This window comes from Vicugna pacos, chromosome 16 (assembly GCF_048564905.1).
Source record: "Vicugna pacos chromosome 16, VicPac4, whole genome shotgun sequence".
Classification (NCBI taxonomy): domain Eukaryota; kingdom Metazoa; phylum Chordata; class Mammalia; order Artiodactyla; family Camelidae; genus Vicugna; species Vicugna pacos.
In genome coordinates, this window is record NC_133002.1 from 36,987,706 (window position 1) to 37,049,369 (window position 61,664).

Consider the following 61,664-nt stretch of genomic DNA (forward strand, 5'->3'; position numbering starts at 1 on the left):
TGAAACTCTGTTTTTTGAATCAAAGTACCTAAGATCTAGGGGAGGGACATCTTCTTGTTACCATGTTGCCATGTTACCATGATTGATTCGGACTTAATCGGCGTGATAGTGGTGAGATCTGACAAAATCAGGTCTCCACTGTCAGAGGCCAAGACATGTGTTACCAAAACTTGCCCTTTTGCTCTCCCGCAGGACATTTTAGTTGCACTCTCTGAATCAGGAAATGTGACTTCACTCAGTTCCACAGAGCTACCCAGGGAACAACATTTCTCAACGACAGTGCCTGCTCATTTGTGTGGAATGCCCGAGCCACTATTTGTGACCGAGAACTGCTGTCTTCGGGGAGATGAAAAACTTCTGATTCATTTGGAATTCCTTGCCTGTCTCATCCCGAATGTGTGAGATTCTGTACATGTGAGTCTCCGTACATGTTTCCCAGCCCTTCCTTCATCGTGGGCTTCTTCAAGCCCAAATTCTTTTCTGCATATGGCACAGTTTTGGTTATTTACCTCCCCAGTCCAGCTGTATGTGTCTTTCCATCTGTCCTTAAATTGACACAGTCTATTTACCCGGTTTTCCCTGGTGACGTCATTGGTATTGTATTGTCATCATTCTCATGTTGACTATCTGAACTCTTGAAATACACGGTCACAATATTCACACTGTTAAAAATTAGGCTAGTACTATCTCAATCCGCAGGCCAAGTCAGAGCGGACTGTTGGGGTCACTTAAGGTACACACTTGAGTGCTGTTACTCAGAGCGATGCAGTAACAATGACCCATTAGCATGAACCACAAATCCCAGGTGGCAACACAACATCAGGTAGATTTACACCCACTTTTTCTTTTTTTGGTTAGATTTACACCTATGTCTGTCTGTCTGTCTGTCTTTCTTTCTTTCTTTCTTTCTTTCTTTCTTTCTTTCTTTCTTTCTTTCTTTCTTTCGCAATTATAAATGGTGCTGTATTTTAAATTTCAGATTTCATGTCTTCATTGCCTTCTTCTATAAAAGAATGATTTTTTTTGGTATGTTCTTCTTATATCCTGCAACCTTGCTGAACTGACTCATTAGTTCTAGGAGGGTTTTTTTTTGTAGATTCCTTGGGATTTTCTTTGGAGTACATCATGTCATCTCAAATAGGAATAACTTTATTTCTTCCTTTCTGATCTGTATTTATTTATTTATTTATTTATTTATTATTGAAGTACAGTTAGCTGATTTACAATATTGTGTTAGAATTATATCTCAATAAAGCCGTTTTTAAGGAAAAAACAATATTGTATGAGTTTCAGGTGTAAAGTGATTCAGTTATATATATATATTTTCAGATTATTTTCCATTACAGGTTATTACAAGATATGGAATATTGCTCCCTGTGTTATACAGTAATCCTTGTTGTTTATCTACTTTATATATAGTACTGTGTATCTGTTAATCCCATACTGCTGATTTATCCCTCCCCACCACCCACCTTTCCCCTTTGGTAACCATAAGTTTGTTTTCTATGCCTATGAGTCTGTTTTATAAATAGATTCATTTGGATTATTTTCTAGATTCCACATATAAGTGATAGCATATAATATGTGTCCTTCTCTGTCTAACTTACTTCACTTAGTATGATATTCTCTAGATCCATCCATATTGTTGCAAATGGCAGTGTTTCGTTCCTTTTTTATGGCTGAGTCATATTCCACTGTATATATATGTATATGTATATTATGTGTGTGTATATATATATATATATATATATAACATCTTCTTTATCCATTAATCTGTTGATAGACACTTAGGTAGCTTCCATGTCTTGGCTGTTGTAAATAGTGCTGCAATGAACATTGGGGGTGCATCTATCTTTTTGAATTAGAGTTTTCATCTTTTCTGGATATATGCCAATGAGTGGGATTGCTAGATCATATGGTAGCTCTATTTTTAGTTTTTTAAGGACCCTCCGTATTGTTCTCCATAATGGTTGCACCAATTTACATTCCCACCAACAGTGTAGGATGGTTCCTTTTTCTCTGCACCCTCTCCAGCACTGATTATTTGTAGATTTTTAATGATGGCCATTCTGACTGCTATGAGGTGATATCTCACTGTAGTTTTGATTTGCATTTCTCTAATAACTAATGATGTTGAGCGTCTTTTCATGTGCATATTGGCCATCTGTATGTCTTCTTTGGATGAAGTCTATTTAGGTCTTCTGCCCTTTTTTTGTTTGGGTTCTTTTTTTGTTTTTCTTGAGTTAAATGAGCTGTTCGTATATTTGGAAATTAAGCCCTTGTCAATGCATCATTTGCAAATATTTTCTCCCAGTCTGTAAGTTGTCTTTTCATTTTTTGATGGTTTCCTTTGTTGTGCAAAAGTTTATGTGTTTACTTAGGTTCCATTTGTTTATTTTTCTTTTATTTCTATTGTCTTAGAAGACTGCCCTAGGAGAACATTGCTAAGATTTATGTCAGAGAATGTTTTGCTTATGTTTTCTTCTAGGAAGTTTATAATGTCTTGTCTTGTGTTTACATCTTTAAGCCATTTTGAGTTTATTTTTGTGTGTGGTGTGAGGGAGTGTTCCAACTTCATTGATGTACATGTGGCTGTCCAGCTTTCCCAGCAGCACTTCCCGAAGAGACTGTCTTTTCTCCATTGTATATTCTTGCCTCCTTTGTTGAAGATTAATTGGCTGTAGGAATGTGGGTTGATTTCTGAGCTCTCTATTCCATTCCAGTGAGCCATATGTCTCTTTCTGTGCCAATACTATGCTGTTTTGATTACTGTAGCCCTGTAGTATTGTCTGAAGTCTGAGAGGGTTGTTCCTCCAGCTTCATTCTTTTTCTTCAGTATTGCTTCGGCAATTCTCGGTCTTTTGTGATCCCGTATAAATGTTAGGATTATTTGTTCTAGTTCTGTGAAAAATGTCATGGGTAATTTGATAGGGATGGCATTAAATTTGTAGATTGCTTTGGGTAGTATGCCCAATTTAACAATATTCTTCCAATCCAAGAGCTTGGGATATTTCCATTTCTTTAAATCATCTTTAATTTCCTTTATCAATGTTTTATAGTTCTCAGTGTATGTGTCTTTCACCTCCTTGGTCATGTTTATTCCTAAGTATTTTATTTTTATGTAATTTTAAAAGGGATTTTTTTAAAACTTTCCTTCTGATATGTAACAGATTTCTGTATGTTAGTCTTGTATCCTACTACCTTGCTGAATTCATTTATCAGCTCCTGTAGTTTTTGTATGGAGTCTTTAGGGTTTTCTACATGGAGTATCACATAATCTGCATATAGTGACAATTTTACCTTTCCTCTTCCAATTTGGATCCCTTTTATTTCTTTTCCTTGTCTAATTGCTATGGCTAGGACTTCTAATTCTATGTTAAATAAATCACGGTGGCTTTTATCTTTTCTTCTGTTGATGTGGTATATCACATTGATTGATTTGCATATGTTGAACTATTCTTGCAACTCTGGAATGAATCCAACTTGATCATGGTGTATAAAATATATTGTCGGATTCTGATCTGTATATTTTAAGTAGGTTTATTATTTTATTTGTATTTATTTATTTTAATGGAGGTATTCGCAATTGAACACAGGACCTTGTGCATAGTAATCACCTACTCTATCACTTGAGCTATACTCTCCTCCCCTGTATTTATTTTCAATTCCTTTTCTTGCCTTACTGAGCTGGCTAGAACTTCCAGCATTATGTTGAGTAGCATTGATGGAGTGCACATCCTTGCTTTGTTCATCTTAGGGATAAGGGATTCAGTCTTTTACCATTAAGTATGATGTTAGATTTTGGTTTTTTTGGTAGATGTTCTTTAGCGAGTTTACCTTTAATCCTAGTGTGCTGATAGTTTTCATTAGGAATGGGTATTGAATTTTGTCAAATGCTTTGTTTCTGCTTTAATTGATATGCTCATGTGATTTTTCTTCTTTAGCCTATAAATATGGTAGATTACACTGACTGATTTTAAAATATTAAATCATCCATTCATCCCTGGAATAAGTACCATTTTTTCATGGTGTATAATTCTTTTTATATAATGCTGAATAATTTGATAAAGATTTTTGTATCTACATTCATTAAAGAGTCATTTAAAAAATTTTTTAATTTATGGCTTATCCTTTCACTGTTTATAAGCACCCCCCCCCTTTTTTAGATGACTAGTAACATCTAATACACATTTCTCTCCACCTTGCTTTTTTTTTTTTTGTACTTAATTATGTATCTTGAAGACTGAGCTTCAAAAACAAATCAGAGATGACATCATGGCATATGGTAGAGTTAGATGCTCCAAGAATCAGCCCTTCCACTGAAGCAACCATTAAGCTGCCAATTGACAGAATCAACTTTTTTGGAACTCTGGAATCTAATGAAAAAATTACAGCTACCAGAGGAGTGCATATAGAAGAAAGGAGCTGCTAAATGTTGGCATTTAAGATCAAGTTGAAAAAACTAAAATGAAATAAAAAGAGAGGGTTAGGGTTTTCTATATGGAGTATCACATAATCTGCATATAGTGACAATTTTACCTTTCCTCTTCCAATTTGGATCCCTTTTATTTCTTTTCCTTGTCTAATTGCTATGGCTAGGACTTCTAATTCTATGTTAAATAAATCACGGTGGCTTTTATCTTTTCTTCTGTTGATGTGGTATATCACATTGATTGATTTGCATATGTATAGCTCAATGGTAGAGCACATGCTTAGCATGCATGAGGTCCTGGGTTCAATCCTCAGTAAATCCATTAAAAAACAAAGACCAAATCACTAACTGATCACTGAGATATTAGAGCAGAAGCTTCAGTGACCACACATGATGAGGAATATAGTCTTTGCAAAGAAACAAAAATACCATATGATATAACTTATATGTGGGATCTAAAAAATAAAACAACAAATAAACTTGTTTGCAAAACAGGAACAGACTCTCAGGCATAGAGAACAAACTTGTGGTTACCAGGGGGAAGGGGATAAACTGGGAGTTAGAAATTTGCAGATACCTACTGATATATATAGAATAGATAAATAACAAGTTCATGCTGTATAGTGCAGGGAACTATATTCAATATCTTATAGTAACTTATGGTGAAAAAGAATATGAAAATGAATGTATGTATGTTCATGCATGACTTTGTGCTGTACACCAGAAATTGACACAGTGTAAACTGACTATGCTTCAATTTAAAAAAATACACACACATACACACACACACACACAAATAGAAATTATAAAACAGAACCAAATAGAAAATCTGGAGCAGAGAAATACAATACCTGAAATGAAAAAATGACTAGAGATTTCAACAGTAGATTTGAGCAAGTAGAAGTGTCAGTGAATGAAAGAAAATCAATTGAAATTACCCAGTTTGAAGGACAGAAAGAAAAAAATGAAGAAAAATGAACAGAGCCCAAGAGACCTGAGGGACACCATCAAGCACACCAACATATGCATTATGGAAGTCCCAGAAGGAGAAAGGGACAGAAAGAATATTTAAAGAAACAACATCCAAAAATGGCCTAAATTTGATGAAAGACATGAATCTACACATCCAAGAAGCTCAAAGAATTCCAAGTAGGATAAGCTTGAAAAGATCCAAACTGAGACAAATTCTAACAAAAACAAGTCAGATTCTGTCACTCCTCTGCTCAGAATTTTACAATGGCCTATCATCTCACTTAGAGTAAAATCGGAAGTCCTTACAATATCTTGTGAGATCCTTCATAATCCCACTGTCCCTGCCATACCACCTCTCTGACTCCATCTTCTGGCACTCTCCCTCACTCTGTTCAGCCACACCGGCCTCTTTGCTGTTGTTAAGCCCATTAGTAATTCAAACTCAATTACTCAAAAAATAAGAATAAACAAACTCAATTACTAATGAATATGTGTTTAAGTCTCCAACTATAATAATGGATTTGTCTATTTCTCCTTACAGTTCAATTGTCTTTTGCCTCATGTATTTTGACACTCTTCTTGGGTGCATATACATTAAGGACTGTGATGTCTTCTTGGAGCATTAACCCTTTATCATTATATAATGCTCCTCTGTATCCCTGATAATTTTTCTTGTTCTGAAGTCTGTTTTGTCTGAAATTAATATAGGTACTCCAGCTTTCTTTTGATTAGGGTTGGCGTGGTCTATCTTTCTCCATCCTTTTATTTTTAATCTATTTTACCTTTATATTTAAAGTAGGTTTCTTGTAAACAACATATAGTTAGGTTTTGTTTTGTTTTTTATCTACTCTGTCAGTCCCTATCTTTTATTGGTGTATTTATACTATTCATGGTTAAACGATTATTGCTGTAGTTGGATTACTATCTACTGTATTTGTGGCTGTTTTCTATTTATTGCATTTGTTCTCTGTTTCTTTCTTCCTTTTTCTTTAAAATCAGTCCCCTCTTTTTCCTACCAGCTCTGGCTTTAATTAAACATTTTATATGATTCTATTTTCTCTTCTCTCTTAGCATACCAATTATACCTCTTTAAAAAAGTGTTAGTGGTTGTCCTAGAGTTTGTGACGTACATTTAAAGTGATATAAGTCCATTTTCAAATGACAATATTCTGCTTCACAGCTAGTATAGGTACGTTAACAGAATATTCTCTAATCCTCCCTCTTGTCCCTTGTACCTTTGCTGTGATTTGTTTCACTTATCCATAAGCTATAATCACCCAATACATTGTTGCTATTAGTATATGAACAGTTTTTAGGTCACTAGAAATAATAAAATTAAAATATTTTATTTTACCTTCCTTTATTCCTTCTCTGATGTTCTTCCTTTCTTTATATAGAACTGAGTGTTTTTATACATATCATTTTCCTCTCTGAAGAATTTCTTTCAAATTTCTTCCCAAGGCAAGTCTACTGGCAAAAAATTTCCTCAATTTTGGTTTCAGGAAGTTTTTATTTATTTATGTTCAATTTTGAAGGATAATTTCACAGGATACAAAATTCTGTGTTGTTGTTTCTTTCAACACTTTAAAAAGATTTCACGCCACTCTGATTTTGCTTGCATGGGTTTCTGAGAAGTCTGATGTAACTCTTATATTTGTTCCTCTATAAATAAGATGGTTTTCCTACCTCTGGCTTCATTCAAGATTCTCTCCTTTCCTGCCCCAAACCCTGCAGTTTGAATAAACTCCAACCTCCAGCTCACCAGTCTCAAGAGAGTTCCCTCCACGACCTCCTTGCTGCCTCCCTCTGACCTCGTGGGGACCGCCCCCCAGCCTGGATTCTCTTCCACTTTCTGCCAGTCTCTCCACTCTCCACTTCCTTCCTTGCCTGACTTAAATTCCCCTGGAAACCACCTGAGCAACCCTTGCTAATGTTCCTTGCCTGCCACCCTGGTCAACACAACCATCTGCCCACAGCTGGTGCTGAGCCCAGCGGGAAAGCAGCCCACTACCTGGGAACCCCATCATGCCTCCTGGGGTCACTGCACCCCTGGACATTCTTCCATACCCCCTGGTTAGTCCTCTCCCTGGTCACCATGGAAGCAGCTACACTTTAGACTTACATTTCTCCAATGTCCTCAAACCTCTGGGAGGTCCCACCACCTCACCCTCTTCTCAGCTATTAACTTTATGCCTACTCTGCATACACACCCAGGCAGGAACCCCCAAATGTCTTGAATAATTCTGTTTACTCTGAAATGTTTCAAACATCCAGACAAGTACAGAGAATGTACATAACAAACACCTGTGTGTCTAGTACCCAGCTCTATCAAATTACCCTCTGACTCCAATCCTGCCAGCATGCCTGTCTAACTTGCAGAGGTGAAGAGTCAGATTGCCTGGGTTCAGACTGTGAATCCAGCATTTACTTAGCGTCTCTGTGCCTCAGTTTCCCCCTCTGTCAAAAGGTAGAAATGAGAGTGCCCACCTCATAGGGCAGTGGGGGGTAGTGAATGAACTCATATGTGTAGAATGTTTCAAACAGTGCTTGGCACCAGTGCTCAGTGAAAGCCAGCTCTTATCAGTTCATCTTCTCTCTTGACTCAGCGGAAGAGAGAATCTGCTGTCAGGCTAACCCCTTGGTCAGGCATCCAGATCCTTCCCCTCCCAGCTACTAAGGGATGGCACTCTTGATTAACTCCTTTCTCCTGGCTGCTATAATTGACATCTAAACAGTCTTGCTCCGATATAAAACACACACACGCCCCTCCCCGTGTGCCAAATGCCCTCCAGCTACCGCTCTCCTCACTCCCTCCTTTTTTTACAGCCAAACTTCACTTGCTCTCTGCGCTTCCTCCCTCCCACTCGCCCCTGGGCTGGCTGTAAACAGCCTTCCCCTCCCCTGAACCCACTCCTCCCTCACCAATATCACCAAATGTTTCCTTGAGGTGTCATCCTGTGTACGCATCTCAGTCCTCATCCTGGTTAACCACACATTCACAGCAGGATTCGACCTTGCTGACCACTCCCTCCTCCTTGAAACACTCCCAGCCCCGCTCCAATGCAGGGCCACCTCCCTCTGTATTGTCTCATACCTCTCTAGCTCCTCTCTCACAGGTGTTGCCCTGGGACCCTCCACCCTCCGTCCTCTTCTCCACCCACCTGTCCTGGACCATTGGACCCATGCCCATGGCTTCACTTACCACAAAATGCCAAAGACCCCCAATTTACATCTCCAACCCCAGTTTCTTTTCCCAGTTTCTTTACTGATCCTCAGATCCATGTAGCCAACTGCCTGCTGGACAGCTCCTCCTAAATGTCTCAAAGACACTCAAACTAAACATGATAAAAATGGAGCTGATGGCACCACCACTCTGGAGAACTACTTGGCAGTATCTTCTAAAGCAGAATGCATACCCACTCCGTGGCCCACAATCCCACTCCTCATGCCTAAGAGCAGCATGTACATATATACACCAAAGGACGTGTACAAGAATGCTCACAGCAACACTGTTGACGATGGCCCCAAACCAGAAACTACCTAAATGCCCATCAACAGTAGAACAGATAATTAAATGGGGGTACATTCATATGCTAGAATACCCACTTACAGTACCAAAAATGAACGATCTACAAATACCCAACAATATGGATAAATCTCACAAACATAATGTTGAGCAAAAGAAGCCAGAAATAAAGGAGTACACACTGTACTCTTCCATTTATATACAAAAGTGACCTGTGGTGCTAGGAGTTAAGACATGTTTGCCCATGGGGAGTAGTAGCTGAAGGCATCATTTCTCAACCTGGTACTCACCCTGGGTGCTAGTTACATGGCCGTGTTTGGTTTGTGCGAATTCATTGATTGTGACTTGTACACTTTTCTGCATAAATTTTATATTCCAGTGAAAAGTTAAAAAAACCCCAAAAAACAGGACATATCTTCTTCCCCATCAAGCACCCCCTCTCCCTGGTGTTCTCTTTTTCTCAGAGAATGGTCTCAACTTTCCGAGTCAGAAGTTGGGAGTTATTCCCTGCTCTTTCCCTCTCCTTGTCGCTCTCACCCAGGCATTCTCACTGTGCCTTCTAACCATCTCTCAAATCTATCCAATCCTCTCCACCCCCTACTGCCTCTTTCTTAACCCAGATCCAATTCCCCTCTCTCCTGGGCTTCTCCTAGCCTCCACTTGTCTTTCTGGTTCATCCCCACATTGCAGCCAGAGGGACCCTTCTGGAATGAAAATCCATTATCTCACTCCTGGTTAAAATTTTCAGTGGTTTTCCATAGCCTCTAAAGAAAGCCTATTCTGCTGCTCTGGGGATCCAGGGACCCTGTGTTCTGGGGCTCTGATTCCATTCCAGCTTTATTTACCACCCCCCATGCTATGCCCCCAGGCAGTCCCAGTAGCCTTTGCACAAGCTTTTCCCTTGGCTGGGAACCCTCTCCATCCGCTCATTACTGCTTTCCTGGCCAAGTCCCATATATCCTTCAGTTTTCAGTTCAGATATCCTCTTACCTACATAAAGGGTTTGGGGCCCCCGGGCTGTTACAGCAGCATGTGCTACCCACATCCCAGCACATACCACACTCACGTTAGTGAAAGTAGCCACTCATGTATGCACTTCCCCCGCTAAACCTTGGGATCCATGGGGGAGGCCATTGGCCTGCCTTGTTCACTACTCCACCCCCAGAAACCAGTACAGTAGAAGCCCAGGATAGATTTGTGGGATGGATTAAGGGCTCCTGAAAGACATCCAGATTGCTAAGTGCTGGAGGCCTGGGGTGCATCTCCAAGGGATTTGGCGAGAAGGTAGAAGGGAGATCCCCATTAACAGACAAGAGTCTTAGGACTTACAATCATAGAACATCAGGGCTTGAAGGGATCTCAGAGGCCATCTAATAATCCACTTTTTGACTTACAAATGAGAAAACTAAGGGAAGGAGCCACTGGCTGGACAAGGATGGGTCAGAGGAGGGAGATGCGGCAGCTGTAATGTAAGGCAAGGTGATGATAAAAAGTGAATATTTAGTGTTGATAGGGCTCCTAAAATAAGTAAACAGAGCATTCCTTAAAGATACGATGGTGGGCCCAGCATGTGGCCCACTTCCCAGTCTCCAGTGGAGCTGGACGCACCTCTTAGAGTGACCACTAGATGGCGCCAGGTCACCAGGCAACGGAGAGACCAGGGGCAGGCCGGCTCACTCAGTGGTTCCACTACCCTTTTCCTGAGTTCCTCTCCTCAGACTTGGCACTCTTTGAGCCCAGTTGCTGTGGCTGTGTTCAGATGGCGTGATACTTAGGCTCCCAGCAACAGCTTGCTTCAACAGGGTATTTGTTCTCCTGCCGGAGAGACGGTGGGCAATGGACTCCAACCTGGGCATTGGCCAGCACTGCTCCTTGTCCTCCCTGTCAGCCTCCCAGAGGTGCCTGACTGACTGCCCTGCATCACCCTTCCACCAGGGGCAGGATTCTAGCCAGGTGGACACCTGCTCATCTTGTTGGCTGAGATGCAGTGGGTGGTACTTGTCCCACTGCATCCTCCAGCAACCTTGCCATCCTGAGCTGGCAGGTGCCCACCCAGCGTCTGGTGGCTCCAGTCCTGCTGGCCCAACGGGCCCCTTTGCGGCCACATGGCCTCATCTGGGAAGCTGCTCCTGCTCTTACCTTGGAGTGGGACGGCTTGATGTCAGTGCCTGCTTCATGCTGCCCCTTTTCCTAAGCCTGCAAGCATACCCAGCCAAGATGATTCAGCCCCTCTTCAGTATTAAGGGGTCTTAGTTATTCATTCAAGAAACATCTATGGAGCACTGAGGTTGTGTGTGCCAAGCCTGCCCTAAGTATCTGGAAGGTAGTAGTGCATTGGACAGATACAGTCCCTGGTGTCCCGGAGCACAGAGGGCAATGATGGAGCACAGAGGGCCAGATGTTCACCTCACATTACCAAACAATTGTTTAATTGCTCACCTAAGTCCCCAACGTTGCAGTGTTAACCCATTCTAGAACTCTAAGTATTTCAAAGCAGGTTGTAGCCTAGAAATTATTCTAAAGTAACCTACTACCACCACCACCACCACCCTTTCATGAATCCAGAATTCTCGACTCCCAGTCTAGTGCTCCTTCACTTTACTCAGGAGCCGCAGTGAGGAGCCAAAGGATTGTGGCTTCTGTGAGGACCACGTGAGCAAAGTGCAGACTCCTTGCCGTCTCTGAATTTCTCCCTCTCCGTTGATGAATGAATGAACGAACCTCCAAGAAGGGCCTTGCCCCACGCTGGGGGGAGCTGAGTGCTCCAAAGCAGGCTCTGCCAGCCTCCCAGCTTTGGTCCTGGGATGGGGAGCCGGCCTGCCCAGTGCCCTTCCTGCCCCCAAGGCCGCGGGCTCTCTAGGCGCCCTCTTGGCAACAGAACAGAGGGCCTCCACAGCGGGTGGTAACTCGCCCCGCCACGGGCTCCGAGAGGCGGGCGATAGGCGCTGGGGGGACGCGGAGATAGACCGACAGATAGCGCTCCCCTTGCCCGCCCCCCGCCCCCACCTTTCCCACGCCTCCGCCTCCTCGGAGCCACTCGGACCTGGCAGGCACTCTGACCCCTCGGCCCGCGGACTGTGGCCCTCTGTCTCCACCAATTGCAGCTCTCAAAGCCCTTGGAAACCTGGCAGACTGCCCGGGCGGTCTGATTTTGGAAAATGCTATAGAGGCCCCTGCACGCTTTTCTCCCGGAGTCTGCGAAGAAGACCCTTCTAGGGGCTCGGCGAGACTCGAGGAGGCTGCAGAGTCCAGAATTGACCAGAAGGTGGCGCTGGCACTGCGTGTCCCACGGGACGCCTTAGCCCGGCCTGGCAGGGGAAGGGGACAGGAAGATTGACAGGGAGACCTGTATGAAGGTTGCATTTGGCTAGGAACTGGTATTTGGAGGAGATTCCCCTCCCTTCAAAGAGAGGCGGAGGGCAGAATTGGGGGTGGAATGGAGAAATGGACTACACGCTGGGAAAAACTTGGATGACCTAGAGTCCTGGCCTTGTGGGTCAGACAGGACTAGGAGCTGAGAGTTCCCAGGGAGCAGAGCCTCTTCTTCAGGGCCTCCTTGGGGGGACAGGTTCAGTGGGGAATCATGGTTCCCAACTACTGGAGATTGGAAAGGTGCTGTATACAACTACACATTCACTCATAGACCCTCCATCCCACAGCCCGCTACTCACACTGCTTATCCCCCACCATATACACTGATCCACTTTCTCACATGCACGTCCCTGCACTCACATACATCTCTGTAAGTATGTGAACTCTGCACGTACTGTGGAACATGTAAAATCCTCACATCACACACCTCAAGTACACCCATCCCCTACACTTGGTCTCTAAAAATGCCCACCTTCCACCAGTGCTGTCCCAAATGCACAGAATCTGCCCCCAAACTTACTGAAGCACACAGAGAGTCAGCCTGTGTCCCACTCATCTTCGTGGGGACCCCAGGTCCCCTGCTCCTTCCAGCAAGCCTAGGTGATCTCTGAAACAGCATACACATAGTTTTGGAGATAACCTTAATATCACTACACACAGGCTGTACACCTCCACCCTCTCCATAAGTCCCTTGTCCACACATACCTGACCCCTCCCCAGTCTCTCTCCGACAGGAGCCTCCTTGGGCCCAAGGATGACCTTATATAGGCTCAAAGCACTTTTGCCTGATGGGCCCCTTCCTCCATTAAAAACATGCTTTATTTATTTTTTAAAAATTGAAGTACAGTCAGTTACAATGTGTCAATTTCTGGTGTGCAGTATAATGTAAAAACATACTTTAAAATTACATTTTATGACAACACTGCTGTGAAGACAATATATTAACATATAGTCAAACATTCTCTTCAACCTAAATTTTTTTCCTTTCTTCTGATTTTAAAAGAAATCAGAACTTTTTATGAGCCCTGGGTCCTTCTCAATTTGGGCGCATTTGACTGCCTGTCATTTGCTCAACGCATGTGCATGACACCCACCTTGGACCACCTCCCTCCACAAACACCCAATGGGCAAGTTCCCCTCCTTCTATATCGCACCTAGGCCAACCTTCCACCCCCAGTCAGGGAGACCGACAGACTGACGGATCCTGGGGCTCTGCAGAGCCACTGGGGGTTTAATCTGGGCTGGGGGAGGGATCCACGGGAGAAGAAACAGAGGGGTGTGTGTGTGTGTGTGTGTGTGTGTGTGTGTGTGTGTGTGTGTTGGGTAACAGCAAAGAATGAGGGGGGAGAGAGAGAGAGGAAGAGAGAGGAAGAGAGAACGAAATAGCAATAGCATGTTTTGCCTGGAAGGCAAGACTTGCAGCCAATCAGAACGCTGGGGCCTCCCTCTGCGACTCACTATTGAGTCTATAACCGGCTGGCCGGGCGGAGCTGGCAGCATTTGACTGTGGCTTGGGACGCGACGAGAGGCGCGCCGCCACCGCCCGAAGAAGACCCGCGATGGTCTAAGCGCCCCTCGGCCTCCCCTCCCCAGAAGCGCTGCCAGGCCCTCCCCTCTGCCTTCCGGACATACACCCCCGCCGCGTCTCCTCTGCCTCCCCGGCGCTCCTGACCGCTCAGGCGTTCCGGCCGAGGCCAGCCCGGGGGTGGCGCGGCGCCCGCCAGGATGAGTGGCTCCTTCGATCGCAAGCTCAGCAGCATCCTTACCGATATCTCCAGCTCGCTCAGCTGCCATGCGGGTTCTAAAGACTCGCCCACCTTGCCTGAGTCTTCCGTCACTGACCTAGGCTACTACAGCGCTCCCCAGCACGACTACTACTCAGGCCAGCCCTACGGCCAGACCGTGAACCCCTACACCTACCACCACCAGTTCAATCTCAACGGGCTTGCAAGCACCGGGGCTTACTCGCCCAAGTCGGAATATACCTACGGAGCCTCCTACCGGCAATACGGAGCCTACCGGGAGCAGCCGCTGCCAGCCCAGGACCCAGGTGAGGACCACAGGGTCGCAGGAGGGTGGGAGACACTGGAAGGTGCTGAGCGAAAGAAAGCTGAAAATCTAGGAACGCGTGGTAGGTTAGGAATGTACTGCCCGAAGTTAGGGAAGGTGGGCTAGATGACCCCCCAGAGGGGTCAGAAGACCTTCCAGTCCGGAGACTGAGCGCCTTTGGGGCGTGGTGCACGGGGGGCGCCGCGGTCCCAGGTGAGGATCGGGGTGAGCGAGGCGAGGACGGAGGGGGCCATGGTCAGAGAACCTCCTGATTCAGGTGCTTTCTGGGCACTTCAGCAGGCGGTCCTCCATCGGGCTGCAGAGGACTTGCGGGTAGGCAGCGGGCACTGGAAGCTCCGCGACCCTGCTTTGAATCTGGACTGGGGAGAAGGAGGATGGTGATGGGGCACACGGAGAGAGACCTCCCAGAATTACGGGAACACGGAGGGAAGCAACAACAGAGTGGAGAAACTGAAAAAGAGAGAAGTGGAGGCAGCAAAACAGAAATATGGAGAGACAAAGTGGGAGAAAGGACAGAGGAAAAGACGAAGGAAGGAAGGAGGAAAGGAAGGGATTCCATACTGTGCTTGCAGTACAGAATCTAAAAACTATTCTAAAAAAAAAAGTTAAAAGACAAAAAAGAAAGGGGGAAAGAAGAGGAAAGGGCGAGAGAGACGACCGACTGCGAGGTGCGGGTGAGGCGGAGGCCAACAGGCGGGTGGCGGGGAGCTGTGGGGCCAAGGGGCGAGCGGGAAGCGCGGAGAGCAGAGCAGCGGCCGTGCGCGCCAGGGGTCGCTGGGCCCCGACCTCGCTCCGGGAATGCGGAGCGGGGAGCCGGGAGCGCCGCGTCGTGAGCGGCCGCGGGTCCGGCTTTGCGACTGCGGCTCCCTCCCCGGGCGCCGGCGGCGCGGAGTGCGCAGCCGGGAAGTCCCGGGGCCAGTCAGTGCGCCGGAGGGTGGGGCGTCCCTTGGAGCCCTGGAGGGCACCGGGGTCGCTGTTCGAGGCTGAGCCACCCACCGCCCGTTGCGTTGCCCGCAGTGTCCGTGAAGGAGGAGCCGGAAGCCGAGGTGCGCATGGTGAACGGGAAGCCCAAGAAGGTCCGAAAGCCGCGCACGATCTACTCCAGCTACCAGCTGGCCGCCCTGCAGCGCCGCTTCCAGAAGGCCCAGTATTTGGCGCTGCCCGAGCGCGCCGAGCTGGCCGCGCAGCTGGGCCTCACGCAGACGCAGGTCAGTAGTAGGCGGTCGAAGGCCGCGGGGGTTCAGTGGGGCCGCGCGGGACTCCGGGGCTCCCCAGGCGCCACTGAGCCTGCATGGCCTCTTAAATTCCCGGCAGGCCCTTGAAACCTTTGTGTGTGGGTGGAGGGACCCCCAGATCCCAACCTCTGTTGAAAGTTTGTGAATTAGCACGTGTACAGGCATGTGCGACTGTGTAGGTCTGTCACAAAGAGATGTCCTCCCCCCACCCCAGAATTCCCACCTCCCACAGCCCCCCAATAGTGTGGATCTCTCAGTTGATAGGAGTCCGCCTGTGTCTGCCCCCAAGGCTAGTCATGTGTGTGTACATACACGTGTATCTGCATGTATATTTGCACACAGACTAATGGATCTGTGTACATGTGGGAATGCCCACTTAAGGAGTGAAATCTTTCAAGGGTCATTGTGTTTATAGGGTGGAGGGGCATATACACTTGACTGTGCAGGAGGACAGTGAGTGCACGTCCAAAACTGTGTGCTTGTATCAAAACACCACATTCCTGCTCAGCCCCCAAATGCTCCACCTCTTAATGTGGCCAGAGCCAAGAACAGAGGTTCCCCTCTAAGGGGAATAGGGACTCGGAGGTATGGGCACCCCCTCCTCAGCCTTCCCCTAGAGCCCCCAGCAGCCTGTCACTGCTCAAGGGAGGAGTGTCCGTCACCTGGCTCCCTACAGGTGTTGACAGGCGGGCCTGGGTTGCGGCTGCGTGGGGCCCAGTCCGCCGGGAATCTGGGTCACCCGGTGAGGAGCTGATTCATTGTTTGTACCAGTCATGGGGTGGGGAGCGGCAGGGAGAGGGGGAGATACCCCAAGGGAAATTTGGGGAGTCATGGCTCACCTGCTCCGGAGTCCCCAGGTCACCCCCATTAGCTAGCCCTGGAGGACTCTTCCCTGCCTGAATGTGTGACTGAGGGTACTCATGTTTGTGGGGTGTTTATCTGGGTGTATCTGTATAGTCTGGTGTCTGTGTGAAGCTGTGAGTGGGTACGTTCCTGCACATAGAGATGCTTACGTGGGTGTATATTTGTCTCCATGTATCTGATTTCCATTTTAAAAAAATTTTTTTGAAGGGGGAGGTAATTAGGTTTATTTACTTATTTATTTTTTTAAATGGAGGTACTGGGGATTGAACCCAGGACCTCGTGCATGCTAGTCATGTACTCTGCCACTGAGTTATACCGTCCCCCCTATCTAGTTTCTAATATGAACAAAATGCCACAAACTGCCCATCTCCCACCTGGGCTGCCTTTTACTCAGTGCTTTCTGTATTTCAGTAATATGGCTAGCTGTTCTGAGTACTTTATCTATCTGAACTTATTTGAGCATCATAATGACCCCAAGAGGTAGGTAATTATGCTGCCATCATTCCCATTTTGCAGATGAGAAAGGCAAGAACCAGAAAGATCAAGTAACTTGCCCAAGGTTACCCACTTGGTAGGTGGCAGAGCAGAATTTGGACCTGAGTAGTCAAAAGTTCCCAGCTGCAGTTCTATCCCAGATAGAAAATAGATGCTGGCCTGGGAGTCAGGATGCCTGGGTTTGGCCGGAGTCTTGTGTGACAGTAGGTGCCTGCCTTGTCCTCTCTAGGCTGGGTTCCTCCGTGGGTTTTCACTTAGCATTTTGCGAAGCTAACTAGCTCCCCCTTTTTTTCCCTGGGGCAGGTGAAAATCTGGTTCCAGAACCGCCGCTCCAAATTCAAGAAGCTCTATAAGAATGGTGAGGTGCCCCTGGAGCACAGCCCCAACAACAGTGATTCTATGGCCTGCAACTCACCACCATCACCTGCCCTCTGGGACACCTCTTCCCATTCCACTCCGGCTCCTGCCCGCAGCCAGCTGCCCCCGCCGCTCCCGTACAGTGCCTCCCCCAGCTACCTGGACGACCCCACCAACTCCTGGTACCACGCACAGAACCTGAGTGGACCCCACTTACAGCAGCAACCGCCTCAGCCAGCCACCCTGCACCATGCCTCCCCCGGGCCCCCGCCCAACCCTGGGGCTGTGTACTGAGCACCCACCTGGCCTGAACCTCTCACGAAGGAACCCCTGGACCAGGCAGGAGTTGCCTCCGTCCGAGCCGCCGACACTCAGGAATCATCGAGGAGCACAGGGGAAAGGGCCCCCCTTTCCCCCTTCCCTTGCCCCTTCCTACAGGGACCCAAGAGCTTCCAGATGAAATTTTCATGGACCAAGGATGCCCCCTGAACCTCCTCCCTGCTGCCTAGACACTGGGGTGCCCCTCCAGATGCTGGGGCATTCCACTCCAACGGGGACAGCTGTTTCCCTTCTGCTCCAAGAGCCTGGATTGGCTTTAAGTGGCTCATGACCTTCCAGAATCTAAAACTTAGTACTCGTCCCCCAGACTGGAGACCCTGGGGACTAGGGAGACTGTGGAGTGTTCGCAGCTCAGGCCTTGGCTGGGGCACCAGGCACTGTGGATCCCAGGACCTAAGCTCCTCTTCCTAAGCCACCTGTGGCCGCCCCTTTCCTGAGCATCCCCTTTGCCAAAGACATTGGACCTCAAGAATGGGACTCAGGGTGGGGACCTCCACCAGCCCCGCTCTGCACTTCTAGCCCTCATTTCAGATTTGAGGGTTAAACCAAAGAAAAGCCCCCAAGTGAGGGAAGGTTTTAATATGTGTGGCGTTAGAGAGAAGAACTCAAGGAGCACCTCCCCTCCCCTGCTCTGGTCGGAGAGGAGGGGTGGGTCCCAGACATCCTTCCCTGGGACCCATGTCTTCTTCCATGTACAGGACTTTGCACAACTTTGGTTTCAAAAGCTGTTGAAAAATAGGAAGACAAAGGGCATTGTTAACAGATAGGACCAATCTCCCCTGTGCCGGGGCGCCCCGGCTCTCCCCGCCCCCACCCCACCTCTTCCCACCTCTTCCTCTCCTCCAGTAAGTCGTCAGTTTTGGCGCCAAACCCCAAATCTCCAAGGAGACACACCAGGCAAGACAAACCCCCAAACACCCCCTTTCCGGGGGCCTTGCAAACAGATTGTTCCCGCTGGGATGGAGAATGGCTGGTGAGGTGCCCCGAGAGGGTTATAACTCCGTGCCTTTGGGGGTGAGGGGGTGGCTGTCTGAAGGGTCGGTGGCACTGCCCCTTCCTGGCCCAGATGTCCCCCCAGAGCTACTTTCTTCCACCCCTGATATGGTCGAGCATTGGAGAAAAGGAGAGGTCGAAGACTGTAGCTGTATATATATAGTATGTATTTTTTTAAGAGCGACAGAGAAGCAGCCTCCTCCCTACTGCGGTTTCCTATTTATGTAGCCCTTTCCTCCTGGATGTACCTGCCTGTGCGTCGTGAACTGAGAGAAACAAGGATGTGGGCTCCCGCTGGATTTGGGTTTGATGGGAGGTACAGGCGCGAGGAGAGAAATGTGGTGGATCTCAAAGAGTCCCACCCCCAGGGGGACAGGAACGAAGCCAACTCCCATCCCCTCCCAGCCTTCTCATTTCTGCTTTCTTATTGGACCCATCTTTATATATAACATTAATAAAAAAGAAGAAAATAACCACTGAGCTCTTTGAACTGGAGGCTAGAGGCAGACAGCTCTGGGGGGAGGGCAGGGAGTTGGGGGAGGTGATTGGTAGGGAGGGCCTCTGAGCGACTCCAGGGGCTCCTGGGAGAGTCAGAGACTTGGGGACCTACTGCTGGGGCTCTGGGCTCAGGGCTGGACTGGGCCTGGCCCCAGGTGGCAGGTGCTCCTGACCCCATGGCTGTCTCCATGGTCTGGGGAGTGGGAGGCTCCCAGCCCTTGGCCTCCCTGACTCCACCCGGCTTGGCGGCTTGGCGTTCCCTGCCAGCCAGCTGCCCGCCGCCACTGCCGCCGCCGCTGGGTCACCTCAAGGCTGCTCTTTGATCTTGGGCTCACACGCAGACATGCTTGCGCACGCGTGTAAACCCCTTGCCTCCACGCCCAGGCACTCCTTGGCCCCTCATCCTCCTGTCTATCCTTTTCAGCTTGGAGTGGGGGTGAGGCCTCAGGCACGGGGAGCATCGCTGCTCCCACAGCTGGCAGGGACCCCAGGCATTGGGATCCAGATTGGACCATGGAAGCAAACAGACGGGAGGGCCCTGTGTTGACCTTCTCAGAGAGGGCTTGGACCCTGACTCAGAGCCTTCTTACTGCTGCCGCTGACTGCCTGGGCCAGCAGTGCTGCCAGCCTCCTCTCCTAGCTGCCCAACTCCACGACTCTGGAGACAGAAAGCTGGAGGTGGCAGGATGAATGGGGGTGTGTGAGCAAATATCTCAGCGCAGTTGGGAGACAACATGAATGCATGCACATGCTTGGGAAGCCACCTCTCTCTCTTAGACACACACGTGAACCAAGACACACATATCTCCATCATCACACACACACGGACTCCCACCTAGGGCAAGCGTGCTGTCATCAGCAGCCACACACACAGACACAAATGCACAGCTGAAACACGTTAGCATCACACAAACACACAAACCATGCACCCCAAGAGATACACAGATGCACACACGGATCGCTCAGGTCACCCCAGCACATCACACACACATACACACAGAGGTTGAGACAGCTCCCCATAATGGAAAAAGTCTAGAATGGAGGATCAGCAACTCCACCCAGAAGCCAAGGTGACCCAGCTCAGCCTGGAACCTCCCATTCAGAACCTTAGTTTCCTCATCTGTCAAATGGGGACAGTGGTCCCCACCCTTTCAGCTTCTGGAGCGACTGTGAGGCACAAAGCAGAGTAAGGATGAGAATGCAGAAGATAGAAGGGCCTTGTGGAACCACGGTCACGGCTCGTGGTCGACGGGTCCTCCGGGTCCTCCGGGCAGGGCTCCAGAATGGTGGGGAACCCACACCCTTCACCTCACCCATCTCCCTCTCAGAAAATAGGCCTGCCCTCCCCCCACGCCCGAGGGAGGCGGAAGGGAGGAGGGCCTCCAGCCCACGGACGCCAGCCGGGCTGGCAAGGGTTAAGTGGCAGCTGCCAGGCGGGGCGAGCTGAGCAGTTTGGGTTGAGGGCTGCGTGCCGGCAGGAGCAGCGAGGCGGCAGCCGGGCAGACTTGCTGGAGACACTGCATTTTATTAGGGCTGGGCTGCCAGCAAAGGGAGGGAGAGGGGAAAAAAGGGCAGAAAGAGAGAGGAAGGAAGGAGGGAGGCTGGGCGGGCAGGCTGGCGGGCGGGCTGCTGCGGGATGAAAGGATGTTGTAAGCTCCCTAATTCCTCCCTGCGCATCCCTGCTCTGTCAGGCTGGATTAACTGCCCGGGTGACCTCCCTCAGGGTCAGCCCCACCCCTGACCTCCCCTTCCTCCTCTCCTCACCTCCAGGCCAGGCGTCACCCTCTTCACCAGCGCTGGGGGGCTGAGGGGCCACGAGGACAGGGGCTTGGGTGGGGGACCTGGCAGAGCACCTGGGTGGGGCAGCTGAGCCCATTTTCTGCCAGGTGCTCCTTGACTACACCTATTGCCTTGTGACAACCTCAGGGGAAGAACTAGGGATGAGGGAACCCCAGTCTGCCCTGAGGATCACTGTTCTCCAAACCTTAGTAACAGCTGGATTTGCTACCCGCCTACTCCGTGCCAGACACTTTGCGTGTGATCCTCACAATGGCCTGGGAGGTGGGTGGTATAGTGCCCATTTTTCAGATGGAGAAACTGAGGCTCAGAGAAGCCCAGTCTCTGTCAAGGTCACATAACTAATATGTGACAGCGCTGGAATCTGAACCCAGGTCTGTCTGGAGAATGGAAGCTCCTAATGGGCTTTTCTGAGACTTAATTTACTAAGACACGCAGGGGAGAGGGTCAAAGAGCTGGGCAGCTCTGCCCACCCCAACCCTCCTGCCCTCCTCCCTGGGTTCTTCCCTGGGAGGAGAAGTGGAGGGGGGAGGGTCCGGGCTTCTTCCCCAGGGCTGATCCTGGGAAAAGCTTATGCTGTGGTCAGGAATGTGCACGCTGGAGTCAGCTGACCTGGTGTGAATCCGGCCTCCACCACTTTACTGACTGTGTGATCCTGGGCAAGTCACTTAACCTTTCTAAGCCTCAGTTTTCTCACCTGTAGCAAGAATAATGCTATGTGCCTAGCAGGTCATTGTTGAGAGGAATAAATGAATAATGTGTGAAAACGTTTCACAAGGAATCCAGCACGTGGTGAGTACTGCTCAGTTAATCAAAGTTGCTGTTGACAGGGGAGACAGGGGTCGCTGCCCACCTCGCCTCTTACTCACCCCCCTCCCATACCTCTGATTCAGGCCCCTGGCTGTGCTTGCCGCATTGGTTGATCCGCCCAGCTCTAGGAGTACTCCAAATAGGAGTAAGTCAGCCAATATTTATTGAGCACCTGCTACATTCCAGGCACTGTTCTAGGAACTGGTACCATGAATGACTGAAGCCTGGGGAAGGGAGGCACAGACCTGGACTAGGAGCTCCAAGGCCAGAAGCAGGGCCCACCCTGGAGAGGCCCCCAGCCAGGCAAACCTGACGCAGTCAGGAGACTAGATGAGTTGTCAGAGGAAAGAGTGGGGGCAGTTGGTGGTGGGTGGGAAGGAAACCTGGAAAGGCTTCATGGGGGAGGTGGCATTTGAATTATGCCTTGAGAAAAGGATAGCAGCATGACAGGCAGCGAGGGGGGTCTGGGAGTATACTCCCTGGAGACCCCACCTGCCAAATAACCCCTCCCAGGACTCGTGGGCTGCAGAGGAAGGAGGCTTGTAGGGGAGCCTGAGAGCAGGACCCTCTCAGGTCCTCATGTGTTGGCTAGAGCTGATGCTGAAGGGAGGGGAGGCACGGACCCAGAGGGTCTCTAAACTTTTCCCCGGAGGCTGGGCTCAGGGAAGAGTCAACGTCTGGCAGTTCCCTGCCCCTCAGATGTTCAGGGAGCCACTCTGACACCAAGAGCTTGGAGACAGGGAGTTCCTTGCCCCTCTTCTGGGAGGAGACAGCCCCTGCCCTTCTCCCTCTTGGAAGTGGATGAGAAGGATGGTCTCTACTCCTCCCCCTGAAGCCCCTCCCTTTAAGGGGGTTCCAGGCACTAGGGGATCTTAGAGACCTCACCCCAATTCAGTCTCTGCACATCATCCACCTCAGCAACGCACCGTCGCTACCACTTACTCCCCAGCCCAGCAGAGCCCCCACCACTCCGAGGGAAGAGGGACTTTGGCTGAGACAAGACCCTTGATGAGCAACCTCCCAGCCCCTAGGTGAGGGCTCTGGTTGGCTAAGTCAGGCTGAGTTGCATCAACCAAGCCCGGAGGGGATGGAAGAGAGGGGCAGGGGGAGAACAGAGGGGGGAGAAGGGGGAGCCCTCAGCCAGCACCCTGGCCTCTGTTTTTCCAGCTTTAATTGCAGTGTTAATCACCTTAATAAGCTGTTTACCAACCACCCAGCAGCCTGAGACTGGGAGACTTAGAAGCCAAAAAGTGCTTGGAGATGAGTTTCCTCGGCCCCAGGGAATGGGGGGTGGGAGGACAGTGTAGCTGGGGGCCCTGGTGGGGCTTGTGGCAGAGGGGACAGGTAGGGGGCTGGCGGAGAAGGCCAGGGCCAGGGAGTCAGAAAGGCTAGCCTCCAGCTCTTGGCAGCAGCCCAGTCCCCCTCCCCTGGAAGCCCTGGAGTCAGTTCCTCAGGGAAACCTTCCTGGACCTCCAGCCTTGGTCCCCAGCCCCTGTCTTTCTCCTTTGTCACTCAGCTGTGTTGGTCACTGCTAAGTGAGTGACTCTTTCCGGGCCCCCAGTCCTGGCTCTGGAGGCAGGACTTGCGTCTCACCTTCATTGTCTCACCCCCAGCTCATGAAACGGGGCATGGACCATGCGGAGTATTTTGTTCGCCCTGCAGAGGTTTCTGGGCTGCAAAGCAAGGGGCCTGGGGAAGTCTTTTATACCTGGGTCTTGGGGGCAGAGCTGGGCAGGGTTTGAACTGGGACATCAAGCATGAGGGTAGGGGCTTGGGTGTGTCCACCCCCGTGCGCGTGCGCATGTTGCTCAGGCTGGAGAGCAGGATGCTCAGGGGACAGCAACTGCCCAGGTAAATAAGGGAAGTGGTAGAGAGCTCTTGGGACCTCTCACACAATCCCTCCCACTCCCATCAGATGAGGGACTGTGGGGCTGGGGGCGGGGAATGATAACTGTCCCCCTCTCTCGGCTGTTGGAGGTTAACTGAGATCATGAGAGGAATGCCCAGTACCCAATCACTGCTTCTGAGCAAGTGCAGTAGCTAACAGTGACTGCACCCTCGCTGGACATCATCTCATCTAATCGTCAGGAAGCGGCTCCAGAGAGACTGTGTGACTTGCCCAAGGTCACTGAGCAAATGAGAGGCAGTGAATTTAGGAGACTTCCTGGTGGAGGAGAGAATGTGGAACTGGGCTGGTGAGCCCTAGAGTGGGCTTTCTGAGAGAAGGAGAGATTTAGGGTCCCAGGGCAGCTAGGATGGGCACCCCAGAAGGAGGCAAAGCTGAGGAGGGGGCTGGGAGGAGGGAGGGGCCTCAGGAGTCAAATTCTTGGATTGTCTCCTGGGGCGAATCTGAGCAAGCCTGGAGGTGTCTGCTGAGTAAGCGGGGACCAGAGACTCCGCACCTTGGAGAATTATCTGGGGTGGTGCAGGGTTGTGGGAGGGTGTCCCCGCACTCCTGGTAGCTCATCTCACACCTGGCAAACAGCAGTAGGAGCGTGCCTTTCCTTGCACACTGAGGGCATCCAGACACATCATGCAATGCGTGTGGCATTGTCCCACGCCCAACCCTGGGGCCAGTCAGGCCTGCCCTGAGCTCAGGAATCACCAGTAGGGGAGGGGGTGACATGCCCTCAGTTAAGGGAGGGTAAGGGGGAAACCAAGGGAAGCAGGAGACCAGAGGGAGCAGGAGGCTAGCTGGTAAGGAAGGGAAGCAGGAGATAATTGCTCCCAAGGGCAGACTCAGATCCTCCGAAGGCCTGGGCAGTGAGGATGCTAACTGAGCACCTACTGTGAACCAAGTCCTGTGCCAGGAGCCTTCACAGGCACTGTCTCATCTACTGCTCTCAACTATCTGGCAAGAGCAGTGCCATTATTTTCCCATTTCACAGGTGGGATAACTGAGGCGCAAGAGGTTCAATAGCTTCCCTTAAAGTCCTCCAGTGAATCTGAAGCAGAGTCCAGCCTTCTGGATCCCTGGCCTGTAGGCCTCTCACCACCCACTGGCCTCTAAGACTAAAACAGAAGGGAGGGGGCCAGGCTCAGCCTTCCCTGTTGTTCCCAGACCTGTCCTGTGCCCTTAGAGACACTGGGCCATCATAGATTAGGACACACATGTGCAAACATCCAGGCAAACTTACTGCATATCCTCAGGTAGGTATTTGCCCTGGTGAGGCTCAATTTTCCTCACCTAGAAAACAGAGGTAACCATATGTATCTTTCAGGAATGCTGAGGGAATTCAATGAAATAACACATATAAAGAGCTTAACACAAAGCTTGGTACAGTGACAGGAGCACAACAAACTAATCTGTCAGTTTTAGATAAAACCAGCCTGTGTGCAGTTAGAATGCTCCTCAGTTGACCTAGGGCGCTCTAGGTACCCTCAATGGGCCCAACATTGACCCTTCCTCCTTATGAAGGGAGGGCTCATATAGAATTCCTCCCTCTACTGGGAAAGTGCTTTCTTGATTCCAACCTAAGGCTGCCTTGCTTCAGATGTAATGGAAGGATGGCCACCCAGGACAGAGCCATGCACTGGGTCTTAGCACCAGCAGGAAGGAAGAGGGCAGGGTTTAATATAGGCATACCTTGGTTTATTTTTTTGGTGTGTATTTTGTTTAATTGAAGTATAGTTGATTTATAATGTGTTAGTTTCTGATGTACAGCATTTCAATTCATTTATACATATATATTCTCTATCATTTATAGGTTATTACAAGAAATTTTATATAGTTCCCTGTGCTAAACATTAAGACCTTGTTGTTTTTCTATCTTATGTATAGTAGTTAGTATCTGCAAAGCCCAGACTCCTTATTTATCACCACCCCTGACTTGGCCCTGCTGGTAACCATAAGTTTGTTTTCTATAACTGTGAGTCTCTTTCTATTTTGTAAACAAATTCATTTGCACCATTTTTTAAAGAGTCCATGTAAGTGATTTCGTATGATATTTGTCTTTCTCTGTCTGACTTACTTCACTTAGTATGATCATCTCTAAGCCCATCCATGTTGCTGCAAATGGCATTATTTCTTTATTTTTTATGGCTAAGTGGTATTCCATTGTCTGTATATGTATGTATACATATATATACCACATCTTCTTTATCCAATCATCTGTCAATAGGCATTTAGGTTGCTTCCATGTCTTGGCTATTGTAAGTAGTGCTGCTATGAACATTGGGGTGCATGTATCCTTTCAAATTAGAATTTTCCCCAGGTATATGCCCAGGAGTGGGATTTCTTGATCATAGGATAAGCCTATTTTCAAGTTTTTAAGGAATCTCCATACTATTTTCTGTAATGGTTGCACCAAACTACATTCCCACCAACAGTGTAGGAAGGTTCCCTCTTCTCCACACCCTCTCCAGCATTTGTTATTTGTGGTCTTTTTAATGATGACTTTTCTGACTGGTGTGAGGTGATACCTCATTGTAGTTTTGATTTGCATTTCTCTGATAATTAGCAATATTAGCATCTTTTCATGTGTCAATTGGTCATCTGTGTGTCTTCATTGGAGAAACATTTGTTTAGGTCTTCTGCCCATTTTTTGATTGGGATTATTTGTTTTTTGGTATTGAGTTGTATGAGCTGTTTGTGTATTCTGGAAGTTAAGCCCTTATCAGCTGCATCGTTTATAAATACTTCCTCCCAGTCTGTATGTTGTCTTTTCATTTTATTTATGATTTCCTTTGCAGGCATACCTTGTTTATTGTGCTTCACTTTATTGCTCTTCACAGATACTGCCTTTTTCACAAAGTGAAGGTTTGTTACAATCTCTGGTTGAGCAAGTCTATTGGTGCCATTTTTCCAATGGCATTATTTTTTACGGTATGTACATTGTTTTTTTAGACCGAGTATTATTGCACACTTAATAGACCAAAGTGTAGTGTAAACAACTACAGTACAGTGTAAACAACTTTTCTATGCACTGGGAAACCAAAAAATTTGTGTGACTCACTTTATTGCAATATTCATTTTTAGTGTAGTAATCTGGAACTGAACCCACAATATCTCTGAGGTATGCCTGTATCTTTCAGTTACTAATCAGGTCAAGAGCTGCTTCTCCACATCTATATACTCAGAGTATTTTATTATTTTGTGTTTCCATTTTAACAGGAATATTTTCCCTTATTTATTGCTAGACTAGAGAACAGCACCCTATATTTATCTTGTATCCAGCCACTATACCAAAATTTTCTTGCTGCTGGAAGGTTCCCCCCAACCCCCGCCTCCAGAGCCTCTTGACGGTAAAAATAAATTTTTTTTCTCTGCTTTTTTTTTTTTTCGGTGGGAGATCTAGAGGGAGAGCTTCTGGGGTTACAGCAGAGATAATCTTTCATGAATAAAGAATTCAGGGGCCTCATCTGCCTCTGCATTAACTCTGACCCAGGCAGGTACTGGATAGTTTCTCTTCAGGCACTTTCCCACCTGGGGTGCCCAGAGGGCTATCCTGGAAGCACGGCCAGAAGTCCAGAAGTCCTCACCATTTAGCCAGTGTCCTGCACAACTTCCCTTTTCACAAAGCAGCTTCTCTCTAGCCCACCATTCACACTGGTGGGTGTTTGGGGGAGTCAGGGCTCTGCTCCCAGGTGGAGACTGACAGAGGAACAGGGATGGACAAGACCCCCTCATGGACAGAGAAGGTTTTCTTTGCTTTGTCAGAGATAATACTAACAACAAATCCTTACTGAATCCTTACTGCATTATCGTGCCTTTTGCGTTTTAATTCATTTAGTTCTCACCACTCTAAGAAGCACATGCTATTATTACCTTCATTTTCCAGATGAGGAAGGTGGGGTACAGAAAGGTTCAGAAACTTGCCTAATTTATATAATAAACCAATCTTACCTCAAGAAGGAGGAGGAGGAGGTAACTTTCCCAGGGTCATAGAGTTGGACTGGAACTCAGGTATCTGGCTCTTTTCTTTATTACTTTGTGTTCCTGGGGATGACTATACTCTGCACCACTATGTGGTAAATTGTGGGTCATAAGAGAATTTGGGTTGATGCTGGAACCAAGGCAAAGGAATAGGACACCATACCCCCTGAAATATCTGGTGTATTTCACAATATACCAAGGGTGCACTCTCCCTGTCTCCATGACCTTCTGAGATATCATTTTGATCATTATCCCCACTACACAGGTGAGGAATAAAGACCCAGAAAGGTAAAGTGACTTGCCCAAGGCCTCTCAGACGTGTGTCTGCATTCCGGAGACTCCATAAAATCTCTCTGGATGAGGAGACACGTTTTATTTTCCGAGGGGCTGGGGGAATAACTCTTATTGTTTAGATGGAGCTGCCAACGGGCTGGGAGTCAGAGGGAGCCAAAGCCAGGGATGAGTCCCAGGGCAGACTCAGGCTTTGGAGAGGGAGGTAGGAGGACCTGAGGATGTCAGGAGGGATGGAAGTAGCCTGCATTGGTGGATCTAGCTGATCCCCCTGGGCTTGGGGAATGTGACAGGAGCCCAGCAGAGGCATGTCAGCAGCCTCCCGCAGTCTGGCTTCCCCCAGGATCTGTTGGAGCAAAGAATTCCCGGTGGCTCCAGGGCTGGGAGGAGGAGTTTGCAGCAGGCCCCAGCTTGCAGGGACAGAGAAAGCAGCTCCTGGGTCCAACTTGAGAAAAATTGTCTAGTGGCTCTGTAGCAGGCATGGTGGTCAGTGGGGGCAGGGACCTGGACAAGGGTCCCATGTCCCCACCCACTCTTAGTCCTCTGCCCAACCCCACACACTGAGGCCCTCCACCCCCAAAGAGTGGGAACATGAGGCTTGGGGAAGGGGTGATCAGGCAGAGGAAGGAACCACTGAGAGCGGAGCCCCCCCCCCCCAGTCCAAGAAGGGAGGCCAGTGCCCTGCTCTCTGGCAACCTCCAGTCTGAGGAAGGAGTACAAATCCTGACAGGTCAGGCAAAACAGGACAGAGAAGATGATCACCCGGATTCCTGAGCAGAGTGGGGAGAGAATGATGCCCCCGTGGTCTGAGTGGGATCATCTGGATGCCCTGCTCCTGGCCTGACGATTTGGCTTGTTTGTTACCCTTCAGCTTGAAATGAGGCGGGGGAGAGAGTAGGGGCTACAGGCCAGAGTGGAGTTCCTCAGGCTGGCCAAAGGCTCTTCCTTCCATCTGACTCCAAGTTCAACTGAACTCTGAAAGGGTATGGTTCAGCTGAAGCTGAGGGGAATGTATTCCACATATATTCCACGGAGAGTGGCACCCTCCCCTGGAAATGAAGTAATCTCTCCATTTTGGGGCCAGAGAGGCTGAAGGCCTGGCACAGTGAGGAGCTGAATCAGAAAACTTGACGTTTAAAGGAAGCTTGAGGCCAACTTCTTTCATTCCTAGGCTGGCCAGACATGTCCCCCAGGACGCCAACGGGGCTGAGCATCTTAAAGACATCAAACTCTGGGGTTGAAAAGAGCTGCAGAAAGCATCCAATCTGATGGAGGAAGCAAAGCCCTGTTCTCGGGGAGCCCCAAGTCTGATGGGAGAGACAGACTCTGCTTTACAATGTCCCAAACTGGAGTGGAAAGTGGTGGTGGATACACATCAATCCCTTACACACCCCACGTGCACACATGCGCACACGGAGAATTTAGGAAGAGAAATTATCTGAGCTTCAGAGAGGATGTGTAACTTGCCTACGGTCAAAGCAAGAAGTAATACAGCAGAGCTTTCCTGACCACCTTGTGATTCCAGGCCCCCTCCTCTTTCCCTGGTGTTGGAGTTGCTGTCAGGGTGGTGGAGCAGAAGGATCACTGGAGACACCCAAGAGGACAGCCTTTGGGTTCCTGTGCCAGTCTATGGCCACATCTGGAAGTTGGGGGATGTGCCGGGAAGGGCTGGGACAGGAGCTCTTGCTAGACCTCAGGAAAGGAAGCAGGCAAGGCTTCAGAGAACAAAGAAAATAAATTCATAATTAAATTATCAGGTTCTGTGTGCTTTCAGCCTCCCTCCCCAACTGCTTACCAGGGAAATATTCCCAGAAAATAGGAGATGGACCACCAGGAAAAGGGGGTGGGAATGAGAAGGGGTGGGAGAAGAGAGAGAGAGATAGGGACCTGCCCTGCCCTCCGCCCTGCCCATCCCACCCTGTCCTGCACACAGGGAAGACGGTCTGTATTTCTGGGGATGTTCCAGTCCCCGGGCATTTCCTTCTTGGTTCATCCCTCTGTGGCGTGTTTCTCTGTGAGTACACAACCTGTGAGTGTATTTCTCTGTATATGTCTATGTACTTTCATGGAAGGCTTCCTACACCCGTGCCTACGTGTCTCCGTGTGCGGCTCTGCCCACTCAACGTACGCTGGTTTGTGTGTCTGCCTGTCTGTGCGTGCACCTTCTTTTTGGCAACGTGTGTGCACTTATGATGTCCCTGTGCCTGGGTCCTTGCATCTGCCTGTCTCTGTGCATTTGTCTGAGGCCTTTGTATTTTGAGATCTGGGGTAGAAGAACCTTTAATCCACCCCCATCCCAACCAATCTGAGCTGGCCAGGAAAGGCGGAAGGGGAGGCATGAGGAGGCAGTCCCTTTTCTCTATTTTTTCATCTTGGAAGGGAAGAGACAGTAGTCGCCCAGAGACTCACTGACAGAATTTCTCCCTGGCTGCCCCAGGTCCAGCAGCAATGCTACCCAGAGAAAGGAGTCAGGGCAAGGCCTGGAGAGGGGAGGGACTAGAGCTGAAGGGCCCCTCCTCTTCACTCCTTCTTGGAAGGGAGAAGCCAGGAGACAGACGGAAGAGAAGGGAAGATATGAAAAAGAAATACTTTGGGGTCAATGAATTTTTCTTTCCCAGCACCATTGTTAAAACATTACTCACCTCTTGGAATAGGGGCTATTTGCATAGACCCTTAAAAATCAGGTACTTTGAGGACAGGATTTAGAGGAGACTTTGCAGAGGCCTGAAGCCCATCCCCACATGCTGGTCTCAGCCCCCTGCCTCCTCCCTTTCGCTGCCAGTGTCCTCTCAGCACCGTCACCCCCTCCACCTCTGCCCAGGCCAAATGAGCCCTGGCAAGGAAAGGGTTATCTCAGGTGAACTGGGGGTGGGAAGCACCTGCAGGATGCTTTTCTGAAGGAAGAGGCTTCAGTGGCCCTGAGGTCAGAAAGCTGAGAGGAGATCTGCCACCACTACAAGGGAAAGAGTTGAGGTTGGGTGCCAGGCAGGACTAGAAAGCTGATCAGGGGAGGAGACAGAGTAGGTGGATCATCATCTCCTTGGAAGCAGGAAGTCAACGTGTGTCTTCTCTGGCCTTTCTCCTCTCTACCCACATCCCTTATAAGTTCTGGGGAAGTCCTTGATCTCTCGAAGGCCCTGTCTACCCAGGCCTGAGCTACCCCGGGTAGCATTCCATCAACTCTGGATACAATCCCAGAGGCAAGTTCAGGCATCCAGACTCAAGTGAGGTTTGGCGCTGAGTAATCAGCTGCTAGGGCTATGCAGACATTTTGTCGGGGAACAACCAGCTCCCCGCCCCCACCTCGTAGCGCAGATTTGCGAGTGGGGGAGGAGCAGACTGTCATTCTGTCTTCCCCGCCCCCTCCCACCACCACATGCTCCTTCTTCCCACCTGCAAGTAATTTGGCCAATGGGAGGGCAGTTCAGATGGCAGTGTGGAATCCCTCCAGATCTGTGTGTGCTTGGCGGGGAGGGGGCTAACGCCTCTCCCCCCAGACCCCATGCGCCCTTTCCCTCTTCACAGAGGTAAATTACTTGTAATTATCTCACATTGAAAGACTTTAGGAGCTGCTTCTAAAATTGCTTTAATTGAATTAATTGAATCTCATTTTCTTGGGGGAGTGATGGGGGGACGTGTCTTAAAACAGCACGTGGGGAGAGGGAAGGACAGCCCCAAGTCAGCTTTCCTGTGGCTGAGACCCAGCAGGTGAGAGGTCCCCGACGCTGTCTGTGCCCTGCTCTCAAAGGTGGTGACCAGTGATGCATGGAGTTTAGTCTCCAGCCCCTTTTCCTCCTCCCTACCCTGAGGAGGCAGAAGGGCCAGAGGCAAGAGGTGAATAGATGGCAGTGGCAGTATGAACTCACCCTCACTGTGACCCTGCCTCTCTGACAATCACGGCTGCTATGAACGCCATTTATTAAGTGCTTACTATGTTCCAGGCACCATGTCAAGCATGTTACGAGCACTATCTCATTTCATCATCACAACCACACTGGGAAGCAGGTCCTCTTAGTATTCCCATCTTAGTGGGGAGAAAAAGGAGGTTCAGAGAGAGGTTAAGCAACTTTCCAAAAGTCACACAGGGGAGCTGGACTATGGAGGCCACTGGTTCTTAACCATGTGGTAGTGTCCCCACTCCCTTATCACCCCAGTTTTCTCAGAGAGATATCCTCATAGGAAGAAACCACAGGTTTTCCTCCTACAGTTCAGCTGGGTTGTGGGGAGGGCACAGGGCATCTCTTCTGCGGGAAGTCCAGTCCCATCGGCACTCAGGAGCCCTGGGAAACTGGACCAGCTCCCAAGTGGGAAAGGATTCCCATTTCCCCTGGAAAGGGAGGATGGGTGGATGGAGGCAGAGAATCAGCTCCGCTGGCCTCTGGCTGGGAGGGTAATTACACTCTTCTGCTACTTAACTTTACAACTTGGGCTGTTGTTTTAACGATGCGACTCGTGTTGGGCTGTCCAATTAATCTCGCCTTTGGAGGCTTTCCGAGATGGGGCGGTAGATCTTATCTCAGGTCTGTGGAAAGAAGAGTGTGCAACCTGCAGTGGGAGGGAACAGCTGCCCTGAGGACCTATGGCCTCAGAGAAGACCCAGAGGAGGAATCTGGGGCCAGGGCCCCTGAGATCCCATGGAGATGGAGCAGGGGAAGTGGGGTGGCTGGGGCAGAAGAAATTGATGGGAAGAGGAAGATCTTTCTTCTCTTGGCATCCTCATTCCTCACTGCTCCTGGATCTTGACTTTGACCCACCCCATGGCATTTGTCATCCCCAGGAGAACCTTCCACAAGTGTTTTGGGGAGTGGGGGTGGCCAGTAGCACAGAATAGGGCCTAGGAGGGACTGACTGCAGGGCTCCAGAGGTGGGCGCTTCCACTAACTGTCATAAGCCCTGTCCCCTACATAAGACCCCAATCTGAGCTTCTCAGGCTAGCCAGGGTTGGTGCAGGTGCCTGAGCAGGGCTCTTCAGACTGAGATAGCCCCCAGTTTGCTTGGGAACAGGTTTAGGTAGTAAGAGGGAAGCTTGACTTGGGAGTCTTTTGCCTGGAATTAGAGGCCCCTCCCCCAAGGCCTCGGGCCAGGCTGGGCTGGATTCCCTGAATTATTTGCTGCCCCTGGCCTCAGTCCCCCTGCCACTGGGTGTTTTGTGTGTGTGTGTGTGTGTGTGTGTGTGTGTGTGTGTAGTGGGGAGCAGTGGTCATGAATCTACATTTTCCAGGCTGAGTTGGAGTCCCTCTAATAGACTGTGCCCTCACTGCCCTCTGTACTTCCCCTCACCAGGCACTTACCACACAAGTGGCTGGTCATCTTCTGGCTCCCTGTTAGCTCGCAGGCTCTGCCTAGGTCACCTTGATATCCCCAGGATCTAACACAGAGCAGAAGCTCTACAAATGTTTGTTGGATGGAAAAAAAGTCCAGCTCCTTCTTGGGTCTTCCTTCTCCTCCCCAGCCCACTCCCTCCTTCCACTAGGTGAGCTGGGGCCATTCCACCCCAAGGAGCACACTTCTCCCAGGGGAGACCCTCACTGACTCAGTGGGCATGTCCTCTCCCCAGGTGAGCACTGAAGGTGGGCACAGGGGGCTGTGAAGTGCCAGCTCCCTTCAGAACTGGGCCGGGAGAGAATGTGCTGTGAGGATCATTCACACTTTGGTCATTACCAGTATCAGCATCTTCCGGTTTCACACAGGAGTGTTTGAACCTGTGGACATTATTAGAACATTCCAGAGCTAGAACCAGATAGCTAGTTAGTGGCAGAAGCAACACTAGGATCCAGTGGCTCTAGTTCAGTGCTGGAAGAGTCAGATGGGGGAGAAGAGAAAGCCAAGCAGTCACTCCCAGCCTGGGAAGTCATGAAACTGAACATACCTCACAGCCAGGGCCCAGCTTTCTGTTCAAACTTTAATCCCTGAAAGCTCATGATATGGGGGGATGGTAAGAGCTTGGGGGGCTGCCAGTCAGATTGGTTATAAGTATGAGCAGTTCCTTTGGACAGACAGCTGTGAGGAGGGGAATTGCTGGACCCACCCCCACCTATTTGGGGTGTCTCTACGTTCACTTATCCACAGAGCCTGTTTGTCCCCATTCTCCCCAAGGTGCTATCCTACTGATGTACCCTCCCCTCCCCTCCCCGACAATGTGGGCACATGGATTTGTGGGCATGTGGATTCCACATATTAGGAATGGGTTTAGATTCAATACTCATTGAACTAGATGGATAATTGGATCCATTTTCTATTCAAAGTGGATAGACATGGGACAAGAGGGCTCTTTTAGGAAGAAAGCAAAAATTACCCATAGATCCACAAAACTCCACATTTTCAGTATTCCATTTACCTCCTAGGATGGTGAGTAAGTGTATCAGTTACAGGGGTAATGGGCTGACCTCCAAGAAAAATCAGTGGGTAGGTCTCGATGGTGGTCAACTTGAAGACTCTGGACATGTCCATTGTACTTCTGCTTTCACTCACCAGTGGAGTTGGGCAAGGCCCAAGGCACACAAAGAGAAAAACCCTCAGTGTTTGCTGCTGGCTTGACCCCAGCCTGCGGTGGGACTGTAGTCCTCTCAAGGAAGGGGTGGCAAGACTAGGGATGCTGGGAACAGTCTGAACTCCAGCCAATAATTCTGTCTCCAGAGCCTTTGACCAGCTGGAGGGAAGGTGTCCAGTCCTTGGTCTAGGACTGGGGGCGGGGCAAAGTTTAAGGCTGTTTTGGTTAAGAGGCATGGAGGAGAGAACCCCACCCAATCCTTTTTCTTCTCAAGCTCCTCATCCTCCTGAGGAAACCCATCTGGAACTGGTTTCCTCAGGCCCAGAAGGGGTACAGTTGGGCTGGGTCCTGCCTGGGCTTTGCAGGACGGCTGGGGGCCTGACCTGTCCTTTTCTGGACTCACATCATCTGAGGTGGAGCCAGGACATCGGGGGAATGATGCTGATACCAGCCTCCAAAGCTGTTGCCATAGCCACCGGTGGGCAGGGCCCCTGCCTTGGGTAGATCCCAGAGGGATGGAAGGGGTGGGGAGCAGGGAGACAGGGAGGGGGACCTCCCAGAGAAGTCCCCTTCCTGTCCCCCTGAGTTCTGCTTCAGGAGCTTCTTGTACTTGGAGCGTTTGTTCTGAAACCAGATCTTTACCTATGGGGAGGAAAAGGGGACAGAATGGAAGGTCAGGAGGAGTGTTTGTGTGGAAGGGTATGACTCAGGGAAAGGGATCCCGCAGGAGGGAGTTGTCCCGGGAAAAGGGCAGAAGTTGGGAACACCTGCTCCAGTCCTCCATAGCCCCTAAGTTCCTACCTCTGAGTTAGTATCCAGTTCTCCCAGTCTGGGTACCTCCTCTATCCACTGAATCAACCCTCTACCTACCCACCCTACACCTTTTAACACATTCCCCCAATTTACTGGGGGCCAGCTATGAACACCCACCCTGAGAACTGTGAAAATAGGGCTAGGGGGCTCATCAGTCATTCACACCTGGGAGTGAGTTTCCAGAGAACACACACGAGGAAGGTTAGCGGGCAGAAAGGATGGGACTGGCCCCACCTGTGTCTGGGTGAGGCCGAGCTGCGCAGCCAGCTGGGCCCTCTCGGGCAGCGCCAGGTACTGCGTGTGCTGGAAACGCTGGTTCAGGTGCTGCAGCTGTAGACTCGAGTAGATGGTCCTCGGCTTGCGGAGCTTCTTGATCGGGGCCTGTGGGCGCCGCTCCGAGGGCTCCGGGGACAGCGGCGGCTTCTCCGATTCTGGGGGCAGCACGAGACGGTGTGTGCACCGTGAGAGGGGAGGGCGCTCCAGCTCAAGGGCTCTTTTGCATCTCCTTTGCATTTCGGCCAAGGGTTAGCAAAAACTCAGGCGCGGGGCTCAGCCCTTCACTACCTTCCGCTTCACCCTCCTCCTTTCAAGCCCCGCGTCCACTGTGAGCAGTTCTTGCCCTCGGGGCGCTCCCACTCTTAACGGTCCTGTGACCCTGGGAGGACAGCAAAGGCCAGAGCGAGGGTAGGGGCGGTGCCCGCGGCGGGGGGCCAGAGTTCAGCCCCGAGCGGTGGCGCCAGCTTGGGGCGGGGCGGGGCAGAAGCGCTGGGACGAGGGCTGGGCTGAGAGGCCCGTAGAGGATGGGGGAAGGGCGTTCCACGCGAAGGGAACTCCAAAGCACAGTTCAGAGGCCCGAGACAGTGTCTGCGTGGCAGCCTCCCTGCTGCCAGTAGTGAGGTGTTCGGAGGGGCCCGGCTGAGTGGGCCTTGAACGCCAGGATGAGTACCCCTCCCAGCATCAGTGGGTGGAAAGTGCCCCAGGGTTTGCCATCGCCTCCCCTATTGTAAGGGCCCCCCTCTCCTGAGGCACACCTTCCAAGACCCGCTGGCTAGAGAAGTCGGCTTTCTGGGGCCCTAGAAGCCCGGTGGGCGCAGGGCAGTCTCCTCCTCCGCCCGGCCGGCCGCACTCACAGAGGAGTTCCCAGCTGGCAGGGAAGGTGACCCGGGTTCGGGGAGTGCGCAGCGCCGGCCCTCCGGGCGGCTCCTGGATCGCGCGGCGATGCCGCCGCGGGGATCTGGCTACCTCCTGAGTCCGGGCTCAGCCTCTCGAGGAATCTCAGCGGGGGAACGGCCCCGCCATAGGATGGGGGGGGGTCCCTCTTCGGATCCTAGCGGCCCCAACCTGCGCCACTCAGCGGAGACACCTTGGGACTATTCCGTGCAGATGTCAGGGCTGGGGTAGACAGAGCGGCCGAGATGCCAGTCGGCTTCGGGCAAGATTCGTCTCATTCCTCGCGGGCCTGCCAGCCGACCTCAGCTGACGGAACGCTCGGCTCGGGTGCCTAGACACGGTGGGGGTCCGCCTGCGTCCCCCACTCCACCTTCAACCCCGCCTTCTTCCATGGGTCGGGCTCACCCCTCACGTCAGGTTCTCCGCCCTCCGCCGACCGCACTGACCCGTAGCATTCACCTCCCCCGCATCCCTCACCCGTGGCCCCGGGCCCTGCGGGCTTCTCAGATCCACCCCTGCCGACCCCCACCTCAGCCAATTCCCAGAAAAACTGTTGGGTTTCCGCTGCCGCCCGCGCCTGTCGGGCTTCCCCTGCTTCGACCCTACTGCTCGCCGCCCCGGGCCGCCGCCGAGCGACTACCCGCGCCTTTCTGGCTGCGTGGACTGAGCAAGTCGCAGAGAGCCAGGGAGCCTGCCCTGGCTACTGAACTCTCAAAGCCCTCCGCGCCCTAACTCTCCCAGCGGACCCCTTTCTAAGTTCCTTTCCCGACAGCTGCTTTTCTCCACACCAGTTGCAGCAAGTCACGACTGGATCTGCCCAGGTCGCGATTCTAGAGCCGAAGGGCGTCCCTTGAGGCGGCTCCACGCCTGCCTGCTCATCTGGGTGGTAGCACGCATCTCACTTGGAGCCAAACCTCTCCCTGAGGCCGGGGTCGACATGAAGTGGGGGCAAAAGGAAGACCCCTGAGCCCTCTCTCACATCCCATCATTTAATGTAGAGTGAGCCAAACCCATTAGTTTCAGCAGAAAATTGTTACAGTCTAGTCTAAGGACGTGCAGTTTTCGCTGGATCGGGGAAAATTCTGTAAAGGAAAGAAACCCTCCACTCTCTGAGCCTTAGACCAAGAAAAGGAAAGGCAAGAGTGTATAAGACAGGACTGAAAATAACCACCTCAATTCCAGCAATTCTCTTGGATAACCTTGTCCTTAAGAGAATAAGGAATACCACCCACTAAAGAGATACACAGGCACACACTAATGTATCACATTAGCATATATTGAAGAGAAGAGGCCAAGGGATTCGTTTTTTAGAAACTAGATCATTTGTAGTTCTCCTCCCCTCCCCCTAACTGCTCCTCCTCCAGCAACAGACCCAGCAGGGGAAAGAGGCAGCCCCAGTTCTGGCACAAAAGGCAGTTAACTTTTGGGGGCTTTGAGGAAGTTCCCTAAAATCCTATTCTCTGGCCCCAGGCAGTGCAAGTCAACTTGTAAGGGCCTACCCTGGAAAACAGGCTATATTCTTGACCTATGCATGCCTTTTCTTTGGACCTCAGTTTGCTCATTTGTACATCAAGAAGGTTGAGCTCCCAGAACTCTAGGGTCACTTCTGGCTCTGACATTTATGAGCTCATATGTCTCAGCAGAGCAACAAGGGAAAAGAGGCGGACATCTTGTCCTGGGCTGACTCCAGCTAAGTTGTCCAGTGAATGTGCATCCTTGGAGGAAATTGTGCCAAAAACAATTGTCGGGGCAATTAGCTGGGGGCTGGGAGTGCAGGGGAATTGAGGTCTAAGCTCAAGCCAGTATAGATGGGTCTATGTATAGTGTTGCATGGGTACTGTTCCTTCAAGGCCCAGGACCAGGAAGGCACAGCTTCCTGGCTTCTTTGAGGCCTTCCAGTGAGTGCTTTCTCAGGAGCTCAGAGTTGCTCCAGGCAGTGGAACTGGGGCCTAACCTACCCCAAAGGTAAGGGGTGGAGATGACAGGAACGGCCAGTTCCTTTGGCTGGAAGGCTGAGATCCACAATGAGAGAATGCCTGACCCAACTGTGGCTACATTCTTAGAACAATGGGTAGTAGGGTTTTAGCCCCAGTTTCTACCAGGTCAGTTTTCCGAGTTGGTCTGACACATCCGACCCGCTGATGAGAAGGGGAGGTGCCCCCGAATAAACCCCCACATCTGCCCTCCACTGTGACCTAATTTCTAGTTATCAGGCTTTTTGGCTTGAGCACTGCTTTCTGAGACAAGAACACGGAGAGGGGCGACATGAAGAAGGGAAGGAGTGCACGATGCAACGAATCCTCTGGAAGGGGCTAGGCACCTACACCCACATCTGGATTGTTTCAGTTTTCCGTTACAAGTTGGTACACAACTCCTGCTGCTCCAGGGGGTTGGGTAAGGAGCCCTGCCGCCCGGCTTCACACAACTGCAAATCGAAACCAGGTCGGTTTGAAAGGAGACTTAGATCAACTCGCCCCCGCCCCTCCTTCCCCTCTCCCGCCCCATCCCTTCGCCCTCCCCCCACCCCCAGATCCCGTGGAATCTGAGTAAGGTCTGAATCTCTCCAGCTGCGCCCAACCAGGGGAGGGCGAAGTTCAGGGGCTCACTGGATCAGGACCCCAGACCTGGGAAGAACCGCTGCGGCCCGACTTACCTGCCTCCCGCTCTTGCTGAGACGGCAGAGACTGCGCCGCGGGTAGCTGGTAGGGCAGGTAGGGGTCTCCGGGGGTCGCTGGCCCGGTGTAGGGATAGGGCAGGAGGTGGCCATATGGCCTGGAATAGGGCAAATCGGGGGCGGCTGCGGTTGTGGGGGACAGGCCGAGCTGGTAGGCAGCCACTACCGATGGGACGGGGGCGATCTCCGGGAAGACGACTTTGGAGGCGTCTGGGCCAGAGAGGGGGCAGGGCAAAGAGGTCATTGCGGCCGGAGCCGAGGCCGAAGGGCCTAGGCCATGGCCCCGCACGGAGTCTGCTCTCTCAGCCAACTCTCTTTTCCGAGCCTCGGGCGTTGGGGCCGGATGAGCCCCCCAACCCAGCCTCCCCCACACTTGTCCGGGAGAAAGTGTCTTTCTGAGCCTCTTCTAGCAGAGAGCGCGCGCCTGGGAAAGGGGTTCCGGGGGGTGCCCCCCATGGCTTTTCCCCTCCCCCCTAAATTCATGCCCCCCCAATTCGTTCTTGGGTTCGGTTCCCGGGACCCGACGGGGGTCCCCGCCCACTTGGACGCCGCGGATTGGTTACCGCACGCGGTGACCTCACGGAGGCCTGCGGCCGGGGCCCGCCCCCTCAGGGCAGCCAGGGGTAGAGAAATTCGGAACTGGGAGATGGGAGGAGAGCGGTGCGCACGCTCCAGGCCCATCCAGCTCGGGTTCCGCTTCTTGAGGGGTGCCGGGGTTGCAAGGAGATTAGGGCAGTCTGGCCGAAAAGCGAGGGAGTTGACGTGGCCTCGATGCCCCAGTGGCAAGGCGGCTTCAGGAACGCAGGGAACCTGCGGTCGCACTCGCCGATTCTCAGGGATCCGCGCCGCAGCTGTGATCCCGCCGCCACGGACTTTCAGTCCGTGAGTCGAGACCAGCCCGGCAGCTTATTCAGCGCGTCGGAATGCGTCGCAGGCAGTTTGTTGGTAAACAGACGCCAGGGCAAAGGAGGTACCGCCCGGAGCCCAGCCTGCCCCGCACGCGCGCGGCGCGCACGCCCCAGCGGGGCGCCCTCGGCCTGGCATGCGGCGACCGCAGCGACTGCACCTCACCGCCCCCCGTCCTGACTTCCGCTTCCGGCAGGGGCCCGGGTTTGGTTGCGACACCACAGCTTCTGCAGGCCCCCGAGGCCTCCGGAGGGATCCGGCGTCTGGGCTTCTGCCCGTGCGGCGCCCCGCCTTTCCTGGCGCCGCATGAGGCTGAAGCCCAGCACGAAGCCGGACAAAATCCGGGGGTGGGAGGCAAGTCCAATTTGATGGCTCCTCGGAGGGCGCAGGAAATACAGCAAGCCAGGCTCAGTGGCCACACCTTCCAGTCTTTGTGCAGGGCCTGCTTCTAAACATTAGTACCCAAGACCTTGATGCGCAGGTGTCCACATATACCACTCTTTATGGCGACAGGTACACAAATACATAGAGACTCCATTCAAATACAGCATATACCAACACACAGGTGTCTACACCGATGTTCACATTAACATCCTTCCATGAACAGAGGTTCATTTATGGATCTACAAATACAGAATATGGGCTGTGATGTACACACATTTAGACACCCGAAGATGAATAGCAATACTCCTGAATAAAAGCACTAGAGTTGTCTCTTACACAGACCCACAACTATACAAGTCAAATTGTCAGTGTATACACTTGAAAATACAGAAAACCCAAGCATATCAACATTTGTGTACTTGTACCCATCCTATGAGAGACATCAGTCCACGCATATCTAAGCTGCTTTATATTAGGGGAGGGACAAACCTACAAGTTCTTACAGATTCCCTAGCATGTCCATATACACACCTTCTCTCACTTGAGTGTGTGGACAATTCATGTTTGTATACACATGTGTTCTCATTATCAGGGTGTAGAGTGAAGGCAGCAGTCTTAACATGGGAGTGGGTGAGTAGGAGAGGACAAAGATCAGAGAAAGAGGGAAGCTTAGAAGAGTAAGAGAAGGCACTAGGGGGTGGCCAGGAGAGACAGAAAGATTGATTGGGGTGTGCAGTCAGGTGCCCTGAAGGGAGGAAGAGCAAGTTGGCTTCAAATTGGACTCCCTCATAGAGATGATTTTTTCCAAGAAAACACTCCTCTGGCACCTGGCTCTGAGTTCTCCAGCCTGACGCCTTGGAGCTTCAGTAGAAGGGGCTCTGCGGGGGAGCCCCCTCCTCTGAATAGTTGGAAACCCACTCCCCTGTCATCCAACAGGATATGCAGTGTTTGCTTAGTTGAGAAATGCTATTTCCACATGGGACCACCTTTCCCCCTTTCTTACCCAATTCCAGCCATGCCACCACTTCCTTAGCGGGAGCTAAGAACTTTCAAGGACATATCCTTCCAGACCTTCCTCCCTGCCACACAACAGTACTGTGGTGGGTTCCAAGGACGACATCTCTGCATGCACCAAAGGAAGAGGATGCCCTTCGGGGTGGAGTTGGCTGTCAGGGAAGGTTTCACAAAGGAGGTGCTTTTGAGGTGGAACTTCCTCCCAAGGGCCAAGTACCCAGAATCCTTTCCAAGCTAGACCTAGCAAGAAAGAGCAGGGGTGGCTTTACCAGCAGACCCCTGTACCTGTTGACTTTGGGCATCCTCCAAAGGCGGGAGACCCATAGTGAGAGCCTCTTCTAAGTTCTCACGGGGTCCCCGCTGACCTCATGCAGGATCCTCACCTCCATGCAGCAGAAGGAAACATCCTGCAGCCCTTTAGACTTCATGAAATACTCATAACATCCAAGCCCTCTGATCTTTGCTGAAAACCTATGAAGTAGGTACTGTTATTATCCCCAGTTTACAAACAAGGAAACCTCTCCCTCCATCATCACCTCCCTCTTCAGGGCTCTCTCTCTTCTCACATCCTGGAGAGTGTAGAGCTGGGGCACCTTGTTGGGAAACTTCATGTTCTCCTCAGATGCAGACTCCCCAGGGAGGGTTCGCCTCTGACAGTTGCCACATCTCACCAACCTCGGAGCCTGGGGAGAGAGGAAAGGTGGAAGGGATAGGCATGGGGTTTAGGAAGGGCTGTAAACCGATGTTTGAGCAGAAGTGGGAGACTGCTGGCCTGAGAAGTCTGAGGCCTGGGTTCCCATCCCAGCTCAGCCGTGAACTGGCTGGCTGTAATAACCTGAATCAGCCATTTCCAGTCTCTGAGACTCATTTTATCTAGCAAAATGAGGGAGCTACGCTTAAGACCTCCAAGCTGTTGTCATTTACTTTAGAATGACTTAAAAAAACAAATCCCCAAAAGTAATAAAGCCAAAATGGAGGAGGAGGAGTTGGAGGAGGGGAGGAAGTAAGGTAAGTAGGCAAAATCAAGGGACTATCTCCTGTCACTACCAATACATCAGCCTTCTGCTTGTCACAAAAGCCAGAAGTGACTCTCCCAGTTCTTTCTCACTCAGGTCCTCTCCCTTAGCGGAAGGGGCCCACTTGGAGAACACCTGTCAGGGCCTGGGAGCCGCCAGCGGGGTCCCAAGTTGAGGAATCAACCGTGATCTCAGGAATCAACCGTGGCGCGGTGAGTGAACATGAAATATCTGCGCGGTGCACGGCGGTTTGCAGGCTCTTTGCAGTCGCCTTGCAAACGCAATCCCACCGGATCCCGTAAGGATGCTTGGCGCAGAATCAGCGCCCTCAGAGGTGGGAAGTATGTTCACTCGAAGACACCCAGAGTTCGGACTCTCCCTTGAAATCAGGAACTCCCTCCGAACGAGTGCCCCTTCCCGACTCCAGACACTCGGTGGGTACAGGGCTCACTGCACAGTCCCTGGGCTCGTAGGGGGCGAACAGCGCGCGCCTAAGCAAAGGAGGGTGGGCGTCTGCGACAGAAGCCAGGCGCTGGGGTCTGCAACCCGCTGCAGGCTCTCCACACAGCACCTCTATGGTTCTGCCCTGGGGAGCAGTTTTCACCGTGACCCCGGTCCAAGGTCCTTGGCGGCCATTGCGGGATTATCCGCTCCGTTTCTCTTCCATCCCACCCACGGTTCCTAAACGAAATTTTAGTTTAGTTTCATCTGCTCTCTGTGGAATTTAAGTCCGATTTGGCAGGGCTTCCGTAGTAACTCGGTTTGGGGAAACTTTGCAAATTATTCGGTTTGGTGGAGGTTGGGGGAGGTGAAGAATCCTCACTGCGTTGGGCCGGGAGAGCCGTGGTAAAAGCCCCCCACCTTCGGCGAGGCCGGGGAAGGGGCAGTCTGTAGAGGTCCACGTGCTCTGCCACACGCATACTGGGATTTAACTTTTCCTGAAATGTGGATGGATTATTGCTGCTTTTCTTCTTTGTGATGAAGCAGTGAATGGGCGCTGGCGCAGGTGGCGCGGCGGGCTGGCTCCTGAGGTCACTGCCAGCCCCGCCGCTCTCCGGGTGCGCTCACCTCCACGCTCCCACAGAGAGCTTTCGCTGTGACTGGCGTTCCTGCCTCATATTCCAGATCACCTGGGAGTTCTCCGGGCGGGGAAGGGGGAGACCTTGAGGTCAGCAACTCCTCGAGATATGGGCACTGCTCGGCAGGCGGGCTCCCCACGAGGTTCTCCGGTGTGCTCGGTGCTCAGCCACTCTCCCCGCGTCTTTGCTTTATTTCCAAAGTTCACCTCTGGTTTGGGAAAAGTCTTCTATTTGGGCTTGACTGGGACGTTTAAAGTACACACATATATGAGGTCACCAAACACTTTAAAAACAAAACAAAACTACGAACCACTCTTGGACCAAGTAATCCCCACCCCATCGCCCCCTAAAAAGAAAACAGTTAATAAAAAATCGGGGCGGATTTGAATATGCCTTGGAGGCCCCGCCCTGCGCAGTGAAGGAGCCACGCGGCTGGCCTTGGTCCCGGCCCCGCGCGGGAGCTGGAAACCGGCCGGGTAGGGGGCGCGGGAGTTCTGGACTGGCTTTCCAGCGCTGGACCCGGTGGGCGGACAGACCGCAGGACGGCGCGCCGGGTGCCCTCGGGGAGCATCGAGAGCCGGCAGGAGGCTGAGAGGACAACCCGGCTGCAACGAATTCGCGCGCTCCGAACGAAGGCAGCTCGACCGGGTGCTCCAAACCTTTCCGGACCCTAGCCCAGAACCTCGGGCGTTCCGCCGATCTCCATCTCCCGGCCCTGGGGGGAAGCCGCTGGTAGAAAGTAGCTGGAGTGGGAATGGCCGTCCAGGGAGCACAAACGGGAAGAAGCGGGTGTGCGCACCAGCACACACAGACACACACTCCTATAACTCAACAGCCGCGGTACACACTCCGTGGGCTACCACGCCACACCCTCAGCACACACACACAACCACACAGGTACACGCACGTTACTGTGTGGTTACTGGTTTCACTTTCTGACTCCCGGACTAGCCCCTTTTGAGATCCTGAATGTTTTTCTTTCACAAGAAAACGGTAGTTCTAGTCCCTGCATCCTAGCCTGGGCCGCGGGGTCGGGGAGAAGGAGAATAGCTTTACCTCTGCTAGGCCGGGCCTGGGAAAATGAGGGGGAATGTTGCCTTGGGGAGGCTAGCGGGACCAACACGCGGGCGCACCCCCAAATGGGAGAAATAATCACAAGTACAACCTGCACCCCTCCTGCAACCAAACCCGGCAGCCTTTCCCCATGTGTACCACCGCGTGGGGCTCCGGGGCGTCAGGCCTGGAGTAGGGGGAGGGTGGACAAGGAGGGAGGGTGAGAGACAGCTCAGTCCCTCCCCTGCTCTTCCCTTCTCTTCCAAACCCTCCCCCACCAGGCTCAGCTAAGGGGGGCTGGGGGCGCAAAGGCGAGAGGAGGGGCCCTTGAGCGCTTGGGTCTGTTTAAAGAGAGGGAGGTGGCTCGCGCAGCTCCTCCTACCCCATCTACACTCCGTCCTCAATCACCCCCATTAATTACCACTGGAAACGGATCAAACACAAGAAGTTCATCAACTGCTGCCTGGAAAAGGCTGGAAGACACGGAAGTGGGCAGAGATGGGGGCAGGTTTGTACTTACGGGATGGGGTGGGGGCTGTGCCTCCGAGGGGAGCTGAACTGAGCTGAGTTACCCTTTCCGTCTTCTCAGACCAGTGTGCCCCTCCCCTCCCCTGAAGACCCTTCTCAGCTTGTGCGCCCGACCCGCAGCTGTTTTGGCCCTACCTAGGGTAAGGGGCGGCTCCCAAACTCTGGGGGAAACAAGCCCTCCCCAGCCCAAATTCTGGTTGTGGGAAGTGCCCCAGAACTAATGGGGAGGGGGAAACCCTGTCCCATCTCCTAACCACCAGCCAACCTAATAGGCGACTGGCTGCCTCAGGCGCTATGCACAGGAGAGGGGTGGGGGAAGGGAGGGTAGTGGTTCCTTGGCTGTGGGATGCACAGGGGGATCCAGGTGGAGGCACTGTTCCTTAAAATACATCTAAGGAACCCTCTGGAACCTTTGGAGGATAAGATGAACTTCAGGTATTCTGAGGCCTTGTGTCTTGTGTAATGCAATAATGATAATCACTGCTAACACTTATTAAGTGTTTTCTGTGTTCCAGGCACTGTGCTAAGCCCTTCCATGCATCATTTCATTTATCACATAAATTCTCTGAGGTAAGTATTCATATTACCCCCACTTTACAGATGAGGAAATGGAGGCACAAAAAGTTTGAGTAACTTGTCCACAAGTTAGAATTGGAATCCAGGCCAGCTTGTCCTCTTAACTACCAAGGGGTTGTCTTACCTGAAGAAACACCTGAAGGGCTGAGGAGGAAGAGGGGACCCCAGGAGATGAATGCACCAAGGTGGTCAGAGAAATAATATCGATAATGGCCAATATTTATTGTGGGCTTATATGCTATGTTTCACATGCATTTGCTCCTTGAAATCTTCAAGTAACCCTTCAAGGGAGTTCTATTATTATCCCCCATTTTACAGATGAGGAGACTGAGAAACAGAAAAGGTGTGAGTAGGGTCTACACACACTTGGTTGGAAGGCAAGGAAGTGGGGAAATTGAGACTGAGCCAGGAGATTCCATACTGTGGAAGACCTCCAATGACAACGAGGAACTTAGAATGGGGCTGTTGGAAGTGGGGACAACCAGGATGTGATCTGAAGGGCTTCCTTGTAGCAGCTTGTGTTCAAAGTAGGCTGAGAAGGGAAGAGTCAGGTGGCAGAGAGCCCAGTTAGGAGGCTGTTGAAAATAAGTCATGTGTGAAGTGGGGGGGGGGACCCAGTTGGTTGGTGGCAGAGGTGATGGGAAGGAGGGGAAGTGTGAGAAGGGTGGCTCTGAGACAAACTTTACTGGGCCTAGTGACTGTACTGGAAGACGAGAGAGGCAAGAATGACTGTAAATTTCCAGGCCTGGGCAACCAGAGGGGCCTGGGGAAGAAGCCATGTGTTTGGCTTTTTCAGAGATTCAGGCATTTGATGGGTGGATAGACCATGGACCAAGATTCTTGGTTCGGGTGCTCCAGCAGGCAGAGTCACTCTGGTTTCCCTTCATGCCCCTGCACAGGTGTATTTCCTCGGGCCTTGCCAGGCGGTGCGGGTAAAACTTACATATATGCAGATGTATGCAAATGAGAATAACCCAGCCTGGGCCCTGAGCCAAGAGCCAGGGGAGGCAGAGGCCGCCCTAGCCCTGACTCACCCTCTGACATGCCGCCTGGAATGCCACCTCCCCAGCTGGGCTTCCTCCAACTTGGGGAACTTGCTCCTGGAATCACCCTAAGCTCAGGCCCAGAAAATCACAAGCCCAGAAGATTGGAGGTGCTGAGGCTGGGGACTTCCTAAATCAGAGTAAGGCTTTATCCTGAGCCCTCCTTGCCAAATAGCAGTGGGAGGGGAGAAGGAGGACCAATACCTGAGTAATATGACCTTCGCACACAGGAGTCCCTAAAGCAGTTTCACATCTATAACTGCTCTGGGGCCTCATAGTAACTTGTGAAGTAGGTGGTTTATTAGCCCCATTTTACAGATGAAGACACTGAGGCCATGGTGTGAAGTGCTTTGCCAGGGAAAACCTGGCTAGTGTGTACAGAGCTGGATTTCCAATCCAGGCCTCTGACTCAGTGCTCTTTGTACTGCCCTGTGGTTTGGTGCTGAGGGAAAGGGAAGTTAATTCTGGAGTCTGAGGCTTCAGTTTGGGGAACTGCTGACCCTAAGGTATCCAGACAGTCATGGGAAAGACACCTCTAAATCCTCTGGGTCCTCAAGAACTTCTCGTTAACAAACGAACTCCTTCGTAAGTTCTTGTCTCTAGACCTGAGGTCACACCCCTACTATCTGGCTGGACCACGCACCCTCCTTCCAGGTCCTTCAAAATTTTCTGCAATCCAGTATCCTCTTTTAAGCACTTAGTAGGCACAGTTCTGGATAGGGTGCTGTGGGAGGTCAGCCTAGATCCCATCCAATAGTGAATTTTTCAATTTCTGTGTATTAAATCTGTGGAAAAAAATACAAAGGAGAGTGAATTAAAATAAAATACACACATGCACACAGAGTTAAGGACTATTTATAAACTAGGTACCCAGGCAAGAAGTAAGACTCGGCCAGCTCCCCAGGAACCCCACTGAGCGGTCCTTCTGGGCTGTAATCCTCTCCGCCACCTAGGTATTCCAGATTTCATGTTAATCACTTCCCTGCTTTTCCTTAGTTTCATCACCTATATCTGCTTACTTTCACCTGTTTATGAACTTACATGAATGGAATCGTATTGTACATACAATTTTTGCTTCCCTCCCTTGACGGTTCACAGATTCTAAGATATCCTCCTGACTCCCCCATACTGTAGCCACCCCTCTGGTGGCATTGTCCCTCTCAGATGCTCTCGGATGGGTTTGCTGCTTGAGGGCAGGGATGGGGTCTTTCACCGCGGGGAACACAGTTTCCAGCACAGGGCTGGTAATGAGATAAACGCTTGGGATCCAGGCACTGAATGAATAGGTGAGGGTGAGTGAAATGGTGTACCTCTGTTTACACTTATGAGAAATCCTGGGGCAGGGATGATATAGGAAGCCATAGGGTGACATTTAGGAGGTAGGTTCCTGCCAAAGTGTCCCTCGTCCCTTCCTGCGTTCCCGCTGCTCCTCAGAGGTGAGAGGCTATAAGAGCAGCATCTCCCTAGATCCTGGCCTTTTCCATGGCGCAGCCAGGAGAGCAAATCAGTTTGGGAGCCAGGCAAATCTGAGTTCTAATCCTATCTCCACACCTTATTGACTTGGGCAAATGCTACTTCCCTGTGCCTCAGTTTCTTCACCTGTACAATGGACATAATAATAAACCCACCCTCACAGTGTCGTGAAGTAAATTACTCTGGTGCATAATAGTTGTTTCATATAAGTTACCTCCTCTTCCTCTTTCTGTTGGTTCCTTTAGCTCACTCACAGGAGATGTGCTTGTCCCCATCACTTAATCTCCCCAGAGGGTACCAGAGCCAACCTGATTATAAAGCTTTTGTTCCTAGAGGACTTGGTGATGGCTGGAGGTGTCACTCCCAGGACAGAAAGCTCCTGCAGAGCAGAGACCCTGTCTTCCTCAGCTCCTTGTCCTCATGGCATCTGGTACTGTGTCCTGCACATCTAGGTGCTTAGGACAATCTTCATTCTCCAGCGAATCCTGGAGCCACCCTCAGCTCCTCCTAAGTACAGGGACACGTGTGAGGGTCTGCCCCTCAGTGACATGTGGAATACTTTCCACCGAGGGTCTCAACTAATCCTCACCACCTGGTCAGGTGGGGCAAGTCTTCCTGTCCCCATTTCACAGATGAAGAAATCGATGCTCTGAATAGCTCAGGGCCTTGCCCAGCATTGCACAACCTGTATATGGAAGAGCTGGGATTGGAACCTTTGCCTCCTGACATTGAGGTTCTCTGGATTTTTCCAGAGCAGAGTAGACAGAAGTCAAGCCTTAGAGAGAAGGCAACCAGCCTTATGGAAAGCAGGCAGTGTGACGTGAGAATTGTCTGCAAAAGTGTGAAGGGCTTCAGACTGATTCTGTGTGATTTTTGAGGCCAGCAAGTTGGAGGAATGTATATTTAGGTTTAATATAAGGAAGACACTTTTAATCATTAGAGTTTTCCAAAGGAGGCACATTCTCCACTGTCTTAGGCACCAATTCCTTTTGCCTGTATGGAGTGATTATTTCACATCCTCCGTTGGAATCAGGCACTCTGGAGGGACAGGTTCATCTCTTGGAGCTTTGCCTCCTCCATCTTGCATGTGTACAGTCCGTCCTCATTAAGTATTTGAGAGTCCTGTGGTTGGAGGCATCAGGGAGAAGTTGGAGGGTGCTCTAAGGTGTGGCTGAGAGCCTGGGCTCCGGAATAGATGGCAGTAGGTTTGAATCCAGTTCTGCTGCTTGGAGAGATGGCTTAAAACTTCTGAGCCTCATTTCTCTCAACTGTAAAATGGGGTTAATAATATCTACCATTTAAACTGTAAGGAGCAAATGACATCCTGTAAAGTGACTAGCAGAGTGTAGAGCACATGGAAAGCTAATAATGCAGGTTTTTGATGATGTGTATACTTGAGGGGCTGCATCACAGGCTAGAGAAATGGGGCAGGTGCCCACTAATGTCCCTCTAATTCTGACAGCATATGATTCTGTCCTAGAAGCATCAGGAAAGGAGCTGAGTAGAAACCAGGAAGCAAATTGACTTAACGGAAGAAACTGGGTTCAAAATAAAAAGAACCCCCATTTGAAGTCCCCAGGAACTGTCCCATGGGCTTTTCTTACCTTGCACTGCCTGCCTGCCCCTCTTCTTAGGCAAGCCCCCCCAAGCCTGGGGTTGGGACCTGATTCCTAGAGAATCTGGGCATCGTTATCCCTGGAAAAGGTACCAAGAGTCCCCAAACCGCCCAAACCACCCTGGAAGCCTATTCTCAGCCAAGAACAGCGTCCCGAAGTTCTGATTTTGTTGCCACCTGCCCTAACCACAAGCTCTTCACTTGCCCAAGCCTCTAAACAAGCTTGATGATGTGGCCACCTCCTGGAGGGTGGTGGTGACTCCTGCATGCTGGGAACCCAGGGCTAGTTGGGGACCTCAGCAGCCTCTGGAGTAGCCCTCGGCCTCCAGCACTTAGAGCTGAAAGGCGCCTCAGAGGTCCCCAGAACCAATGGGTCTCAAATTCTGGGATCAAGAAGGTCTGGACTGGACCTGGAAATCTTCATATTATTAAAAATAATCTCCCTCCCCCATTGGCCACCATGAGAAGCTGATTTGGCCCGACTCCCTTGCCCTCATGTTACACACAGAAAGGCTGAGCACAAGCAGGGACGTGACTGGCCCAAGATGACATCCTGGAGCTGGACGAAAGCCTGGTCCTCTGGACCCCAGTCCAGGGTGTTTTCCAACCCAGCTGCCTGTCAAAGCTCACTCCCCCAGAGAAGGGGAGGGGAAGATCACGCAGAAGTCTGTCCTGAGTCTATCCCACATGCTGCCTTCAGTGATTGTATCAATTACACAATCCTAATTGGAAATGGCCACCGAAATAAATGAGATTGAAGAGTCTTGGACTTGCTGGGGGCCTCCCCAAGGCCAAGGCATGGGAGCAAGGATCACACAGGCACGTAGTTTGAAATAGCCATTACACTGGTGGAAAATTTTGGTCTAATTTACAATAACCTCTCTATTCACCAGCCCCCAGCACAGCACTTGGCACACAGGGCTGAATGGCGGTGTGTTGAATAAATGGATGATGCTTAATGCTGATTGGACTCAATCATCTCCAAGGCTACATGCCCCTCCCCTTAGTGGCAAGGGGTGTGGAGGCTCAGCAAAGCCTGGAGAATGAAAACAGTGGGGGCTCAGAACAGAGGATGGCCAGGGAGGTGCAGCCAAGAGGAGGGAGGGGGTTAAGCTGGCAGCAGTGAGTCAGACGCTCCCATTCCCACCCAAGGGGCCACCCCCCATACAGTCTCAGCCCTAGAGGGTCCATGACCAGGATGGGTCTCCATGATGGTGTCTCCAATGTGGGGATGTTGCCTTTGTGACTGTCCGCATGTGACTAGTGTGTAACCGAGACTGCGTGTGTGTGACTCTTTGTGGCTTGGGCGTGGCTCAACGCATTGTGTGGGAGCTGTGTGGTTGTGGGCTACATGTGACCATAGTGCGGCTGTGTGTTTGTGTGACTCTGTGTGTAGAAATGGGCATTGCCTGTGCAATGTTGCATGTGCCTCTCGGAGACTGGTTCTGGGAGCGCACGCGGCTGCGGGGCTGGATATGCGTCTCTGGGAAGAGACAGCTGTCGTGGATGTACGCGATTGTGTGGGGCTTTGTGATGTTGTGAGTGCGCCTCCCAGTCTGGCTGTGTGATTGTGCACGTCTATGCAATCGATCGCCTGGTGGGTTACGTGCCCTCAACAGTGTGTCACTGTGTGTCCCTCAGGGACTCAGTTGTGTCACTCACTGCGTGACTGTGACTCTGTGAAACAGCATGCCCCTCAAACCACCTTCCTTGGGTGGCTTTGATGTGGTTGAGTTTCTAGGGGCCATAAGGAAGCCTGCCTCACTCTTGAGGACTTCAAAAGATGGCTTCCTTTCTGCCCAGCTGGGGAAAAACCCATTTCCCCCTCACCCTTACCCTCTTCTCCCGCCTGGAGGAGAAGCCTGTTTGTTTTCCTATTTTTACTGCTTAGGATGAGTTCATGGCCGCAAACTGACTCACCACTCTTTCCAAGAGACTTGGGGAAGGAAATAGGGGTTGCTTGGTTGGGGCCTCTGCCCACTAGCTTGGGGATTTTCAGAGCAGGCCAAGGAGGACATCTGGGTTCACTGTGGGCTGTGTGAGCACCTCAAGCCATTCACCGTCCTCAAGTCTGGAAGGTCAAGGAGTCTTCTTTAGCGGTCATGGTCTTGTCCCCAGACTCCTACCCCAAATGAGAGACCTCTCTCCTTATCTGAAAGTTCTGCCCTCCCTTTGACAAGGTCAACTGAAGAGTAAGTTGGCGCTTTGGAGAGGCCTGTGACATCTCCCCTGTCCCTGTCACTGCAGGTGATCCATGCCTGGTCCAGTTCTAGCAGCAGCAAGGATGTCTCTGCTCAGCAACATTGTTTGGGCGCCCCCTATGGGCAGAGGCTGCCCAGGCTGAAAGAGGCGGAGCCTGAGGCCTGCACAGTTTGATGGGAGAGACACAGTTGCTGTCCAGGGAGCCCCCAGTCTTTTGTGAGAAATCAGAACCCCCCAATACACAGGATTAAAACTGTTACTCGTTGGGCGAAGAGGAGTCCTGTTATCAGTTTGAGGCAGAATTAGAGAGGTCTTCTGAAAGGGGCTGCTGGAACTTGGTTCAGGCTGGGAGGGAGAGCGTGTCCTGGAGGCTGGACAACTGGGAGGACCTGGGAACAAACACAGGAGTTGAGGAGAGGTGGGAAGACTGCAGGGGCATAATCCTCATGTGAGGTGATGAGGGAGGGCTTGGGCTGGACCCTGTCCACGTGGCAGAGGAGCTCTGTCTAAAGAGAGAATCTGTGGATAGGAAGTCCCCTCTGGTGTCTACCTGGAGTCCCTCCAGCTGTAGCCAGCATACAGCCTCCTGAGTCTGGTTGCCCAGGAGGGAGCTCTGACGCTGGGCCCTCGCCCCTTTCCCCTGCCCTAGCCCAGGGAGCCAGCACCCTAACCATAGCCCCAGCCAGCTTGCCCAGCCTGCAGGCCATCCTGCTCCCACAGCCCTGAAGGTGCCCCTGCCAGGATCTTCCCAGCCAGTGGCTGAAGCCATGCAAACTTACCTCCATTCCTTCCCTCCAGGTCTGCTGCCTTGGAGGCTCCTTCTAGCTTCTTTGACTGGCTAACTCATCAGAACCTATCCCTCTACTATCTGACCCTGGCCTGAAACTCCCTGACTTCAAATTTAGGGGTGTTTGGGCCACCCTCTTGGAGAAATTGAGAAGAGCTTCAGACTCGGGATTCAGGAGATTGAGCTTTGGGGGACTCACTGCACAAGGCATTTAGCCTCAGTTTCTCCATCTGCAAAATGGGGCTAATGGCACCTACCCTGCCGGGTTCCCAGGGTGGGTGGGGAAGGCACCAGTGAGCTCATGGGCGTGAGGGCCCTGGTGAGCCGTAAATAGTCCAATGCTCGTGGGAGGGAGGGAGGGAAGATGTGTTATTCCAGCTGGGCCTGGCTGCCTGCATGGAGGGCATGGCCTGTGGGGAGCTGGGGACTCTGAGTATCTTTTGCCAAGTACTGGAAACTAGAGAATTCAAGACCAGCACTCTAGTGAGAGCTGGGGCTAGGGAAGGCTCGGCAGAGGCCATATCAAGGACAAGTGCTAAGGTGACAGCAGCAGGGACTGTGATATGAGAGCTTTGGGCAAGTCCCTTGAACAAGTGACTCCGGAGAAACTGCTTTGGGAAGACGGGTGAGAAACCTGAGGTCACCGGTGACATCACTCTCAAGCCTCCCTGACATCCCTGCCTCTGCAAGGAGGGGGCCAAGATGCCATTTTCTCTGCCCCTCTGTCCCTAAGAAACTCTGGGGACAGGAGGCTGAGCACGTTAGCTAGCAGGGACTCAAGGGATTAGCTGTGGCTTTTTACGATAAGGGAAATTCTGGAGCCGCAACCAGTTTTTCAGGAGGGTCTTGCTGTATCTTTCTCTAGTCTCTCAGAGAGATGTTTCAGAACTTCCTCTTCCAAAAGCAAACCAGGACCTTGCCCCATGTACCCTCGCCTCCTCAGGCCATCTGCTTACTCTCTGTATGGACTCACCTCGGTCTTCCCTCTCCCAGCCTTTGAACGAGCTATGCACCCCCACCCCCGAGAATGTCCTCCCCCAGAACACACCCTCCTCAGCCTCAGATCAAGTCCTGCCCCTGCCAATTTCTAGCCAGGTGACCCGGATCAAGTCACCAAACCACTTTGAACCACAGTCTTCTCACCTGTAAAATGGGCTAAGTAGCAGGATTGTAGAGGAGACAGAGAATGGTCCCAGCAGGAGTGGTTCGAGGGGACTTCCTAGAGAAGGAGGCCTTGCAGGACAAGCAGACAGAGCGGGCAAGAAAGACGGTGTGAACAGAGGGCATAGGAGAAGAAGAAGTTGTGCTCACTGGGGGTCCAGGAGAAAAGAGAGTGTGGGAAATCTTGGGAGTGAAGACTGAATCAAGGTCAGGCTAGAAGCTGGAAACCCTTAAGAGCCAAGTAGAGGACCTTAGATCAGACATAGTAGGAAATAGGGAGCCGCAGCAGAGGGTCCTCGAGCAAGAGAGTCAGGCTGGAAGGGAAGGGGTGGGCCTCCCATTAATTAAGCATCAACTGTATTCCAGATTTTTGCTAGATATTTATTATCTGTTTTCCTTCTTAATCACCAAGCAACCTGGTGAAATATACATTATCTACATTTTATAGATGGTGAAACTGAGACTTGGGAGAAGTCACTTCCCCAAGGTCATAGGATTAAGGAAGAAGTAAGACAACTGAAATCTGCCTAACTCCAGAGTTCATGCACTTGCCAGCTAAACCCAGTTTCCCCCAAAAAGGATGGGGGTCAGAAGTGGGCAGGATCCTTCTTCCCCTCCCCGCCCCCACCAAGGCTTTGGTGGCATTTGTTTCAGAGGCTGGGAGCATTTTGGGGCCAGTGGAGATGAACCTGCCTCAGCAGGTTGGTTAGAACCTGGAAGCTGCTTATGGGATGCAGAGGACATGGGGCCTTTGGTCTCTGGTCACCACATAGAGAGGAGTCTGAAGGGCCTGGCATGAGTGAGAGGGAGCAGTTGGAGGTGACTCTGGGCTTTTGAGTCTGCCTGCCCGGGAGGAGCGGGAGGTTGTTGACAGAACTGGGGAAGCCAGGGCAAGTTCAGGAAGGATGAGGAGTCTGGTTTGGAACCCACTGAGCCTGACGCATTGGGCTGAGCAGAGACAGCTCCAACTTTGGAAACCCAGGCTCAGAGCTCAGTGGAGAGGCCTGACCTTGGGGATTTTACAAGCACTCTTTTCTATCCCCTCCAGACTGGGGATGCCCAGGGAATGGGGACTGTGGTGCATTCTTCCTTGGTCTTCCTGCTGGCACTCAGAGTTGGGCCTGGGGGGCTATCTAGGAAGGCGGTAACTGGCAACCCCCACCCCTTACCATGTCCCCTCCTTCCTCCCCTTTTTCCCTCAGCCCTTTGAGGCCTGGGAACCAAAGGACCGGCCTCCTCCCCTGCAGTCCTACACATCCATGGTCCTTGCTTGGACCAACCCCACCAGCACTTGGGTTATCTCAGTGTGTGTCTCTCCCCAGGTCATTCATTTTATTCAACAGATATCTCTTGAGCACCCACTATGCCAGGACTTGTGCTGGGCCTTAAGGACACAGTCATCCTCAGAGAGCTTACATTCTAGTGAGGGAGACAGACAATAACCAAGGCATTAGAGAAACTCATATCAGCTAATGATCATGCTATGAGGAAGAATAGGCTGAGTTGTGGAGACAGAGGGGACAGGGCTGCCACGAGATATGGGAACATAATTTTAGATCGGGTCATCCAGGAAGGCCTTTAGGAAGAGGTCTCTTGAGCTGTGAATGACAAAAATAAGGAAAGATGTAGGGAAGAGCATTATAGTTGGAAGGACCAGTGCAAAGGCCCTGAGGCAGGGGTGGGAGGTACACCTGAGGCAGGTGTTTCTGTGGGAGAAACGGCAAGAAGTCTTGTCAGCCTGGAGTGGAGTGAATGAGGGGGAAAGGCAAAGATGGGACTCAAGAGGTGGGAAGGGTCCAGGTGGTGTAGGGCCTTGTAGAGCTTCCATATTGATTTGAATGAGATGAGAGGCCCTTGGAGGGTTTGAGGCAGGAGAAGGACATGCTCTGGTTGACGTTTATAAAGAGCCATTTGGCTGAGGGGGTGAGTGCTGAGATCACTCAGGGCCACTTCTCTCCCTTCCCTTCTAGAATCTCGATGCCCTGTAGCACCCAGACTCCTCTGCACGTCTGGACGCAGGTTCTAGGGTAATTTCCAGTGGTGCTGCCTTTATTTACTGCCTCATAATGATAAAGTTTCTGGGAGAGATTTGGGGAGACCCCAAGGGAGTGGCTACTGTGGAAGTAACACCTTGTTTGCCTCTTGGGGGTCTCTCTGTCCTCAGCCTGGTGCAGGGGTGCCTCTGTGTCATGGGCTCTGTGAAGAGGGTGGCTCCTGACCAGGGCCCTCACTGACACCTAGAAAGAAATCTCAGGTCTGGAGAAACTGAGTGATGAGAGATGGAAGGGACACGGTAGGACAAGTGACCCAGCAGGTGACCTTTGTCCTCTGCTGTCCCCTCAAATCCTGCTGGAGGCCCTGGCTGTCCAACCAGGGTGGGGGGTGGCCTCTTTCTGGGTTGAGCCTGTGGAATCCGGCGGCCTCCTGGGGTTGACCCTGGGACTGGACACTCAGCAGCTTGGGAAGGGACTGAGTCAGATCCGGAGAGCAGCACAGGGCGGCCCGGCTGAGGTCACGGTCTGGTGGCTGGAGGTGGCTTCCCAACCCGAGTCCTCCACCCCCAGCTGGTGTTTGTCCAGAGGGCCCTCCAACGTGTGCCAAGCTCCTTCCCAGCCTCAGGGTTAACCCTCCTGGGACACAAGATGCTCAGAGCCAAGAGGAGGCCATGGCTGGGCTCCAATCTCTGCCTCACCGTGGGTTGAAATTGACAGAGGCACGACCCTGCGCTAAGAAGCCCCTAGACTGAGCGGATACCAAAACCCACTTAAAGAACACAAAGATGGAGATTCCCAAGGAAGCGCTCCAACTGGATCAAGACAAGTGGAGTATGGTAAAGGGTTAGGGAGAGAAGCACTGTGTGCTCGGAGCCTAGGCAAGCACCATCCTGATGTGAGGGTGACAATGCCCGGTGCCCACATGGGTCAGCTCACTCCTGGTTCCTTCATCCAGAAGCTTAGCCTCTGACACCCTCATACCCACAGTGCACTGGGCAGGGAGTTGTGCAAGGGTGAGGGAGCAGGGCGGCAGGCTGGCTGGGGAAGGGAGATTCCTGTCTCCCTCTGACTCCCCGAGGCCTGCCCTCCTGCAGCCTGGCCTGTGTGTGCAGCAAGCGCCCTCCTCCGCTGTTGTCGGCTGTCAGGCCGTCTGTTTGAGCTTGTTTGGCCTGAGGGTTCTCACCCTTGCGCCTCCTCCCCCTCACCTTCCTGCCCAAGAACAGCGGCCAGAGGCCTGAGGCAGCAGGAAAGCCAGGGGCTAGAGCTGGGCCAGGGCGCGACTGAGTCTCCAAGACACTCTGTCAAGTGTCCCTGGACAGAGCCTCTCACTGGGAGGTTTCCAGCCTGATTTGGGCATCAGTTAGCCCCCAGCAGGTGAGGCAGGACTTAGCCCCAGACTTGGAGACATAGCAAGGTGGAATCTAGATTTAAGACCCTGAAAATCGGGAGAGTCCTGAGGACAGATGTGGATGAGTGGTTTTATAACAGTCCCGGCCACCTCCATGTGGCACTGCCTGCCTTGGGAGGGAGTGAGCTGCCCATCAGGGAGGCATTCAAGTAGAGGCTACAAAAGTTAATCATCGTCTCACTGAATGTTCACTGAGCACTTCCTGTAGGTGGCCCAATCCAGGGAGGAAGTGGGGAGGTGGGGGTTGAATCACATGGTAGTTTAAAGTCCCTTCCAGCTCAGAGATCTGAGACAGTGTCAATCTGGGCAGGCTTCTCAGAGGAGGCAGCAGACAAAAAAGAAATGGCTTCTAAGAGGGGCTGGCCTGAGGCTCTGGAGCCTGCGCAAGCCTGAGGCAAGCTGCTGCTAGACACTAGTCTCCGCCCCAGGGGGTGTAGGGGCTTAGGTCCTGGGGGTGCAGGGCGGGGAAGGGGAGCCAGACATCTTCTTAGAAAGTGGCAGGCAGGTGAGCGGGGCTCCCCAGTGATAATTAAGGAACAAAGGTGCCGAGGAGCAGGGAGCCTGCGCAGGCCTCTGGGGCAGGCGGGCTAATGGCAGCCTGGAGGAGAGGTAATAACAAGCGGAGAACCGAGCAGACAGCCCGGCGTCGCTACGCCCACAAACCGCCCCCTCGCCCTCCTGCGCCAGAACAATAACTGAGCACCCAGCTGGGGGTGAAAACATATGGATAATACACAGGCTAGCGAGCTGTTCTGGGCTGTTCTGGGCAGGCGCTGCAATGAGGTGGCTCCGGGGATGTGGCTCTGCAGGAAGAGAGGGCCTGGGGGAGGCAGAGGGTGGCTGGCGAGGTCAGGATGGGGGCAGGTATGGGAGTAGAGATGGTGGACATTGGCCTGGGGTGGGTGCCTGGGAGGAGATGCTCAAAGGGAGCCCTGTCCTCTGCAGCTGTGTTCTGGTGATGCTTCTATCCAGATGCTGGAGGTGGCCACTGACGCAAGAGTGCTGGGCTCAGAGACAGGAAACCTGGGCTCTGGTTCTGCTTTGGATAGTGCTGTGACCCTAGGCACTGTTCTGGGATCCTGGGCTTCCTCACCTGTTGAAATGGAAGCAATATGTACCACGCATGGTGGTAGAACAGTTCAGTGGGCTGGTGTGCCAGAAACCCCTGGCTCGTGCAGACCTTCGATGTAGATATCCCCAGACTGGATGGATATCAGACTCTCACCTGGAGCCACACATCAGGTTAGTCCTCTGCCCAAGTCTGTGTGAACAAAATTCACTCACAGAGCCTCACACAGTATTTGGACCTCCCTGATTCTTCCCCTCTCCCCCGACACCTGTGTGTCACACCTGTGGCAGCAGAATCCCTGAACTCTCCTTTTAATACACTCCAACAGGGGCATCCCCAAATAAAGGCCCACAAAGCCACCTCAACACTAAGCCACTCTGCAGTGTGCATTCCTGCTCACCGTACAGAGCACTCATGGATAACCAGTGTTAACTAGTAGAGACTCATGGTTGCCCAAGTGTGCGTGCACACCCACGCCTACTCCTGCACTTGCCTGAAACTTTGGAAACAGGGCTGACAGACTGTCTAGGTCAGCCCCTGATTTAAGGCTAGACACCATTCAACACTCTCACAACAGACGGTTGTCTAGTCATGGGAGATTTCTGCTCACACACACATCACATACATGTGTTCACATGCACACACACCCGCTGGTGCATTTGGCTAGTGCAGTAATTGGTCTCCTTCCTCCACATCACTCCTTCTTCCAATCTGGTCCAGCATAGTGCTGTTCGATTCATCTTCCCAAGACTCAGCTTTCTCATGTCTCCCCATTGCTAAGACACCCTACCTGGCTCCCCATTGCCCTCTAAGATAAAGTCCAAGTGCTTTCACGCTACCATCCTCCCTCTTGTTCTTTAGTGACTTCCCCGACTTCATAGGGCCCCAGTAACCTCAGAGGACATCAGAACTGTCCTCCGATCTAGTCCGTGAATCCCCTTCATAAGCTGTTGTCAAGCCTTCCTTTGAGGCTCCAGTCATGAAAACTCACTACCTTCAGAGCTAGCCCACTTCATTTCATTACAGACAAGCTGTGGTTATTTGCCTTAATCTAGTGAAGGCAATCCAGCCTGATTCAACTTCTGCTGCCTCCTGGAAATCTTCTGTAACCTCTTGCTCTGTGGCTTTCCCTCAATTATTCGCTGCTTTCATGCTGGCTATTGTTCCATGCTTTCTCTTCTTTGCCAGGAGACTCTGAGCCTCTTGGGGACAGGGTGCTTGAAATATCACAGCTGCTCAGTAATTGGGCAACCGCCCACATGCACATACATGTGCAGCTCAGCATGTGCCCAACGTGTGTGCAGGCCTGTCTCCCGGCATTCTGGGTACACACAGCACAGAAACTGCAGGTTCTAACACATGTGGGCATCAGAGATCATTTCCCACTGGCCTGAGACTCCAGATTCCCCAGTTCCATTCCATCTCCTGCCAGGGGAGTTGGCACAGTGGAAAGAGGGATCAAAGATCTCTTCTCTGCTCTCCTGGAGCCCCCAGATGGCCACAGCACCAATTAGATTTAAATTTTTTTTCTTTTCCATTATAGTTTATTATAGGATATTGAGTATAGTTTCCTGTGCTATACAGTAGGACCTTGCTGTTTATCTATTTTATACATAGTAGTTTGTATCTGCTAATCCTAAACTCCTAATTTATCCCTCCCCGCTCCCTTTCCCCTTTGGTAACCGTAAGTTTGTTTTCTATATATGTGAGTCTCTTTCTATTTTGTAAATAAGTTCATTTGTGTCATATTTTGGATTTTACATATAAGTGCTATCATATGGTATTTGTCTTTTTCTTTCTTACTTCATTTAGTATGATAATATCTAGGTCCATCTATGTTGCTGCAAATGGAATTATTTCATTCCTTTTTATGGCTGAGTAGTATTCCATTGTGTATATATACCACATTGTCTTTATCTGTTCATCTGCCGACGGACGTTTAGATTATTTCTATGCATTGGCTGTTATAAATAGTGCGCCTATGAACATTTGGATGCATTATTTTTTGGAATTAGAATTTTCTCAGATATATGCCCAGGAGTGGGATGGATCACATGGTAAGTCTTTTTTTAGTTTTTTAAGGAATCTTCATACTGTTTTCCATAGTGAATACACCAATTTACATTCCCACCAACAGTATAGGAGGGTTCCTTTTTCTCCATACCCTCTCCAGCATTTGTTATTTGTAGACCATTCAACTATGGCCATTGTGACTGGTGTGAGGACAGTACCAACTAGTTTTGTGGTGTAATTGCAGCCATGTTCCCACTCTCTGACCCCCTCCCTGTGCTTTTTTCCCACAGCATGCATCCCCTTCTACAGGCCATATCACTTGCTTATTTCTTTTAACTACTTTCTGTTTCCCTTTTCTGGAAAGTGAGCTCTTTAAGGGCAGGAATTTGGGACTGTTCTTTTCATTTCTGTATCCCCAGTGCCTAGACTAGCACACCTGGCACCTGGGACACAGAAGTCATCATCTGTTGAATGAATGAAGGTAATAGATTTCTTTTCCATCACCACCTCTGGACAGTGAGTTCTCGGGGAAAGAGTCCATGCCTGGGTCTGTCTGCTCGGTACCCAGTGCAGTGTGGGATGCAAGAGGAGCTCAAGTCCATGTCTGTTGGCTGAATGAGCAGGATCATCAGCAGAGTGTCTGTCCATCCCTGACATATCCGGAGCCACCTGCTGGCACAGCAGGGGCAGGATGTGCGAGAGGACAAAGGCTGAGAGGAGGAAATCTGGTCCCCTCTCTGGCGGGTCTGCACACACCCAGCCCCCTGCCAGCCTTGCTGGCTGACCATGCTGCAGTCTCGGGATGTGGACATGGGGGTAGGGGTCCTGGCAGGCTCCTCAGGGGTTCCCGGGGAAGCAGGAGGAGCACCTGGCCATGGCTCAGAAGTCCTGGAGATAGGGTGGATATTCTGGGCTTTGTGCTCTTCTTATGGATCATGGGGTCTGCCCCTTTGTCACTTTCTAATGGGACACCTTTGGGCCTCACTCAGTCTCTCTGCCCTCAGTTTTTCCAGCTGAAAAATAATAATAGTACTCCCTCATAAGCTGAGCCACTAGTATAGAGTAAGCACTGAAATGTTATCTGTCATTGTTGTGAGAATGCTGATGACAATTATCATGATCATGACAAAAATAAATAGGGTGAAACAAAGGACCCAGCCTTTCACTTGCTAGTTCTGGGGCTTGTCTCAGACTCCTCTTCTGGCCTTTGGGTTGAAGAAAGCAGATCCCAGGCAGCTGCGCCTTAGGGGAGCTAAAGGCTGGATGGGGA

The 61,664-nt window shown here is 51.4% G+C and overlaps 2 protein-coding genes and 1 long non-coding RNA gene across 6 annotated transcripts; 2 read left to right on the top strand and 1 right to left on the bottom strand.

Moving 5' to 3' along the window:
• The first annotated feature begins 13,597 nt into the window (after window positions 1-13,597).
• DLX3 (distal-less homeobox 3) lies at window positions 13,598-19,128 on the top strand. The gene is made up of 3 exons (XM_006218646.3): window positions 13,598-14,352; window positions 15,390-15,580; window positions 17,270-19,128. The coding sequence occupies exons 1-3, from the start codon at window positions 14,028-14,030 to the stop codon at window positions 17,615-17,617; spliced, it is 864 nt and encodes a 287-aa protein (XP_006218708.1). The 5' UTR covers window positions 13,598-14,027; the 3' UTR covers window positions 17,618-19,128.
• A 15,110-nt stretch (window positions 19,129-34,238) lies between these two features.
• DLX4 (distal-less homeobox 4) lies at window positions 34,239-40,196 on the bottom strand. The gene is made up of 3 exons (XM_006218645.4): window positions 39,053-40,196; window positions 35,464-35,660; window positions 34,239-35,058 (listed from the first exon to the last, which is right to left on the bottom strand). The coding sequence occupies exons 1-3, from the start codon at window positions 39,315-39,317 to the stop codon at window positions 34,816-34,818; spliced, it is 705 nt and encodes a 234-aa protein (XP_006218707.1). The 5' UTR covers window positions 39,318-40,196; the 3' UTR covers window positions 34,239-34,815.
• On the top strand, window positions 38,977-50,524 carry LOC140686120 (uncharacterized). Of its 4 annotated transcripts, XR_012059648.1 has the most exons (5): window positions 38,977-39,110; window positions 42,490-42,605; window positions 45,115-45,193; window positions 45,569-45,623; window positions 49,626-50,524. It is a non-coding gene; the product is annotated as an uncharacterized lncRNA (long non-coding RNA). The 4 variants fall into 4 exon arrangements; XR_012059647.1 differs by lacking the exons at window positions 38,977-39,110; window positions 42,490-42,605 and adding an exon at window positions 43,115-45,033 and having other exon boundaries at window positions 49,608-50,524; XR_012059645.1 differs by lacking the exons at window positions 38,977-39,110; window positions 42,490-42,605 and adding an exon at window positions 43,115-45,033.
• The last annotated feature ends 11,140 nt before the right edge of the window (window positions 50,525-61,664 follow it).

Bases quoted from the DNA above. Each gene is read 5' to 3' on its own strand.
- DLX4 (XM_006218645.4), bottom strand. From the start codon at position 39,317: ATGACCTCTTTGCCCTGCCCCCTCTCTGGCCCAGACGCCTCCAAAGTC. The intron at 35,661-39,052 runs GTAAGTCGGGCC...TGCTGCCCCCAG, and splicing joins TCAGCAAGAGCGGGAGGCAG to AATCGGAGAAGCCGCCGCTG. The intron at 35,059-35,463 runs GTGGGGCCAGTC...TCCTCCCCATAG, and splicing joins TCGGCCTCACCCAGACACAG to GTAAAGATCTGGTTTCAGAA.
- DLX3 (XM_006218646.3), top strand. From the start codon at position 14,028: ATGAGTGGCTCCTTCGATCGCAAGCTCAGCAGCATCCTTACCGATATC. The intron at 14,353-15,389 runs GTGAGGACCACA...CGTTGCCCGCAG, and splicing joins GCTGCCAGCCCAGGACCCAG to TGTCCGTGAAGGAGGAGCCG. The intron at 15,581-17,269 runs GTCAGTAGTAGG...TCCCTGGGGCAG, and splicing joins TGGGCCTCACGCAGACGCAG to GTGAAAATCTGGTTCCAGAA.